The sequence below is a fragment of the Petaurus breviceps genome, unplaced genomic scaffold (genome assembly GCF_028583685.1).
Source record: "Petaurus breviceps papuanus isolate PSGF00001 unplaced genomic scaffold, PetGlider_PUasm1.0 90865, whole genome shotgun sequence".
Taxonomy (NCBI): domain Eukaryota; kingdom Metazoa; phylum Chordata; class Mammalia; order Diprotodontia; family Petauridae; genus Petaurus; species Petaurus breviceps.
Window position 1 is genome coordinate 11,915,696 of NW_027187367.1, and position 62,539 is coordinate 11,978,234.

The following is a 62,539-nucleotide window of genomic DNA, read 5'->3' on the forward strand; positions in this document are numbered from 1 at the left end:
AAGTCACTTAACCCCAACTGCCCTGCCTTCTCCACTCCAAAAAAAAAAAAGCAAAAAAATAAAAATGCTTTTATTACTTTCTCCCAATTTCTTCCAGACACTCAGGTTCATAACCTCAGAGTCATCCTCAACTCTTCCCTCTCCCTCACCCCCACATTCCATCAGCTGCCAAGTCTTGTCAAATCTACCTACACAAAATTTCTCACATCTATTTCCCTCTATCCACTCACCCAGCTACCACCCTAGTCCAAGCTCCCACCACCTCTTACCTGGACTATTGCCCTAGCTGGTCTCCTGGCTTCAGATTAGTCCTTTGTTCCCACAGATCTCAAAGCACAATTTCTGAAACATAGGTCTGGCAATGGTGTCACCCTCTCACCTCTAGGTAAAATACAAACTCTTCTATTTGGCATCTAAAGCTTTGCATAGTCTTAGACCTGCCTTATTACACATTCATTACTCCTACACATCCTTTATGTTCTAAACAAACTGCCTACGTGTGCAACATTCATTTCCCATCTCCTTACCTTTGCACCAGGCAGAGCCTCCCTCACCTCCACCTCTTAGAATTCCCCAGCTTCATTCAGGATTCAGCTCAAGCGCTACCTTTTGCACAAGGCCCTTCCTGATCTTCCACTTGTTAGAGTTTCCTTCCATTGCTTTGTGCATGTTTTACATATATTTATCTGTGGGCTATATTCCCATAGAATGTACCCCCTGGAGGGCAAGTACATTTACATTAAAAAAAAAATCTTTGTCTCTGTGTTCCCAGAACCTAGCACAGACCTTGGAACACAGCAGACACCTAATAAATGCTGGTTGGTCAATTGGCTAAAGAAGATTACAACGAGAACAGAAATCAGGAAATAAATCCTGGCAGAAATACCAGAAATATCTGCTCACAAAGACCCTTCCTCCTGGCTCTGATGATATAGAGAATAGAGAATGCCTCTTCCCAGCAATAACAATGAGTCACACTCATTGTTAACAAAGTTACACTTTACAAAGCAGTTTCTTCACACTGGCCCTGTGAATTAGGTTGTCAGTGTTGTTCCCATTTTACAAATGAGAAAACTGAGGCCCAGGGAAATTAAGGGATTTACTCTTGACCACACAGACAGTATGTGATAGAGCAAGGATCCAAACCCAGATCCCAAGGTTGGTGCTCTTTCTGCTATATCCTACATCACCAAGATAAAGCAAGCTCATCTACATCCCATTCCAGATAATGATTTTTTTACTGAGAGGATTAAAGTTCTGAGAATTTGCAAGCCCAGGCAGCCACTGTACAACTTGGGAGCAAATAGACTTTGTATTTAGGGAGGTCCACCCAGAAAGATCTAAGCCTCAGGTGCCCAACAACTTCCAGAGCCTGTCTGGTTTCTACCCCACCTCCATACTGTACCACACCCCTAGTATGTTCCTGTACCTAAGGAGAAAGAATTTCAAATTGCTCCAATTTGTAGAAATTGCAAGAAAACACATTTTGGTTGAGTGATAGATATAAGTTCTAGGTGGGAATTTATCTCTTATTCAAATTTCATACCTCCTCCAGCACCTAGTACATAATATATTTAAATATTTATAAATTTTTCTTGCATCTTCCATCTCCAATCCATCTTTTACATGGCTACCAAAATAGTCTTCCTAAAACATATGTTGGACTTTGTTACTCCTCTGCTTAAAAACTTCAATGGCTCCCATAGCATCTAGGCTAAATGCAAACCACTCTGCTCAGCATTTAAAGTCCTTCACAGTTGAAGTTTGGACTTCTTTTCTAGGCTTACTACACCTTCCCCTTCACCAGCCCAACTAGCCTATTCCACATTGCCAGGACTTGGCACCCCATCTCCTGCCTTCAGAGCCTTGCATAAGCTGTTCCACCATTTCTGCCTCACTTTCACTTCTTGAAATCCCTAGCTTCCTTCAAAGTTCAGTTCAGTTAACAACTCCAGCAGGGAACCTTTACACTGTACCCCCTCAGTGCTTGCTCACTCTCCATGTTCAAAACAATAACCTTTACATGCTGTATTCAATCAGTAGAGTGCAGTGGCTGTGAGAATAAGTACCTAGGACAGCGTCTCACACAACCTTAGTCACTTGTTAGTTGGACAGTACAGGAAATGTTTGTTGAATGAATGAGTGAAAGGAAAATATTCTTTTAGGGTCGTTGACCATCCACCCATAAGAGGGTGACAAGATTGGGGAAGGGTCTGGAGACTGTCATATGTAGAGCAGTTAAAGAAACCTAGGGGTTTCAGTTGGGAGAAGAAAAGACTTAGATTTGGGGAAGAGAATGGGGAAGGGAGGGTAGAGACATTATACCAATCTTTGAAAACAAAGAATTATCATGTGGATGAGCTTGGCCTCAGAAGACCAAACTAGGCCAGATGGGTGGATGGTAGGGGTCGACAGTTTTCAGGTCAATAGAAGGAGATTTCTAATAACTAAAGATGTCCAACAACAACTAGCATTTATATAACATCTACTGTCTACCATGGTAGCTAGTGGCACACTAGAGAGAGCGTTGGCTCTGGAGTCAGGAAGACCTGAATTCAAATCTGGACCCAAGTTGAGTGACCCTGGACAAGTAATTTAACCCTGTTTGCCTCAGTTTCCTCATCTGTAAAATGAAATGGAGAAGAAAATGGCAAACTACTTCAGAATCTTTGTCAAGAAAACCCAAAATAGGGTCACAAAGAGCTGGCCATGACTGAAAGGATTCAACAACAACAACATGTACCAGACACTGCTAAGACTCAACAAATGTCATCTCATTTCCCTCACAACAATCTTGAAATGTAGGTGCTATTATTATCCCCATTTTACAGATGAGGAAACTGAGGCAGACAGCAATTAAGTGACTTGTCCAGTATCTCACACAACTCCAAGGCTAGCACTCTATCTGCTATACTACTTAGTTATCTGCCTTGTAAGATAGTGAGTTCTCTGTCACTTGAAGTGTTCTAGTAGAGGCTGGATGGCTACCTTTGGTGGACACTACAGAGACAATTCTGGCGCAGAGTAGAAAGTCAGACTAGTAGTTAATGGACCTTTCAGTGCTAAGTTTCTATGATTCTAGGCACAGCAGGCAGATGCACAGCATAAACTGACTCCATATTTGGGATTTTGTTGGAGTCATGGCAGCACAGAGGATAGAGTGTGAGGCCTGGAGTCAGAAAGACTCATCTTCCTGAGCTCAAATCTGGCCTCAGACACTGTGTGACCCTGGTCAAGTCACTTCACCCTGATTGCCTCAGTTTCCTCATCTATAAAATAAGCTGGAGAAGGAAATACAAAACCACTCCAGTATCTTTGCCAAGAAAACCCCAAAAGGGGTCACAAAGAGTCAGACATGACTGAAAAGACTGAACAACAACATTGGAGCCATGCTCCATCACTGCTAGATATCTGTGGACCAAGTTTTGTGACCAGAGTTCTGAATCTCCCCTATGACATCCCATCCTTTGTAAAACACAGATCTTACCAGTGACCTGAAAGGGTTAATGAGAATGCTCAGATCTTTACTAGTTCTCCCATCACTCCAAAGATAACCCAGCCTTCTTTGGTTGGGGTTGGCAATTAATGACTTGTACACCCAGAACAGCATACTGCCTGTCAGATCCCACTCCTGGCCAGGGAGATTGCAGCTAGCTCTCCTCCCACCCTCCCCAGAGCTCCCTTGGTAACACTGCCCTCCTCCCCGGTGCTTTGCCCCCAAAGGGTTAACCTTGCTTCCAACCCCTCCCCCCAATCCATTTTCCCCAGCTCTCCCCACACACCAAAACAATAAGAATTGGAACCATGTAATGCCCGGTTGAAAAGGTGGCCAACCACTGCCCTAGGGGATGGGAGCAGCTAGGGAGTTCTTCCCACACCAGGTTTCTGTTTGGATATTTTCCTCTCCTTTGCCTCAGAGTTTTTTGGGCTGTTCACCCTCCCGCTTGGGGTTGCTCATCTCAAAGATGCATGCTTGGGCAAACAGCTCAAGACTGTCTGTGAAGGCAGGAAAAAGAGGCCAACTAGCCTACATGAATGGGGAGGAGGCAAGCTGTCTCCGTGGTGTAATCCTAAGGGCCAGCCTGCCTGAAAATCTCTTCCCTGAGCCCTGGCACTAGAAATTACAACTATTTATAACAATGGCTCACCTTACTGGAGCTTTTCAGCTGACAATTAACTCTCCACACAATGACCAGAAGTGCAACTATTAACCCCATTTTACAGATAGGAAACTGAGGCTAGAAGAGGCATGGATTGCACAAAGTCACACAGCTAGTGTCAGGGTCAGGTCTTCTAAACGCATTTTAGGAAAGACATTGGGCAACTTGGACGCGACCAAAGCAGAGTGATTGTGATGAGGAGGGAGCTAGAAACCATGCCCTAAGACAGAGGTTCTAAGACTTTTTGGTCTTGAGATTCCTTTGCACTCTTAAAAATTATTGAAGACCCTTTTGTTTATACAGATTTTATCTATCAATATTTACCATATTTAAACTGATCAATTTATAAAATATGTATTCATTTGCTTAAAAATAATAAACCTACAGGGTGGCTAGGTGGCACAATGAATAAAGCACCAGCACTGGAGTCAGGAGAACCTGAGTTCAAATCCAGCCTCAGACACTTAACACTTACTAGTCAAGAGACCTTGGGCAAGTCACTTAACCCCAATTGCCCTGCCTTCCCCCCTCAAAAAAAACAAGCAAAAAATAATAATAATAATAATAATAATAAACCTATTGCATAGTTACATTGAGTAGTTATGAAAAATAACTATTTTCCAAAATAAAAAAGATTTAGTGAGAAGTGGCACTGTTTTACATCTTTTTACAAATCTCTTTAATGTCTGACTTATTAGAAGACAGATGAATTCTCCTGTTTCTGTATTCAATCTGTTCTGATATGTTGTTTTGGTTGAAGTATATTAAGAAAATCTGGTCTCAGAGACATGGTTGGAAAGGTGAGGATTATTTTAATAGGCAAATAATATCTTAGCATTATTATGAAAATAGTTTTGATCTCCTGGACCCCCTGAAAGGATCTTAGGGTTTCCCAGTAATCCTTGGATCACACTTTAAGAACTGTTTCTCTAAAGAATCACCTAAAGCAAGAAAAACATCATGGGACAACAGGGCACCGAAACTCAACTGAGGAACTATCTGGGTTCTGGTCTTACTGCTGTTAATTTTTAAAATTGTTTTGATTAATAAAAACTATGTTTTTATGATTGTGTATTTAATGAATGCTCATCTTAAAAAAAAATAAATCAAACTCATGGGTACAAGCCTTGATGAGAGGCACATCTATGCCTGACACCTGCTGAAGACCCTGAGTAAGTCACTCTGCAGTCCAAGTCTTGGTTTCTTTGTAAAGTGGGAATATTATCAATATACCTTCCTCCCCAGGCTGTTTATAAGGATCATAAGAGCCAATGTATGTAAAGCACTTCCTAATCCTTAAAGTTCTTTCTATGTGTGTCACTTATTACTATATTAAGCCTGAAGTTAGAAAAGACTAGAGGAGGTGGGAGACAGAGATAGGATAACTGCCTTCAAATTTACAAAGGGCTAACAAGTGAAGGAGAGCAGTTAGGTAGCACAGTGGATAGAACACTGGGCTTGGAATCAGGAAGTCTCATCTTCCTGAGTTCAAATTTAGCCTCAGACACTTCCTAGCTGCATGACCCTGGGCAATTCACTTCACCCTGTTTGCCTCCATTTCCCCATCTGTCAAATGAGCTGGAGAAGGAAATGGCAAACCACTCCAGTATCTTTCCCAAGAACACCCCAACTGGGGTGACAGTGAGTCTAACATGACTAAAATCACTGAACAAGAAATCAAGGGAAGGAGGGATAAGATTTGTTTTGCTTAGTCCTACAGAGCAGAGCTAGGAATTAATAGGTGGAAATTCCATAGAGGCAAACTTAGGCTAGAAGTAATGGGAGACAAAAAAATTTTTTTCAGCAATTAGGGATGCATAAAAGGGGGGAGGGAGAGGAGGGAACAAGCATTTATTTTTTTTTGGAGGGCAATTGGGTTACGTGACTTGCCCAAGGTCACACGGCTAGCAAGTGTTAAGTGTCTGAGGCCAGAGGAACAAGCATTTATTAAGCACCTACTGAGTTCCATGCACTGTGCTAAGTAAGTACTTTACAAATAATAACAGACATGGAATAGGCCATCTCCAGAAATAGTAAATTCCCCATCCCTAGAGGTCTAAAAGTAGAGGCTGAACATGACCATTTGATAGGGATATTGTGGATGGGGTTCCTGTTAGAGGACAGCTTGGGCTAAATGGCCTCTGTTGTCATGTCTGACTCTTTATGACTCCATTTGGGGTTTTCTAGCAAAGAAGCTAGAGTGGTTTGCCATTTCCTTCTCCAGCTCATTTGACAGATGAGGAAACTGAGGCATATAGGGTGTAGTGACTTACCCAGGGTCACACAGCTAGTACATGTCTGAGGCTGGATTTGAACTCAGGAAGATGAGTCTTTCTGATCCCAGGCTCAATCCACTGCACTATCTGGCTGCCCAAATGACATCCATAGTCCCTTCCAAATCTTAGATTCTCTGAAGATAATTCCAATGCTCTTTCTTCTCCACAGCTCTGCCTCTCATCAAGACAATTCACATTTCTATAGGGCTCTAAGGTTGACCCATCACAAGCCTGTGAGCTAGGTAGGGCAGACATTATCAGCCCTGAGATTTAGGGTAAGTGACCTCACTATGGCCACACTGAGATTTAGCTTTGGGCCCCTGTATTGCACGTACAACCCTCTTTCCTCAAGACTCTGCCATATTGCTTCATATACTATGGTTACTTTGGTTTGTGTCTTATTCTCCTACCCATCCATAGGTTCTAGGAAAGAAGGGACTTGTATCTTTCCCAGAGCCTAGAAGGATCCCATCCACATTTGTTCAGTGGTGTCCAATTTTTTGTGACCCTGTGGGCCATACTGTCCATGGGGTTCTCTTTAGAGTGGTTTGCTATTTCCTTCTCCAGTGGATTAAGGCAAACAGAGGTTAAATGACTTGCCCAGGGTCACACAGCTAGTAAGTGTATGAGGCTCATCCTTCCTCCCCCTTCCCCCCCAGAAAAGAGAGACTTTTCATTTCAGAGGTGGAGCACTACAGGTATAGAATGTAGCATATACTATCAGATAATCAGTGGGTTGGTTAGTTGTACTAAGCTGCCTTTTCTTGTTTAATCTCTGTTAAAAAGGGTTGCCTCACTAGGTAGGGGAGGGAGAGGGATATATCTGGAAATGAAGGTGATGTAAAAAAATTTTTAAGTTCTCAATAATAAAAGTTTTAAAAACAAACAAAGGTAGCAAGCAACCTGATATGCCTTTTGGTGGTGAATGGTTACGACTATAAGAAAGCAGATTCAGGCAGAGCCTGTGAAATATGGTAAGGAATGCTGCAGTGGAGGGGAAGGGGTTCAGGATTCAGGGTCAGAGGACCTGGATTCAAATCCTGACTCTGCTCCTCTTGCCAGTTGTTACCTAAGGCAAGTGACATTACTCTCTGGGCCTCAGAGTAAAATGAAGGTAAAATGAAGACTCAGTAACCTCTAAAGTCCCTTCCAGCCATCAATCTATGATTCCAAGAGCCTGTGAAATGGAGTTAGCTATTGAACAAGAAATCATGGGTCAGTAGAAGGAGCAAGGAATCTACAGTCAGAGGACCAGAGTTCAAATTCTGGCTCTGATACTGACTTTGAACAAGTCATTTCTCTTCCCTAGTCATTAGTTTCTTCATCTCTTAGATTGGACTGGATGGTCTCAAAGATCCCTTCCAGATCTAAATCTTATGCCTAGGTTATCTATGACTACAACTATCTTCTTCTATGACCAGCTTTCCACTCTAGAAAAGTCCTCCCTACCTCTACTCCCTACCTCCAACCTCTATCCTTCCTATCTCCTCTTCTCTCCTCACCTCACCCCACCAAGACCATTACCTTTCCCCCCATTCCCAACCCATCAGTCTGGTGTCACAGATGACACTCTAGAGAAGAAAATACACCCACCTCTCTCCCCCCTCTCTCTCCCTCTCTCTCTCCCTCTCCCCCCCCCTCCCCCCCCCTCCCCTCTCTCTCCGTCTCTCCCCTCCCTCTCCCTCTCTCCCCTCTTTCTCCCTCTCCCCCCGCTCTCTCCCTCTCCTTCTCCTCCTCCCCTCCCCCTCCCTCTCTCTGTCTTTCTCTCCCCCAACACACATTGCTTTCTGCTCTACCCATACCACAGCAGCACTGCTCCTCCAGTAGTACCATTCACTGGCATGTGGGCCAAACTGAAGAGAGATGCTTTTGGGTACTGCCCAGCAGTTCCCACCCCACTCCCCATTTCTAATTCCAAGCCCAACCTGGCATGATACTACTCTCTTCTCTCTTCTACTCTCCTATCCTCACCCCCAAACACCTTCCCCAACCTATGACCTGATTTCTTAAAAGCAGAAATAAGAAGGTCCCATCTTCCCCTTTGTCTCTCTTTTGTCCTTTTATTAGTCGTTTTTCAGTCAGTCATATTTGACCCTTGTGACCTCATTTGGGGTTTTCTTGGCAAAGATACTGGAGTGGTTTGCCATTTCCTTCTCTGGATCATTTTACAGATGAGGAAACTGAGGCAAACAGGGTGAAGTGACTTGCCCAGGGTCACACAGCTAGTAAATGTCTGAGACCAGATTTGAAATCCGGAAAATAATTCCAAAACCCATGCTCCATCTACTGCATCACTTAGCTGCTCCTTTATTAGGAGCATGCTCCTCTGACCATGTCCCTAGGGACCTTGGCACCTGGGAAAAAGTTCTCTCCCTAAGGCATGTCTAGTTCAAAAAGACTAACCACAGGATCACAGATTTAAATCTGGAAGGGACCTTAGGGATCACCTAGTCCAATGCCCTGCCCCCATTTTACAGATTAGAAAACCAAGCTTCAGGGTAGTTAAGTGATTTGCACAAGGCCACTCAAGTATTAAGGAAAGGAAGCAGAATTTTAATCCAAGTCCTCTAACTCAAGAATAAGTGGTCTTTCCACTGCTTCTCAGACATCCCTTGGAGTTCCTAGGGTAAAGGCATTTCTGGAGACAGGGTAGAAGCTGTATTGTTTAATGGAAAGAGTACTGGATAAGACATGATTTTGAATCATGCTTCTGCTATGCACTGCCTGTATAATCTTGAGCAAAACATCATACCTCCCTGGGCTGAAGATTCTTCATTAGTAAAATGGCGGCAGCAGGACTGGGAGAAGGTTGGAGGAAGAGGGGGAGTTAGAGTGTTTGAATGGATTACTTAAAATCCTATGACCCAATTTCTACTGACAACAAATAGCTTGAATTGAGTGAGTTCCTAGGAGTGAATAAGTATAATGAGGAGGGGGCCCCTGCCCTCAAGAGACCCATAATCTATTTGGAGGAAATTAAACGTATGCAGAAAGAATATCTGAAAGGAATTAAAAGAATATCAGAAGGAAATTAACAAGAAACATTCATCATCAAGTGCATAAAGTATTTTTTTGTTCAGTCATTTTAGTCATTCAACTCTTGGTGACCCCATTTGGGGTTTTCTTGACAAAAAAATACTAGAGTAGTTTGTCAATTATTTTACAGATGAGGAAACTGAGGCAAACAGGGTGCCCAGGGTCACATAGCTAGTAAATGTCTGAGATCAGATTTGAACTCAGGTCCTCCTGGACTCCGGGTCTAGTTCTCTATCTTCTGCACTACCTAGTTTCCCAAAGCATACTCTCCTACAAACCGTCTAGCTATAAGTAAGCCACTTGTCATCCCTACATCTCAGTTTCTTCTGTAAAATGATGGGGATTGGGTTAAATCAGAGGTTCTTAACCTGGGATTTGTGAAAATTTTAAAATATATTTTGATAACCGTATTTCAAAATAATTTGTTTTCTGGGTAATCTCATGTGTTTTATGCCTTTAAAAACATCATTCTTTTCATCAGGCTTTTCTAACTGACCAAAGTGTCTCATGATCCAAAAAATGTTAAGAATTCTGGGCTCTATGATTTCTAGAGTCCCTCCTATCTCTCTAGCTCTAGCCATCTAGAATTCCAAGATTCTAAGGGCTATGGAGGTACAGAAAAAAGACTGGGTCAAAATTGGGTGCTATTTTGGAAGGCTTCGTAGAAGGAACTATTGGGCTTGGTTTGTTTTTCTTTTTTAAGAAAGGGAGGAGGCAAGAATGAGCAGAGAGGAATTAGGAGTACATTTTAGGGAGAGGGTATAAAGATGGCACATATTCTACGAAGACATGGAGGCAGGTATTATCACATCCATTTTCATAGAATAGGCACTCAAATTCATAGTGAGTGAATGAATGATTGAAGGTACAATGATAAAGAAGAATAATGAAATATGGAGATTTTGAGAAGGGCCTTGAATCTAGCTGAGCAGGTGAGATTTCACATAATTAGCAATAGAGAATCATGGAGCAGGGTAATGACATGAAGCAAATTGGACCATTCTAGCAGCAGTGTGTAGGATGGATTAGAAGGGGAAAAGAGTATATGAAGGCTGTTTTAAAAGGATCCAGGAGGTGATGAAGGCCTAGATGAGGTTGATGGCACCCACAAACCTCATTCCAGACTGACTTCACACTAACCCTTCCCATTCTCCCTTCCTAGGCTACAAGGACTCCATAGGCATGGAATAAGCCCTTATTTTTTACAAGATCCCCCATTCACAGGGTTAGCCTCTCTCTTTGAACAACATTCTTCTTACTACTGACATAATATCTATACTTCTGGAAGGTAGAAAGGAGGAAGGGACATAAAGATGACTGGGAGAGGGTTCTGAGGGCATTCTGGTGTGTTAGATTAGAATATGACTGCTAGGAAGTGGAGACCAAAGCTATTGGGATAACTCTACTGGATATATGGCAGAATGCAGGAAACACACACACACACACACACACACACACACACACACACACACACACACCAGGACCCCTACAATTCCCACCATATGCTAGTAGAGTAGCTGAGTTGGAAGCCATTCTTCTACCAGTCAGTTTTCTTCATTGTAAGCTGTTCTAAGGTGAGACTCCTTCTCTGATAGGTTCAAGAACCTTATAGGCACAAGAACAAGGCTGGCCTTGATCTTAAGTGATGCTTCCATAATGTCATGGTGTGATTTAGGAAAACAAACAAAAAAAAAATTCTCTTATCCTCTGGCTTCTACCAGAAATTCCATCCCTCTAGCTAAAGGCTGTGATCCAGTTAGTGGTCAATCTTCCTTAATGCTGTTATCAACCATTTGCACCTCAGTGGGAAGGAATTTATCAGCCTTCTTTTTCAGAGAACAACTGTTGATGTAGCAAGGGATGCTGGGACCAGAAATAAATACAAATGAGACATGGGAGACTGGAGATTCACTAAGGGGTATAGAATGGAGAAGCTTAGAATGCTAGGAAGAAACCACCAACTTTACATTAGGGTGGGGGAGCAGGTTGTTCAAAGACAAACCTGGACTAGACCTGAGACTTATGAAGAGAAGACCAAACTGGGCATGAAGAGTTTCATCTCCCCAGGCTTCACTGTACATTTCCCTTCCTCAGGTGCTTGCTCTCCCTCCTCCCAATTTTTTTTTCTAGCTTCCTATACAGACATAACACAGAGCACAAACTTTCCTGATCTGATCAGGGCTACCCTCACTCTTAAGGCATTATTTTGTACCTGGGTTCCCCTCACCCCACAACACATCCCACCTAGCAGGTCTCACAACTAAGGGCTGGGAAGGAGACACAGAAAAACTGGGTGGGGGTGGGATTAGAACTGAGCAAAGCAAAGGTTTAGCACATCCAAAAGGAGAAACATATGAGTTCCTGGGGGACTCAGCTTGTGGTAGTAGGTGTGGCGGGGATATTCACTCAGCCGTGAAGGGACAGAGGGAAAGGTCCTGACTAGGACTGAGGGATAGAACCCAAAGGAGCTGAAGAAGTCTGTCAGTCCCCTGGCGAAGCCCCGTTATTAGTCATTTGGGGGAGCCCTGGCCACTCACCTGCAGGACACGGTGATCTCCACCTTGGTGGCTGGTATGCTGCCTGCCAGGGAGTCGAACTCACTCACTGACGCCATATCCTCCGGCTGCTCCATTGCCGGGCTAAGCCCCCAGCACTATTGCCCACCCACCCACTCCACAGTCCCCTTCCTCCGGGGGGTGGGCAAAATGAAGCTTTTGGGGGCTTCTCCTGGGGATCCCAGCAGGGCGGAACCAGCACGCGAGGGGTAGCTGAGTTCACCCCCAACTCAGGGACGATGGGCAGAAGAGAGAAGAGAAGAGGGAGAGAAGGGGCGTGGGAAGAGTGAGAGAAAGCGGGGAAGTGGGGAAATGAAGAGAAGGGAGAAGAACAGAGGATATGGAGAGGGAAAGGAGGAGTAAGCAGCACCAGCAGGGAGAGGAAAAAAAAAGAGATGTGGGGAAATGGGTGGGGAGAAGGAGATGGGGAGAGGGAGGCAGAGATGGGGAGAAGGAGGTGGGGATAGGGAGTGGAAAGAGAGAGATGGGGAGTAGGAGACAGAAAGAGATGAGATAGTATAAGATGCGCAAGGGGATCAGAGGGGGAAGAAGCAAGAAGGAGAGACAGAAGAGGTGAAAGGGAGACGGAAAGAGGGGCGCAACGGAGATGAGGAAAGGGCTGCTGGAGAGAGAGATGGGAAGAAGGGTGTTGGAGGAGATGGGAAGAGGGGTGTTGGAGAGGGAGACAGGAAATGGGGGGTTAAAAGAGAGAATAGGAGAACAGAGAGGGCGGGACGGAGGAGGAAGAAAGGGGGAACCGAGCTGGATAAGTGGGGGACGCAGGGATCTAGGTGGCTGCGTGGTCGGGCTCCAAGACTCGCCTCCCTCTAGTCTCCAAGCGGGCGAGCAGGGCTGGGAAACTGGCTGAGAGCGCCGCCTCCTCTGCTCCAAGGCAGCCGGGCTGCGGGAAAATCAAATTTCCCCAGCTCCAGCCACCTTCCCTTCCCAGACCGAACCAGCGGGGTGTACGCGGATGGACTGGGGGACTCGGGAGAGGAGGGGCGGAGACGGTTCCTAGAAGTGGCAGGATAAGGGCGGGGTCCTGGCGGGGCGGGGGATAACTGTGGGGCTCGCGTTGGGGGTGGGTCCCAGCCTGTGCTTCGGGATAGGGCGGGAGGGGGGGGGGGGAAGGGGGTTTGGGAGGGGAGGCAAGTGGGAGTGGAGGAGTAGGTTTGTTTATACTGGGAGGAGGAAGGCAAAGGTTTCGGCTTCTGGGGTATCAAGAGGCCGGAAAGGGGTTTGGTAAGGCCGAGGTTTGGGGGGAGAATAGATGAAAAGCAGGACTAAGGTGAAAAGGGACAGATGAGCACGGGAGGTGGACTGAGGCTAGGAAGGAGGCGTGGGAAAAAGGGATAGAGAGAGGTATGAGGTGGTGGGAGGAGGCTGAGGTCTGGGGAAGTGTTTGTCACTAGGGGGAGAGAGGGGGAATCCGAGGTCTCCGTGTGTTTTAAACAAGGATCGAGGTTTGTATGTGAAGGGAGTGGGGAGTAAAGGGGAGGACTCGGGTGTGTGCTATAGAGGTATTCCTTAGGCTTGCAGCAAGGGGCATCGCAAGCCGAATGGAGACAGTGGCCAATTTGTGTATGTGTGTGTGTGTGTGTGTGTTGTGTGTGTGTGTGTGTGCGTGCGTGCGTGCGTGTGTGTATGATGGGTGAATTGGTCAGGTAGAACGGGGATTCCCAATGACGGAAGGATCGACTGGAGGGTTTACAAATATCTACGAAGGGAGGAGGGGTCTAAGGTAAAGGTGGGGTGTGTGGGCGTGCGTGTGCGTGTGCGAGTGTGTGTTTCTGTATGTTGGGAGGTGGGGAGGGCAGGGTATTCCAACATCCTAGAGGCAGCCAGCATCAGTCTTAGGTTGATATATTAGAAAGACATCGATCTGGGGTCAGAGGACCTGGCTTAGAGTCATAGAATATCAGAGCTGCAAGGTGGTCCAGAAATCACACATCAAACTCAGGTGAGCAAGAATCCTCATGCCGGCCATTTACAAGGTGGGCAATACAAAGACTATTGCTATGGTCTCCTAATTAATTGTTCTCCCTATTACCCTTCCTTCCCTTTTCCAGCCCATCCTCTCTACACAGCTGCCACAGTAATTTTTCTTAAGCACAGATAGGACCATGTCACTCTTCACTTCAATAAATTCCTGAAGCCTCCTTTTGTCCTAAAATAATAGTAGCTAGGATAGATAGATACATAGATAGATATCAATATTTATATTTATTGCAGTTAGGTGGCACAGTGAATAGAACACTGCGTCTGACGTCAGGTCGATTCATCTTCCTGATTTCAAATCTAGCCTCAGATATTAGCTGTGTGACCCTGAGCAAGACACTTTACCCTGTTTGCCTCAGTTTCCTCATCTGCAAAATGGAGATAATAATAACACCTACCTCCCAGAGTTATCTTGAGATGATCAAATGAGATAATAATTGTAAAGTATTCATTACAGGCTGGCACATAGTAGGAACTATGTAAACGGCAACTATTATTATTATTATTAGTTATTATATAGCACTTTAAGGTTTTCAAAATACTTTACAAATATCTGATTTTATCCTCACAACAACCCTGGGAGGTAGGGACTATTATAATCCCTATTTTACAGATAAAGAAACTGAGGTAATAGAGGTTAGGTGACTTGTCCAGGGTCACACAGTTAGTGTCTGGTATGATATTTTAACTTGGATCTTCCTGACCATTTCTATCTACTACCGTATGCCATCGAGCACAGGCAGGGGAATCATGGAACAGCTAGTTGGCATCTAGGTGGCCCAGCGGAAAGAGCACTGGTCCTAGAGTAGAAGACCTGAGTTTAAATCGGACCTCAGATACTTATTTAGTTGTGTAACTCTGGGCAAGTCACTTAACCCAGTTTGCCTGAGTTTCCTCATCTATAAAACCATCTGAAGAAGGAAATGGCAAACCATTCTAGTATTTTTGCCAAGAAAACACCAAAAAGGGTCGCAAAGAGTTGGAAATACTGAAAATAACTAAACAAAAATTTTTCTAGCCTCATTATACATTACTCCCCTTCTTCACTCTATGGTTCAACCAACCTGGCCTCTCTCTGTTCCTCCCACAGAGCATTCCTATTTCCTACTGTCCCCATGTCTCCCAGTGCAGTTCTTCAGCATCATGGCCTCATTTAATCCTTCTCTTCCTTTAAAAACTGCTCAAACACCATCTTCTGCCAGAAGAGATTTTCCTGATCCTTTCCCCATACCCCACTTACACCTTGCTGGTGCCCTCCCTCCATAACTATCTTGTTTTAACTACCTTGTATCCATTTTGCAATTATTCTATATGTCCTTAGATGTATACAAGTTGTTTCACCCATTAGAATGTAAATTCCTTGAGAGCAGGGATTATTTCATTCTTTGTTTTGCATGCCTAGGACCCAGTGCCTGGAACATGTTGGTCAGTCACATCTGACTTTGTGATTCCATGGACTATATGACCATCTGGAGTCGTCCTGATCTATATGGTCACTGGACCCAGATGGTTCTGGAGGACAAAGTGAGGCTGGTGACTTTGCACAGGCCCCCCTCACTTAAATCCAATTCACTTGCATGTTATGGCATCATCTTCCTGATGTCATGGTCCTCCTTGAGAACAAGGATGGCACAGCAGGCCCTGGTCCGTGGGGTTTTCTTGGCAAAGATACTGGAGTGGTTTGCCATTTCCTTCTCTAGTGGATCACCTTTTGTCAGAACTCTCCACTATGACCTGTCTTGCCCAGAGAAACTATGCACAGCACTGAACTACATAAGCCCCTCCACCACAACAAGGCAGCACATAGGAGGGACTTAATAAAAGCTTGATGATTGATTGATTGAATGAATCTGACATGTCATTTAGGCTCCTTGAGAAGCAACATGGTCTAGAGCTAGGGTTCCCAACCTTGTGCCCCTTGGTTTGCCATAAAGCTTCCCCCTACCCATGAAATAGAAAAAGAATCAATTCTAGAGTTTACCACACATAATGGCACATCAGAAATAAAATTAGGAGATCAGTTTTTCACAAGGAAAACTTTATTTGGTACATACATTGTTTCCACTAATAGGACTACTGCTTTTGTGATATTTAAATAAGATCATTTAGTCACTCACAAAATATTCCCCTTGACAAGTACCCCTGAGGTTCTCTTGTTTCAAGTTGAAGACTCCTGTCGTAGAAGACAGAGAGTTCCCTTGGCATCAGGAAGGCCAGTATTCAAGTCCTTTACCCGAAACACTTCTCAATCACAGGAAACTCACTTAGCCTCTCAGTGATCTAAGTATCTTTCTAAGCCAATAAATTACAAGTGAGTTGCTAAGCAATAGTCATAACCTCTGGGCAAACAGACTCCCACCCTACCCTCCTTTCCCAGCTCTAGCCCCATCTACCCCACCTTTTCCACCTGTCTCTCATCTATAAGGATGGTCTGAGGATCTGGGATCACCAGTCACACCTCTAGACAAATGAACTACCTCCCCCAGTAGCCTCCTTTCCCTGTTCTAGCCCTCTCTATTCCACCTTCCTTCTCTACCTCCATCCCCCTCATCTAGGGGAAGGGAATAAACCTTTATATAGAGTCTACTATGTGCCAGGCACTGTGATGAGTGATTTACAAATATGATATCATTTGAACCTTGGGAGGTAGGTGCTGTTATGATTATCCCCATTTTACAGACAAGGAAACTGAGATAATCAAATGTTTAAGTGACTTGCCTAGGGTTACACAGCTAATAAGTTTCTGAAGCTGGATTTGAACTCAGGTTTTCCTGACTTCACTGTGTTACCTAGTTCAGCAGATACAGCCATCAAATAGATGCCACTAGGTAGCACAGGAAATAGAGTGCCAGGCCTCATGAGTTCAAATCTGTCCTCGGACACTTAACTAGCTGTGTGACCCTGGGCAAGTCATTTCACTTTATTTGCCTCAGTTTTCTCATCTGCCAAATGAGCTGGAGAAGGAATGGCAAACCATTCTAGTATCTTTGCCAAGAAAACCCCAAATGGGCAGCTAGGTGGCGCAGTGAATAGAGCACCAGCCCTGGAGTCAGAAGGACCTGAGTTCAAATACGGCCTCAGACACTTAACACACATACAAAAAAACTAGCCATGTGACCTTGGGCAACTCACTTAACCCCAATTGCCCTACCTTACCCACTCAAAAAAAAAAAAGCACAAGAAAACCCCAAATGGGCCCACAAAGAGGTGGACGTGACTGAAAATGACTGAACAGCAGCAACAAAGACAGCTAGGTGACAGGGGATAGAAGCACCCATCTTATGCTTCCATTGTAGTAGGGGCTAAGGCATATTTAAGAAATCCAAGAGAGCTAGAAGCTAGGCCACAAAGATCCCCTCCCCTACCTCCCCCAAGCACATGACACTTGTCTTTTCCTCTGCCTAAAATACTGCCCTAGTCACTTCCACCAGTTCCCCTTCCAGCCCTGATGCCCTTTCAGGAAGCCCCTTCAAGAATCTTGGCCTAGGGGCAGCTAGGTAGTGCAGTGAATAGAACACCAACCCTGGAGTCAGGAGGACCTGAGTTCAAATCCAGCCTCAGACACTTAACACTTACTAGCCATGTGACCTTAGGCAAGTCACTTAACCCCAACTGCCCTGCCTTCCCCTGTAAGAAAAAAAAAAAGAATCTTGGCCTATCTCTAAAAAAATCTTGCTTCCCTTTCAATTGACTTGAAAGCTCCTACCCCAACTAATTATTTGCTTTGGTGATATGTGATCTCTCTATTTACTCTTACTGTGTGAGGCAACCTGCAGCTCTTTGCAAACCCTCTATCCTGGCCCACATCCCCCTCCTTGTACCATTCTTTAAAAGGAGCCCATCCTTTCCCAGAAGGCTTATGGAAAGGAGTCAGGCAGGGGCAGTCAACCTGGGGCCAGAAGAGAAGGCCAAATGGTTTGGCCTGAGTCTGACTGACTCTTCTGTTGGAGCTTCAGAGCTCATCTCCATCATTCCATCCGAATTCCCAGAACATCCTCAGACAGATATTCCCGTAGCAAGGGGTAAATACAAGAGTTTATTTCAAAGCCAAATAGAAATATTTTTTCACCATTTGAGATTATCCATGACTGCTTCTCTCCATTAGTGCAGAAAATTGAGAGTTGACATGCAACAGTTTGAATTTATCTCTATAACAATTCCATGTAATTTAACAAACCTTTACAGCATGACAAGATACAGGGAACTGGGGAGAGCAGGGAGTATTCAAAGATGGGTAAGATTGCAGTCCATTGCAGTTGAAGAGCTTGCTATGGTGCTAAAGGTTTGCAAAGCACTTTAAAAATTTATTTCATTTGATCCACACAACAACCCTGGGAGGTAGGCGCTATTATTTTACAGATGAGGAAACTGAAGCAAACATAGGTTAAGTGATTTGGCCAGGGTCACACAGTCAATAAGTGTCTGAAGCTGAATTTGAACTCAGGTCTTGATTCCAAGTCTATCACTCTATCTACTTGCAACACCTAGCTACTTCTGCAGAAATGATCATTTTGTTGTTCAGTCCTTTCAGCTGAGTCTGACTCTGTGACCCCCTTTGGGGTGTGCTTAGCAAAGATACTAAAGTGATTTGCCATTGCCTTCTAAAGCTCATTTGACAGAAGAGGAAACTGAGGCAAACAGGGTGAAGTGACTTACCCAGGGTCACACAGCTAATAAGTTTCTGAAACCGGATTTCAATTCAGGGAGATGAGTCTCAAAACTTTCTCCATTGGGCTACCTAAGCTGCCCCAGAAATGATAATAATACATATGGAAATTGGGGTGGCTAGGTGGCGAAGTGAATAGAGCACTGGCCCTGGATTCAAGAGGACCTGAGTTCAAATCCGGCCTCAGACACTTAACACACACAGAAAAAATTACATATAGAAATAACCAAAATACAAATAGAAGAAACACGAATAAACAACAGGGTGAGCTGAAGAGGTAAAGATCACAGCGAGCTTTATGGAGAAGGTAACACTGGCCTTGGACATTGCAGGATAACCAGGATTTTACCAATCAGAGACTGGGTGGATGGGTGGCTGTGGAGGTATTCTAAGAATATGGAACAGCATGAGCAAATCCACAGAGGTGGGCAAGGGGAGGTTGTCAGGGGAACCAAAAGTAGTCTGGCTTGAAAGGTTCACAGAGTATATGAGGGGAGAGTCGTGTGAAGAAACCCTGGAAAAATAAGCTGGAACCTGAAGTCAGAAGGTCTTCAATGCCAGACTAAAGAGTCTGTCCATTATTTGGGAGACCATAGGGAACCATTGAAAGGTGTTGAGCAGGGGAATGACACAGAACAACTGTTTGGTTATTTCATGTCCCTCTAATTAGCCTAAATACTCCTATGGGATGGGGGACCTTTGGTAAAGCATTAGACCAGATCTCTAAAGCCACCTTTAGCTATTTCATATGTTAGGTCAAATTGCATTACACATATTTAGCTGTGCAATTGGAGTCCTTAGAATGCATCTAGTTTTGTGATTCTATGACTCTCCTCTACCAGAAGGACAAGACTCTGTCCAGGAACATGAACATACATTCATCCAAAAGTGTTAACAGAATCTAAATGATTCTGGATCATAAGATTACATATTTAAAGCTTTGAGGCAATCTAGTCTGACATCTTCATTTTACAGGTGAGGAAACTGAGACCCAGAGAGGTGACTTGCCCAACAATCATGCAGGTAGCAAGCGGAAGAGCCGGGATTGGAATCCAAGTACCAGGGCTACTTTTCACTATTCCATATTCTCCATGTGCCTAACATTGTGCTAGGCAAGATGTGGTAATTATACAAACAGCATATGACTTAATGCCTATCTTCAAAGAAGAGTCTAATAGTCTAATTGGAAAACCAGGATCTATACATGGAACAATTAGAAAATGGGGCAGGGAATAGATGTTATACACTCTCATACTGACTTTTCGGGAAGCCTGGTATCATTTCACGGTCAAGGGAATTGTCCACAGAAAATTATTTGGGGAGAGTCTAACCTCCATTTGGAAAAAAACGTCACCAGCCTTGTGCCCCATCAAGCTAGGCTGACAACATTCCATTGATATGACATTTCTAACCTTATCTTGTTGCTTTGTGTATGTTATCTGTGAAAAGAAAGAGCAAGCTTCTCAGCCAAAGGTGGGATACAGACCATGCCTGGGTTTAGGAAGAAAATGAGCACTGGAGCTTGGTTATTTTCATCCTGATCTTAATGCCACGTTCCTACTGCAAGCACGTCAGCGATTTCATGAAGTGCCATTATGTTTTTTTTTTCCACCAAAAGGTTGTTTCTTCATAGGGGATAGCATAGTGGTCCCCAAAATAGCCAGGGTTATCAGCGACTTTCAGGGGTGAGCCACTGAAGCTGGACAGCCGGTCCAGTGCTTGCCAGGCCAGCTATCTATTGCATTAGCTCTCCCTCTCTCTGATGGTGACAGTCAGACCCCACTGAAGTGCGGTTCTGGCCAGGCCCCAGCTAGCAGTCAGTGCGCGTGCATCCTTCTGATTACAAGCCATGAGCATGCAATCATTGTTGCACAAAAAGATCTTAAATAATTGGCATCGGCACTTCTCTTGAGTTATCAAAGACTTCAAGCATGCTCTGGCCTGACCTCATCCACAGTACTAATGATTGAATCACAATTTTAGAAGACAACCTCCAGCCCTGCTGACAAGACAAGAATAAAGAATAACGGGCCCCAGAATGCAGCCTCCTTGGGTGTCGTGGGTCACGGTGAAGACAAGTCTGATATCCCTCCTCTGGGGACATTTGTTAAATGTCCATGATAAGCACCCAATTAAGACTGGACTAGGTGAAGCCAGGGATGGAAGGTGGGGCAGGAGATTGTGCATTTGGAGATTCTAGGGGCAGAGGAGGAGCCCCACAGCTGGCTCAGCATATAATGGTATGAATTCAACGGATGTCAATCAGTTAACTTATTAAGCACTTACTATGCATGGCTCAGTTGAGAGTCAGTGTAGAATAATAGATGAATAGCTTGGTCTGGAAGTTAGAAAGACCTGGGCTCAAGTGTGGCCTCTGTCATACACTGACTGTGGAACTCTGAGTAAGGTATTTCATCTCTCAGAAACATAGGCAATTTTCTAAGACTGAAGAATGGAGAAAGTGCCAACCTGAATAAGCAAAGGGGGTTTCCTCGTTGGGGATTTCCATATACCAGTGAAATCACCAATCTATCAAAAGGTCTGAGGCACTGGCTTGAGAAGTGGAGAAGAGGAGACAGACTAATAAATACATGAATCAGCTCTCGTTCTCAAGGAGCTCATGTTGTAATAAACAGTAAGCTCTATGTCCCACATCCGTATGCTAGTGGTTAGTGGGAGGGGTCTAGTCCTTCTCTTTTCTACCACTCAATTAATTAACATTTAATAAGCACCCACTTTGTGCCAGACACTGTGTTAAGTGCTTGGGGATGAAAAGCAGGAGTTGACCCAAAGGGACAGTAAGCAGGGAAAAACTGAGCACTAATTTACTCAATGGAAAAAGACAGATGTGCCTGCTAGATCCTGGTAAGACCTAGTTGGTGTGGCTAGAGAGAACCATTGAGGCATAGAATATATGGGGTATTAGGGTTACAATGATGGAAGATGTCCAAAGAAAGTATGTAATTCATCCCCCTTATTTTGTTGATGGGGAAACTAAGGCCCAGAGGAAGAAAAGTGACTTGCCTAAGGTCATCCAACTTGTTAAAGACTTGTAAAAGAGTAAGGACTAGGTTCTAGTCTTGAGAGAAGCATTGTGGTACACTGGATAGAGAGCTGCCCTTGGAGTCAGGAAGACCTGGGTTCAAATTTAGCCTCTGATTCTTCTTAGCTCTGTGACTGAGCAAGAAACTTCACCTTTACTGAGTCTTCGTTTTCTTATCCGTAAAATGGGAGAGTTAGACCTTTCAGCTCCGAATCTATGACCCCAATATCTTGACTCCACTCCCAGTGCTGTATCTAGATAAGCTGTGTGTCCCCTCGGCCAGCACCAGCAGGAGGGCCGATGGCAGTGGCCTAAACTGTCAGGTCCTGTCCCTTCTATCTACAACACCTCTTGTATTGCACCCCTCCCCCTCCTCTCTACTGACACTGCCATCACCCTAGGTCAGGGTGTATAAGGTGCTCAGAGAGGACCTGCACCCCTGGCGTGAGGGCTGCTCATCCACCTCTGGTGTCTGCCTCTCACTCGGCTCTCACCTGTGGCTCTGAGAAGTTGCAGCATGCTCAGCAGCCCCACCATGGTAAAACAGTCTGGCAGACAGGCTAACCCAGGCAACCAAATAATTGATGGGCCTCAAACCTGTCAGGGTTTGGTACCTCAAAGAGGTGTCTACCCCAATCATGTGAAGACTCCCCGAAGTGGAATGATCACATGAGAACAATTTCTTCCAGTGGCCATGAAGGCTGATGGAACAGGTGCTGCAGAGAACTTAGAGCTTGGTAAGACACCGAAGATGCCAAGATCATCCACTGCATCCCGGGCCATCACTAGTTATCTTGACTTTTGTCCTGTCCCTGGATTTCAAAGACTCTAGAAGAGAGAAATTGATGACTTCATGCAACTATGCCTCACTTAAATTCAATTCATGTGCAAGTTAAGATATCATCCATCACATCGTGATGTCATGGGTGCTCTTTGAAAATGAAGGATGGGGGCAGCTAGGTGGCGCAGTGAATAGAGCACCAACCCTGGAGTCAGGAGGACCTGAGTTCAAATTCAGCCTCAGATACTTAACACAAAAAAACTAGCGTGTAACCTTGGGCAAGTCACTTAACCCCAATTGCCCTACCTTCCCCCTCCAAAAAAAAAAAAAGAAAGAAAGAAAGTGAAGGACAACCAGTCAGACTGGCTAAGATGACAAAACAGGAAAATAACAAATGCTGGAGAGGATGTGGACAAATTGGAACACTAATGCATTGCTGGTGGAGGTGTGAACTGATCCAGCCATTCTGGAAAGCAATCTGGAATTATGCCCAAAGGGCTATAAATAATTTCATACCCTTTGACCCAGCAATACCATTTCTAGGGTTGTATCCCAAAGAGATAATAGAAGTGGGAAAAAGACCCATATGTACAAAAATATTTATAGCAGCTCTTTTTGTGGTAGCAAAGAATTGGAAATTAAGGGCCCATCAATTGGGGAATGGCTGAACAAGTTGTGGTATATGCATGTTATGGAATACTATTGTGCAATAAGAAACGAGGAGTAAATGGACTTCATATTTACCTGGAGAGGCTTATACGAACTGATGCTGAGTGAGAAGAGTAGAGCCAGGAGGAATTTGTACACAATTACAGACACAACATATGGGTGATGACTAACTTTGATTAACTGGACTCTTCTCAGCAATCCAGAGTCATAAGTCAAACCCAAAAGACTGATGATGGAGAGAGATGTTTACATCCAGAGAAAGAACTGAGATTGAACCCAGATTGAAGCAAACTACCTGCCCTTTTTCGTTTTCTTGTTTGGTTTTGTTTCCTCTTTCCCATTCTTCATTCCATCTGTTACAATCCTTCTTTATAACCTGACTAATGCCTAAAGTGAAAGTATTTGCAGATACTATACTTAATTGTATGCTGCCATGGGTGAGGGGGGGAGAGGAGAGGGAGAGAAAATTTGAAACTCAAGGAATTTTGGTAATGAATCTTGTCAACTAAAAGTAAACAAATTAATGAAGACAAAAAAAAAAGAAAATGAAGAACAAACAGCAACAGTTCAGGCCTCCATTACCTATCTTACTGTAATGACTTTCGACCTAGTCAGCCCATCTCCAGTATCTCAAATCCATCCTACATCTGATGCCATTGGTTGTGATCATGTCACTCTTCTGCCCCTAAAACCTTCAGAAGCTACCCTTTGCTTACTGAATAGAATACAAACCCTTCAGCTGGATATTTGAGGTCTTCCAAAATCTAACCCCGACTTTCTTTTCCAGTTTTATTTCATTCTCCTCCACTTCATCCTAAGTCTATGTTTCAGGCAGAATGGAACCATAACCATTTCCCAGAATCTGTAATAGGCTATTTGGTTGTTGCTGTTGCTTTTATGGCATTGGCACTTTTCTTCTCTTTACTCGTTTTTTATTTTGGCTGATTTTAATTTTCTCATGTACATTATTTCTTTCTTTAGTGTTTCTGTTTGGTTTTTGGAAACTGACTTTGTTTAGATGTGTTACTCTGTCATGTGGAGAGGAAGACTGTCACCGCACCTGCTTACCCTCTCTCTCCCCTATGCATTGTACCTGTTGTGTCTCCCATGCCTAGAATGGACTCCTCTTTTCTGATTGCTGAAATCATTCCCTTCCTTCATGGACCAGCTTAGCAGCCACCTCTAATGGGGTACTCTGGAAAGTATGCTGGATTTTTAAGTCTAGAGAACCTGGACTCTTTTATTTATTCCCTGTGTGCCTTTAGGCAGGTGATTTACCTTCCATATCCTCCTCTATAAAATAAAGAAGTAGGACTAGGTGGTCTCTCAGATCTCCTCTCAGTCTTTATAGATCCATGTTCCTAAGATTCTCCTCCATTAAGCCTTCCCTGATTCCTCCAGCTAAAAGTAATTCCTTCTTCCTTGAATCTCTCATCCCTCTGACCTCTTCCGTGCCATGGAAATGGAACCAAAAGTGGTGACCTCTTCTGCTAATGTCTTCTGGCTCTGATTATATTCACTGACGTTCTGGCTGTTCCACAAACAAGACACATCTCTCTGATGTGGGCATTTTCTCTGGCTGTCTCCCATGCCTGGAATGTTCTCCCACCTCTTGTCCAACATGACTGAAACAACTGAACAAGAAGAGCACATAGTAGGTGCTTAATAAATGTCTATTGATTGATTGATTAATGTGTATTCTACTTATCTGTGTTACCTTTCATTATCCCACTCCCAGTCCATTGCAAGGTTTCTGAGGCCAAGGACTGTGTCATCTTTTCCCATTTGTATCCCCAGTTTCCAGCATTGTGCCCTATATATATATATATATATATATATATATATATATATATATATATATATATTGCATTCCTACATAAATATAAACACGCTCTATAATTTCACCAGTGTAGGGAGCTCCAGTGAAGAATTCCCTCCATCTTAGCAGAGCAACGCCTATTCTGTTACATATATAGTCTTAGAGAGGTGCCTGAGAGGTTAAGTGACTTGTCTAGGATCACATAGCCAGTACATGTCAGGGCCTAGACTTAAACTCAGGTCTTCCTGACTGGGAGGTCAGCTCCCTATCCATGGTGATTTGCAAACAGTAGCTGGGTAACAAGTGTCTGATGAGTTTAGTTTATTCTATAAATCCATGAAACTTGCACTCTCCTGATCCCATTCCTGCCCACCCTCTATAGGGTCCCTGAACACAATAGCCATGCAGCATCACCTAGAAGAGCCCATCTCAGAGCCGCAGAACTCTGGATGTGGGAGGAAGTATTCAGCTCTAGGCAGGTCAGGCGCCTGCCCTCTGCCACTCAAGACAGATGGTTGTCCATCTATTTTCAAAGATCCTCAGGGATGCAAATTATAGTCTGTACCACACAATTTAGCACTTAATTATATCCTGTCTTGTATTGTCTGCTGTTGTTTTCACTTGTGTTAGTCTTGTCTCCCCAACGAGATTAGAATCACAGAGCACCAGAGCTGCAGGGAAAGGGGGAGAGAGATCATTTAGTCCAACATTCATGGTTGGCAAATGAGGAAACATGTCCAGAGACTTGCTTAAAGGCCCAAGGTCTTACTAGTTGGTGGGAGAGCCAGGACTAAAATCCAGATCTCTTGGCTGCTGGTACAATGCTTCTTTTGCTATACCAAACTGCCTTGCAAATGAACTTCTTGAGGGCCAGGGACCTTTTCATTTCTCCCCACAGTGCTGAGCACTTCCATGGATGTGGATAGTCCCTTCGCTGATGCAGATCACCTACCTACACAGGTCCTCATCACACTGAGAAGTCTTGTGGCATGACCAGTAGGGTTGTGAAATTGGAGTCAGGAAGACCTGGCTTGGAAATTTTCATCTGCAATTACTAGTCACGTGATCCTGGGCAAATCACTTAATCTCTCTGGGCCTCAGTTTTTTCATGTATAAAATGGAAATTAAGGGGTGGCTAAGTGGCACAGTGAATAGAGCAACCACCCTGGAGTCAGGAGGACCTGAGTTCAAATCCGACCTCAGATACTTAACACTTACTAGCCATGTGACCTTGGGCAAGTCACTTAACCCCTATTGCCCTGCCTTCCCCCTCCAAAAAGCAATAAAATAAAATGGAAATTAAAAACAGCCCCTACCTCAATGGGTTGTTGAGAAGATAAAATGAGATAATATGTCAAGCATTTTTCAAACCTTAAAGTAATAATATGATCATAACAATAGTTAGCATTTACATAGCATCTACTATGTGCTAAGCACTTTAGATATGTTATCTCATTTGCTTATCACAATCAGATAAGGAAATAGGTGCTATTATTATCCCCATTTTATAGTTGAAGAAACTGAGGCAAACAGGTTAAATGACTTTCCCAAGGTCACACAGCTAGTATGTATTTGAGGTCACATTTAAACTCAGGTCTTCCTAACTGAACCCAGTGCTCTCTCTACCCTTTGCATGTCCATAAAGTATTATAATAAATGATCGTTATTATTAGTATTTTATCCTGTGTGACTCTTGTCCAGGTCCTCTCATGGATTTTTCTTTGGAGGCCCATCCAATGTTCTTGGCTCCCCTCTGACATGAAGGAAATGTAAGATTCAACCTCTTTTTGTTAGTAGTTCTTGTTTTCAGTTGCTTTGGATGAGGAAATTTGCCCTCAGTCATGAGGGAGCCCTCTATTTCAACTTAAGTCCATTCTTTCTTGTTTTGGCTGCTGGTACAATGGTAAAAGTTCTGGATTTGGAGTCAGAGGAACTTGGTTCAAAAATCTAGCTCTGTCACTTAATGCTCTGTGGGACCTTGGACAAGTCACTGCCTTCTATGGTTTAGATCAGGGGTGGGGAACCAGGCCCTCTAGGTCCTCAAGTGCAGCTCTTTGATCAAATCTGAGGGCCACATGTAGCCTCGAGGGCACAGGTTCCCCACCCCTGCTTCAGATGATCTCTGAGATCCCTTCCACCCTTATGGTCCCATCCTACAAAAGCAACTCTTTTGAAGGCAGAGCATTTACGGCTCCAGACTCATCCTTTTTTCAACCATATGATATTGCCAATGTCATCCCCCTAACATTCCAGCACACACACACACACATACACACACAGTACCAGACAGTTTTATATTTACCACTTCATAGTATATCTTGAAATTTGATGGGTAAATCATAGAATCAGAGCTAGAATAAGCCTCAGAGGTCACCTTCTCCAGCCTCCTCGCTAAATTTATAGATGAGGAAACTGAGATTCATAAAAGGAAAGAATGTGTCCAAGGTGGGAATCTTATCCCAGGTCCTCCGACTCCATGATTCCCATGGGTCTGTAGGCGATCTCAGTCCCTCCATCATCCCCTCCTCCCCCTGCCCCCCAACAAACTCTCAGCTTGGCCTTAAGTCCCACAAGCTTTGATGCCATTGGTGCCACCAGGCTTGGCAGACAAGAAGGTGGTTGGCAGGTGAGGAGCCTGGGGAATGGGCAAGAGGGATAGTCTTTCCTCGGTGAGGCAATTTCACTGTCTAATTCCTTCCCTTCCACCTCTCATCTGCTGTTTCCTTCCTTGGATGGACTACCCAGTACCTAGATCTCTCTTTTTCTTCCTTACCCCACTTCTTCCCTCAGTCAGTGGCTTGTGCTCCCTTAGAGGCTTATGGATCTTTCTCAACTGTCTTGTCACTCCCTCTTACACCCACCCCACGGCAGCCCCCAGATTCTCTTGTCATTCCTGCTACTCAACATCTCCCATTCCCTGCATTCAACGTTGTGGGAGGTCTGCAACTCCACCAAGGATGAAGTACAGATGATTATTTTTTAAATTCATTTTCATGCCAAGCTGCATTTGCCAACTCCCATCTGCCCCCCCAATCCTCCCCTTCCCAAACCTCACCCCCATTCCAACCCTGCAACTCAAATATGAGTGAAATGCCACCAGACTCAGTCCCTAAATGAAAACTGAACTCCCCAGCTATTGCCTTTGGTGGTATTTATTCCTTACATCTATATTTCTCCCTGCTGCCATGATTACCTGGGGTTTTCATTAACTCTAGGACTGTTATGCAGTGAACAGCTCATTAGAAACACTTCCCATGCTGTCTTCTACACTCTGGCTTGGGAAAGTTGGTCATGGCTTAACAGGACACATTTATTCCCTGGTAATCTGCTAATTCTTTCCATTGAGGGATGTTCTCTGGGCTGTTTGTGGGGGAGGGGAACAGGTTTGGAGTTGAGGAAAGAAGAGAGAGGCAGGCAGGGCCTCTTGGAGCAGTAACCAACAAATCTCCCTGCTGCCCAGGGCTTGGGAGGCAGGAGTCAGAACTGTTTCAGTTCATCTCCAGCTCTGAATCATAGGATATCAGAGGTGGGAAGGAAGGGGCCTTAGAGATGGTCTCTGAGAAAAAGCAGCAACATGCAGTGGAAAGTGTCAGGTGGCCTGGTTCAAATCCTGACACTCTCACTTACTACCTGTGTGACCCAGGGAAATGTATTTAATGTCTCTGGGCCTCAGTTTCCCCATTTATAAAATGAGGAGGTTGAATTGGATGTCCTGGAATGTACCTTTCCAATTTGGAACTATGATCCTCTAGCCCCCTCACTTTACAGATGGAGAAACTGATAACTAAAGAAAATTATTTGCCCAGAGTCACACAATTAATAAGTGGTAAAGTTTGGGCTCAAACCCAGGCTAAAACCCTGAATTTCAGATTTAGGGCTCTTTCTACTGTGATACTCTGGGAGGGGAGGGGAGGGGAAGAGAGGAGAGGAGAGGAGAGGAAAGATGGAAAGGAAAGGGAAGGAGGGAAGAAGGAAGGGAGGAAAAGAAGGAGGAAAGGAAAAAATAAGAAAGGAAGAAAAGAAGGAAGGAAGGAAGGAAGGAAGGAAGGAAGGAAGGAAGGAAGGAAGGAAGGAAGGAAGGAAGGAAGGAAGGAAGGAAGGAAGGAAGGAAGGAAGGAAAGCAGCAATTTAGTCAAATCCTTCCTGAGTCAGTTTTGAATTCAGAGTATTTTTATTTCATTTTCTTTTAAACAGCAGCACAAATTTTTCCAAAGGTGAAATCCAAAAGGCAGGCTTTTCTTTTATAAACATTGGCAAAGAATCAAATGTAAAACCCTGTGTTTTCTCTCCTTTGGGAGCTTTCCAGATCTGGTGAACACAGAATGGTCATCCTCCTCTTTTCTTTCCTCCCCCCCTTCTCCTCAGTTTAATAATAAGGAAGCAGAATTATTCCTTCTCCCTTCTCCCCCACAGATTTTTCCTAGGGGAACATTTTCATAGGTATGTCAAACAGCAGCTTCTAATGGAGCCCTGGCAAGATCTTCCTAGAAAAGCAAGCTCTTGTCTCAGAAATCTACTGAGTGGTGAAGTGAAAACATCTCTGACCCAATAAACATACTGATGAGACTCACTTGAACTCTCTCCCTCCCTTCTACCAGGGAAGGACTCAGCAAGTCTGAGAGGGACAGAGAACCAGCAGGATGAGCTGCCTTAGTCCTCTTGGGCTATGCATGGTTCTGAGTTGGAAAGTTGAGCTCGAGGGAGGGCGCTGAGCAAAGGCTACCTTTCTCTCTTCCTCCTTACCTTCAGCTTCAATCAGTGAGTCAAGAAGCATTCATTCATTCATTGAGTACTTACCACATTGCTAAGTGGCCCAGCTGATAGAGCACCAGGTCTGGAGTCAGGAAAACCTGAGTTCAAATCTGGCCAGGGACTTTCCTTGTTTGCTTCAGTTTCCTCATCTGTAAAATGAGCTGGAGAAGGAAATGGCAAACCACTCCCATATCTCTGCCAAGAAAACCCCAGATGGGTTATGAAGAGTAAAATAGAACTGAAATGAATGAACAGCAACAACAAACCAATCCTGTCATTTTGTAGGTGAGGAAACCAAGGCCCAGGGAGCTTGTGATTTGATGAAGGTCATATAGGTAGTAAGGGACTCACAGGATCAAAGAGCTAGAATTGGAATGAAACCTAAAGCCCAGCCCCCTCAAGTTACAGTTTTATAGTTGGGGAAACTGAGTCCGAAAGAGTGCCTTGTCGAAGGTCATGAAACTAGTCAGTATCAGAACCAGGATTCAAACACTAAATTCAGAATTCTTCCCATTGTCTCCCAAACCCTCATGCTCTGATCCTAAATCCCAGTCTTCTAATCCAATGCTTCCCCTTTTTTGTTGTTGTCGTTCAGTCGTTTTTAAGTCACAATCCACCTCTTTGTGACCCCATTTGGGGTTTTCTCAGCAGAGATACAGGAGTGATTTGCGATTTCCTTCTTGAACTCATTTGACATATGAGAAAACTGAGGCAAACAGGGTAAAGTGACTTACTCAGGGTCACACAGTAAGTGTCTGAGGCCAGATTTGAATTCAAGTCTTCCGGACTCCATGCCTGGCACTCACTCCAGTGCACCACAAAGTTGCCAAATCCCCCTGCCTCTGCCTATTTTTTTATTATTACAGAGAAGGAAACTAAAGGCCAGAAAGGAAAAGTGACTTATCTACACAAGTGTAGTCAGTAAAAAGGCACTACTCAAACCCAGGTCTCAAATGTAAATTCAGTACCAGGATGCCTCTCAATGCTAGGTAGGAATGATCAGTCCAACTATCAAGAGACCCTGGGTACTCTGATATTTTGATAACTGTGAGCTCCTACACAACTCAGAGATAACATTGGTGGAGAATCCAGATCGGAGAAGCAAGAGCTTTCCAGGGTAGAGGAAAAGAAGCAGCTTCCTTGGTTGTGCTATTTCTGGGGTGTTTGGCTCCCCTTAGCCAAAGTACAGGACACCTCAAGTGGGGAATCTGCAGCCTCAAGGCCACATGTGACCCTCTAGGTCCTTGGGTGTGGCCTTTAGACTGAGTCAGAATAAATCCTTTAATTAAGAGGATTTGTTCTGTGAAGTTTGAATTCAGTTAAAGGGCAATTCTTGAGGCCCTAGAGGGCCACATGTGAGCCTGAGCCCCACCTCTGGCTTAAAATATCCCTTACTTTGCAACCTGTTTCCTTTCTTAAGAGAAAATGTCCTCTTAACATGGTTTCATAAGCATCGAGGGAATATAGATAAAGAACTGGAGCATAAGTTAGATGGTAAGCACCTACAATGGATAGTAAGCTCCTTGAGGACAGGAACTGTCTTTTGCCTTTTTGTATCCCGAGCACTTAGCATAGTGCCTATAAGAGCTTAATAAATGTTTATCAATTGACTGATTTTATAACAAAAGGTATGTTGTGGTCCTAACCCTGACACAGATTGTTTGACTTTGAATAAATAAATCCCTCTACTTTTCCAGGCCTCAGTTTCCCCAGTCTATAAAATTATGACAAAGGTCCAGCTCTGACACTGCATGGTCTTATAATTTCTAGATGGTTATTGTACAGTCACTAAGCTTTGAGTTAATGCTATGCACTGAATAGTGGCTCAGTGGATGTAGTGCCAGGCCTGGAGTCAGGAGGACCTAAGCTTAAATCAAATCTCAGAAATTTACTAGCTATGTGACCCTGGGCAAGTCACTTAACCCTGTTTGCCTCAGTTTCCTCATATGTAAAATGAACTGGAGAAAGAAATTCGAACCACTCCAATATCTTTGCCAAGAAAATACCAAATGTGGTCATGAAGCATCAGATATGACTGAAAAATGGCTGAAAGTGCTGTGCACCAATAGGTATTGAATATTAATTAAATGAGTTCATCCTACTAGATTGTAAATTCTTATATCAAATGAGGTAATATTTGTTTAAAAAAAAGTAAAAGAAAGAAAAGCACTTCACACAGTGCCTGAAAAACAGTAGGTGCTATGTAAATGCTTATTCTCCTATAAGAAGAAACATACCCATCACTAGGAAAATTGTCCCCTGGGGCAAAAAACAGTTGGATGGGTAAGCCAGCAGCAGGTGGGGCCTCAAAGAACATCAAAACAATGGGTGTGAGTCATCCTAGGAGAGGCAGCCATCTGACCCCTGCTCTCTCAGGGATGGGGTAGGGGGCTGCAAGGCAGATTTTATAGAGGAGCAGCCAGGCGGCCATTGAGGAAATGGAGGTGCTATACCCCCTATATATCTATTGGATCAATTTGAGCCCTCCAGAAATGGAGTGGGCAGCTTTACAAGGAAGAAAGATTCCCCGTCTCTCAAGTCCCTTGAGAAGAGGTTTTAAGCTTTCTTGGGGGTGTCGTAGGAAGCCTATGCCCCATGGAGGTATAGGCCAGCAAAGGCCCATGATGTGAAGAACAGGGCTGCAGATGATCCAGACTGAGTGTGCACTTTTCCCATGCAGACCCCTGGGGTGAAGCTCCATTCATCCTGGCCTACTTAGTTATAGCTCTGAGCGAGGGATCCAGGCCTAGCACACTGCTTTGCAGAGTATAAAGACGTTAAAAATGTTTGTTGACTGTGTGAAATAAATTCTAAACCACATCATGTGCAGAGCTCATTTCCAGATAGAGCTATACCATTATTTTCTTATGAGGGAGGGAGTGTAAAAATCATTATCCCCATTTGAAAGATGAGGAAACTGAAAAAGAGACAAACTGACATATTCAGTCACATTTGAGAGTAAGTCACAGACCAGGATTTGAACCAACCCAGAATTCCTGAATCCAAATTCTGACTTTTTTCTATCACCCCACAATGTGGAGCCTCTCAGCCCTGTGGGTTTGGGTCTTTATACTAATGTACAAAATGTAAACAAGGGTCTTGCCCTCTGAGACCAGACAAACTCAGGGCTTCAGAATGATGAAGACTCAATGCAAAGTCAAAAAGAATGTTTTCTACATTTGAGGTTTTCTTGGCAAAGATACTGGAGTGGTTTGCCATTTCCTTCTCCTGCTCATTTTACAGGTGAGGAAACCGAAGCAAACAGGGTGAAGTGACTTGCCTAGAATCACATCATACAGCTAGCAAGTGCCAGATTTGAGCTCAGATCTTCCTGACTTCAGGCCTAGTCCTCTATTGACTACACCACCTATCTACCCACTAAGCTGGATTTCTGGTTCCTAGTCAGTCACTGACCAGCTGTTGTCTTTCTACATCCATAAGGGCTGGTAGGCACCATTTAGTAAAATCCTGTTGGACAGTGGAAGACTTCTAGAGCTCAGGGCACAACTCTTTCTGAAGAACAGTTCAGGTGTGTCCTTGTAGTGGCCCCTAGTGGGAAGATTCCACATAGCACCCCAACTGGAGATGAACCAGAAAATAAAGAAACCTTCTCTGAAATTGCCCAGATTCATAGAAGCATAACACTGAAAGGGACCTTAGAGATCATTTGCTCCAATTCATACCCAAGCAGGACTTTATGCTTCCTACAACACTTCCAAGAAAGTTTAAAACCTCTACTCAAAGGGCTTGAGAGATGGGGAATCTCTCTTCCTTGTAAGGCTGCCCACTTCATTTCTGGAGAACTCGAATCGATCTACCAATCAGTTAACAGACATTTACTAAGTGCCGGCTATGGGCCAGGCGCTGTGCTAAACCCCAGGGACACAAAAAGAGGCAAAAGACAGTCCTTGCCCTTGGGGAGACAACTAGGTTAAGACCAGATGTGTACAAGTTGTAGATAATCAGTAGAGGGAAGGTTCTAGCATATAGGGGAATCAGGAAAAGCATCCTGTAGAAGGTGGGATTTTAGCTGTCATTTAGCAGGGAAGTCAAGGATGTGGAGATGAGGAACAACAGAGTTCTAAGCGTGCTGGACAAATCAAAACATGGAGTCTTGGGCTAGGAACAGTAAGGAGTGCAGCAAGGTCAGGACCGTGCTGGAACCAGCTCCAATTTTCAGTAAACATTTGCACCCCAAATATCAGCGATTGCTACAAATCAGGGCTAGTTTTTTTGTTTGTTTTATTGTCTAGACTTAAGAAAGTCTAACGTAGATTAAACTTAAAGGTGTGTGCAGACATTTCCTTCCCCTCATCCCTCCCAGTCCCATTGTTAAACATACACCAGCACACCTCTATAAACATATTGCTCTATAAACACTTGTTCTTGCTGTTTGTCCTTTGTTTTCGAAGAGGACTGTGACACCAGGAAGGTGATGCTATGACTTGCATGTGAATTGGATTTAAGTGAGGTAGGGTTGTGCAAAGTCACCAGCCTCACTTCCTCCCCAGGAGCCATCTGGGTTCAATGACCAGATATCAGTCAGGACGACTGGAGATCACCCCCTCTATAAACACTGCTTAAGATCAGTGGTAGTGCAATAGAAGGCACAGGAAATGAAATGGAAGTTATCGCGAGACTGAACACCTGGTGACTGACTGTAGGCTAATACTACTACTAAGAATAATAAGAATAACTGGTATTTATATAGCACTTTAAGGTCTGCAAAGTATTTTACATCCATTTTCTTATTTTAGCCTCACAGTGCCCCTGAGTAAGGTGTAAGAAGACTGGAAGGGATGGCTAGGTGGCACAGTGAATAGAGCACCGGCCCTGGAGTCAGGAGGACCTGAGTTCAAATTCGGCCTCAGACACTTAACACTTAGTAGCTATGAGACCTTGGGCAAGTCACTTAACCCCAAATGCCCTACCTTTCTCCCTCCAAAAGGCCAAAAAAAAAAAAGACGACTGGAAAGGTGTGTGTAGAGGAGGAGGTTATGAAGGTTTTTGAATGGGGTGCAAGAGTGTTCAGGGAGTATAAAAACTTCTGGTGTGAGGGCTTGCTGAGCCCTTTTCAGGGCTGCTCGTCCACCTTCGGTGTGTCTGCCTGGCTGTACCATGTGCAGTGGCAGCAGCCACACCCCAGCTAAACCAGCTTGAGGGTAACTGATGGTCCTCAAACCCATCAGTGAATTGGGGGTTGGGGGAGAGGGATGGAGTCTACCCCAAGCATGTGAAGACTTCCCCCAGAGGAAGGGGGAGATGAGACCAATTTGTTCCACCTGAAGCAGGCGCTATGGAGTGTTTAGAGCTTGGTCAGACATCAAAAGCATCAAGGTCATCCACTGCATCTCAGGCCATCACTAGTCGTCCTGACTTTTGTCTTGCCACTGGACTTTTGATGACTTCAAAAGAGAGTGAGACAAATGACTTTGTGCAACTCTGCCTCACTTAAGTCTAATTCACACACAAGTCTACATATCACCCATGATGTTACTGGTCCTCTTCAAAAATGAAGGACAAACCAAAACAGCAACAGCGCCAAGTGTGGTCAGTATCCAAGTCACAGTAGTCTCTACGCCCTCTAAGAAGGTGGAACAAAGTTGTTCTTTATCTCATCCACTGCCCAGGCACTTAATAAGTGCTTGTTAAAAGAATGAATACTGGACTGAATGTTTGGATCTAGATTTCTCTCTGTCCCCCACACTCATCCCTACCAAAATCCAGTTGTATAAAACCCAAAGGCAGTGTATTATTTTTATGTGAATACCTTTTTATTCTCTTTCTTAGGAGGGAAGTCTATATTTGGACCAATTAAGTATCTACAAAGGTTAATTCTTAATTTTGCTTGGTTCCCCAGGCAACCCCTTCCCTTTCAATCCAATCCCCATTCCAAGAGGAACCTAACACCAATTCCAACACCCCAAGGAAAATCACAGCTGACGCAATTGGACCCAAAGGGCCCTGACACTAGTATTCACTTCTACCTCCCAGATGTGGGTACTAGCTTAGCCCCAAGACACCCATCAGTCTGCTCTCATCTACCTCAGCATTCTGTATTTGACCTGTCCTCTTCAAGAGAAGAGAAAAGGATCCTTTGGGAGGCAATGAGTCATGGAAATAAATCCTTCTGTGTGCTCTGTTTGGGGGAAAGTGTCTGAGTCCATCTCGTACACTTCTTACACAATCCTATACTCCCCTCACACTGGACACAACAATATATTGGCCCAATAAACTAATGGAGAAAATTAAATTTGGAGCCCTGTACAAGGAGGCAGATCTTCATTAAAGTTGTCCCCTCTCCTCCAGGACCAAACATCACATATGAGCTATGTGACATTAGGAAGTAAGGAGACAAGCATTTATTAAATGCCCTACCATGCGCCAGGATCTTTGCAAATATTATCTCATTTGATCTTCACAACCACCTCTGGGAGGTAAGAGCTACTACTATCCCCATTTTATAGTTGAGGAAACTGAGGCAGATAGCAGTTAAGTGACTTGTCCAGGGTTATACTGCTAGTAAGCAATTGAAGGTGAATTTAAAATCACATCTTCCTGACTTCAGGCCCAGGGCTTCATCTACTGTGCCTTAGGAAAGTAACTTCTCTGAACCTTAGCTGCTGCTCTGCAAAAGATTTTTTTTAAAGCATATCTTGGTAATGCTAGTATTTTCCCAATAATCCATTACGATTTCAGAAGAATCACTTGGTGACCTCAAAGTCTTACTGTGAGGATAGGTAGGCTGCAGTGTACAGTATTACCTATTACACAATATCATAATTGTAATATACAGTGTTAAACAGTGTACAGAATCAAAAATGCTTTAAAATACACCATCAAGGCCGAAAATGAACAGAGAAGGTGGGTGACTTATCATGTGTTATACTGGTGTCCTAAGAACATTAAGAGAATCAGAAGGCAGTATAGAGTTTTGTTTTGTTTTGAGGAGGGAAGGCAAGGCAAACGGGGTTTAGAGTTTTGAATGACTCCACCATAGAGAATTTATGGAAAGATACGGATACCAAATGCTGATGTTGAGGAATGCACCTCAGCCAGTGGATGGAGTCTCCATATGAGAGGAAATCATGGACCTACTTAAGTTATCCTAGAGGGACCACGGGCTAAACCAGGTCATATGAAGGTCAGTCCCTCCTAGCTTTTAAGATTCTCACAAGGAAATTGGTACAGCTTGAGAAGCTCAGTCACACAGATGCTATCTCCACTTAGATGGCAGTCAAAACCCAAATACCAACCCAAGTGGTAAAGCCTAGCACTCTGGGATGGGGGTGGGGAAGAAGAGGAGATACCACTTAGGCTCTGGGGAAATGAAGCTAGAAAAATCAAGTCTCACCCTCCTTAAAAACCAGTAAGAACAGGAGATCCCTTTATTCCAGGGAAACAGAGAAGTAGACCCAGTTCTCAGGTCTAGATGTTCTCACCAGGGTTGAACTCATCATCTGGTTTCTGTGCTAGAGAATCAAAGCCCTAAAGGCATTCCCTACAAAAAGGACATCCATGGGCGGCTAGGTGGCGCAGTGAGTAGAGTGTTGGCCCCAGAGTCAGGAGGACCAGAGTTCGGTTCCGGCCTCAGACACTTAACACCCACACAAAAAAAACTAGCTGTGTAATATTGGGCAAGTTACTTAACCCCAATTGCCCTTCCCCCCCCAAAAAAAGACATTCACACAGGCGTGGGAAGCATGAGACACAGCACTGAGAGAAGGGGGTGCCTCCCTCACCTGCTGCTTGGGTTTCTAATTCCAGAAGTTTCCCAACCCCGCCTGGGCCCCAGTTCCACCACATCTGAGCTACCAAAGCTTTCACAAGATCAGGTTCAAGCGCTTGTTGAAGTCTTAAGGGGGTCATTAAAAAAATGATAATTGACTCATAGCATTTCTTTAAAAATTTTATTGACATCTTTTGTCTATATTGCCTAAATTTCCCCCTGTATCTCTTCCATTCCCCCTTCCCAGAAACCAGTCTTTTATAGCAAGAGTTCTTAACTTTGATTTCAGGAGGATCCAAAAACTTGTGTGTGGGGTGGGGGGAATTACATGTTTATTTTTACTAACCTCTAACTGAAACTTAGCATTTACTTCAATTATTAATTTTTAAAAAAATTATTCTTAAGACTCTATAGGTTTAATCAAATGACCAAAGTGCTCCATGACACAAAAAGAAGGTTAAGAATCCCTGCCTAGGGGTGGCCAGGTGGCTCAGTGAGTAAGAGCACCGGCCCCAGCATCAGGAGACCTGGGATCAGTTCTGGCCTCAGATACTTGGCACCCACACAAAATAACTGGCCATGTAACCTTGAGCCAGTTACTTAACCCCAACTGCTTAAAAAAAAAATCCCTACCTTATATAGCAAATTTAAAGAAAAAGGAAAATAAATTCTGCAAAATGGATCAATAAACTGAAAAGATCATAAATTACATGCAATGTTCCATACCTGGGGACCCTCCATCTCTATGAAGGAGTGGGGGGAGGGGAAGGAGATCTCTTTTCTTTGAGGTCAAGCTTGTTCTTTGTTATTTTGCAACATTAATTTTCAACTGTTTCATGGTGGTGGGTTTTCCACTTACATTGTTGCAGTCATTGTGTACCTGATTTTCTTAGCTCTACTTACTTCCACTTTACATCTGTTCATGCAAGTCTTCCCATGCTTCTCTGTATTCATTTCTTATAGTAGTTTTATTATATGTATGTATTCTACTATATAAATGTAATATTCGTTTAGCCATTCCCCAACATGACCCATAGCACTTTGATGCATACCATACGAAGCTCTCAAAACCTTTACAAAATACGGACTCTAAGTATTTGCCTCCTCTTAAAGAAATTGAGGCACAGGAAAGTCACTCATAGTAACATAGTAGGTCACAATGAAAATCTGACCATCGTGAAGGATGTCCCACATTCTGGAATCAAGATGCTACACTATCTGGCTGTTTTTGCCCAATCTCATGGGGCTGGCCAAAACATGACTAGGCAGAAAAGAGGAAGGGGGGAATAAATAAATTGTAAATAAACAAATATTTATTTACATAGCACCTTCTATTGCTGGCACTGCATTAAGCAATTTACAAATAACTCATTTCATTCTCACAACCTTTCAAGGGAGGTGCTGCAAGAAAAAAATTATATATATACATATATACTACATATACACACATATACATATATAATCCCCATTTTACAGTTGAGGAGACTGAGATAGATAGTGGTTAAGTAATTTATACTGGGTCAGGCAGCTAGTAAGTGTCTGAGGATCTGAACTCAGGTCTTCCTGAGTTCTAGGCCTTCCTTCAGTCCCAGAGTTCTATCCACTGCACCACCTAACAATCAAATCAGACTCAGAGGACCTGAGTTCTAGACACCTCTCCTCCACTCTGTGTGACTTTTCTAAGTGTCACTTCCCTCTCTGGATCTGTTTTCTCACCTGTAAAATGGGACGTTTGGACCAGATGATCTCTGAGGTACTTTCCAGCTCTAGAATGATCTGAGTCCTATGAACCCATGCTCCTTGCAGCAAACACAACCTCACCCACAGCTACAAATCTGTGAAATCTTATATATGCATCAGTGCTGAGCCATGTACTCAGGCAGGAGAGGGCACAGTCAAATTTGGGGCTTAGAGGCTAATTCAGACTCTTGCCTAAACAATGAATTATTTTCCTTTTTCGCACTTCTTTCTTGCATAAAAATGAAGGTCATTCTAGCTCTAAATCTCTAGCAATGATTTGCTGTAGGGATTGGGAGAGGACAGGAACATTTGGCACTAAACCCAAAAAGTCCACTAAACTGTGATGGCATTACTAGCACATATTCCTAAACAGACCAAAGAAAGAGGGAAGGGACCCATATAAACAAAAATATTTGCAGCATCCCTCTTTGTTGTAGCAAACCACCAGAGAAAGAATGGATGACCATCAACTGGAAAATGGCTGAACAAATTATGGTATGTGAATGTAGATAGGTTAGGGCCTGGACCTGTTATTTCATTTCTCCAGGGATAAAATTCCCTCTACCAATGCATCTTTTCTGCAATTTGGAATCTCAGAGCTCCCTGGAGATTGAGGGGATTGTTCTGGGTCACAGAGCCAGTGTCACAAGTGGGATTTGAACCCAGGTCTGATTGACTTGGAGGTGGGATCTCCATTACCACCCTGCCTCTGGCTATCTGGATATAAAGGAATATTACTGTGCTCTGTACAGATTCATAGGAACCTGGGGAGCCTCATATAAACTCATACAGAAGGAATTTGAGTAGAACTAAGAAAACAATTTATAAAATAACTACAAAAATGTAAAGAAAAACAATTTTGAAAGACTCAATAACTCTACTTAGTACAATACCCAATCATGACTGCCAACAGAAGACTGACTGATGAAGCATGCCTTCCAGCACTTGGCAGAGAAGGGATGTAGCAGAGGTGCAGAATGAATATTTTCAGAAACAGCTAATCTGTTCATTTGTTTTGCTTGATGCTATTTATTTGTTACAAGGGAGGATTTCTATTTTAGATTAGAAGAGCTGGGGGTGGAAGGTGATAAGGAATTGCAGTAATAGGAATGCCAAGAAAAAAATGGAGAGTCAAACCGAACTTAAAGAAAAAATACAGAGGGGAGAACAGAAGGAAATTCAGAAAGAGACAGACAACAAGAAGGGCAGGTTGGGTACTATCACATCAGATTTAATATGTACTTTTAAAAAACTGTACATAATAGTTCACAGTTTCATATACCATCTTTTTCTAGTCTTTACATATTGAAGTGTTTGTTGCTTGTGATAGTCATAATAAAAATAAACAGAAATTGACGAACCTATCATCTTAGATTTGTTTTTAAAGAAAAAATATACCCCAACTGGAGGGTGCTCTGTATTTACAAATGCTTTGGAAGCTGTGGATGTTGCCTTTTCATTTCTTTCCTTTCTCCAGATGCCAGTGAAAGTGAGACCAAGGGGGCAGTGAATAGAGCACTGGCCCTGGAGTCAGGGGGACCTGGGTTTGGACCTGGCCTCAGACACTTAACACAAAAAATAGTCGTGTGACCTTGGGCAAGTCACTTAACCCCAACTGCCCTCCAAAAAGCAAAACAAAAAAAACGAAAGTGAGACCAAGGCCATGTTGGGGAGGGAAGTTAGACCACCTGTGGTGCATGAATTGCTGCATCCTAAATAATGATAAATAAGAATACAGAAGTGTAGAGAGACATAAAGTGATGAAAAAGTGAAGCAATCCTAAGGAAACAATATACATAACAACAATGAAATGGGAAAGAACAACAAAAACAATAACAAAATGCCCAAACTGAACACTGCTGAATAGAGTTCTGTGCCTGGAGTCAGGAAGACCTGAGTCCAAAGCCAGCCCTCACACTTAAAGAGTTGTGTGACCTGGGAAAAGTTATTTAATCTCTCTGCACCTATCTCCAAGGGTTCTTGTGAGCATCAGATGAGATAATAATCACAAAGTTTCTTAGCACAGTGCCTGCCACATGTTAAATGCTACATAAATGTTAGGTATTATTATTAATAGTTATACTATTTAACATGAATTATAATAATCAAGATTTTTCCTAAAGAAATGATAGAATATTGCTCCCTCCCTTCTTTGTAGAGGTGAAGGACTATGGATAGAGAACAAGGTTTTTGTTTTGTTTTTTGGAGGGCAATTGGGGTTTATAGGCGATGGTGCCCTGGGCACGGGAGAGGAGAGAGTTAGTTATGGGTGGAAATAAAAGTAATGTTAAAACAAGATATAAATGAGTTTGTTTTTTTTAAAGTAAAGCTAAGAGAATGACCATCTTGGTGGCTTGGATGGGCTCAAAAGTTTGGATGAAATGATCATTTTACTTGTGAAAACATATTTGGGCAGAGTTTTCAGGTTTGCAAAGCATATTTTGCTCACAAACCTGGGAGGGCAGTAGTATGCTTAAGTCCCCTTACAGACAAGGAAACAGACTCAGGAAAGGGAAGAGACTTGACCAGTCATACAGCTTTGATCAGGGCTGGGATGAGAACTATTTAAGTCCAGGCAACCTGGGTTCTAGTTACAGTTCTGCTCCTAACTCCGTTTGCCCATGAGTAAGGCAATTCTCTGGAGGCCTCAATTTCCTCAACTGCAAAATGAGGAGGCCGAACTAGATAACCTTTAAATTCACTTCTTATGCTAAAAAGTCTATTGATGTCATACATAACATAAAAATAAAATATGCTAAGCCCTTCAGAGTTTAGATGACCAAGGCCTGTTTGCTAATCTAAACCCAAGACTGGAGCTTAGGGCCCAACTGTGCCTAAAAATGGTTTGACAGGTAACAGGGATCCTCAGTCTTTTATAGAAGAGGAATCTTTTAATTTCTGCATAGTTTTATGATCTTCACTTGGGGGTTAGCTGTGAGAAGCACAGAGTTCAGTGGAAAAGTCCTGCTTTTGACTTGAAGCAAGAAAACTTGGCTTCATAGCATTAAAAATGTGAAAGGGACCTCAGAGGCCAACTAGTCCAAGTTCTCTCATTTCATGGATGAGGAAAACTGAGGCCCAAGAAAGTTGTGATTTGCCCAAGGCTTCACAGGTTCCAAGACACTTACTAGCTAGCCATGGGATCAAGTCACTTCTTCTCTCCGGGCCTCAATACTTATTGTTAAAATGAAGAGGTAAAACTTGGCAATTTCTAAAGTCAATTCCAGCTTTGATATTCTAGGATTCTAAGCTGCTATAGAAGAAAGGGATATGAGTAGAGGAACAGAATACAGTTTGGGGATGTGAAGCCCTCCCCTCACCCCTCAGAACCATGAGAAAGAGAGCATCACATGGCAACGATTGGCTCAACCCCAAAAGGCTGAGATCCACTGGTAGATCATAATCCACTGTTTGTGGGACCCCTGTAGGAGTGTGAGAGCAGAGCAAAATTGTAATGAGGAAGTGCAAGTGAGTTCTGAACCTTGCTTGCCTATATGCCATAACTGATGACAGCTTCCATGATCTTTTCTGGAAGGTAATTAGGGTTAAGTGACTTGCCCAAGGTCACACAGTATCTGAGGCTGAATTTGAACTCAGGTCCTCCTGACTCCAGGGCAGGTGCTCTATCCACTGCACCACCTAGCTGCCCCCTCCCATGATTTTTCTACAATTCCTACTGATCCATCACACCCCAATCTATCTAGTGTGGGCCCTGTATACCCAACAACACAACACAAATCTAAGAACCTAGCTGGGAGAAGCCATCATCACAGTAACAAAGGGGTACTTTAAGAATTACAGAGGTTACCCCTCAGCCTGAAATTCTAACCCTGTAGCCCAGACACCTTGAATTCCCGTGTCTCATTTAATGAGATGGCAGAAAGAAGAGTAGACTAGGAGTCAGGAGACCTGAGGTTTAGCCCTGGCTCTACCACAGACTTTCTTAAGAAAGTCAATTCCATTCTCTAGGTCTATTTTATCATCCGTAAAAGAAGAAAGAGGGGTAGATAAGAGGGAGAAGGAAAAGGGTATGACTGTATCTCTAAGATCACTTTTTTAAAAATGTACTGATGTATCCTGCTTTTCTTATCAGTCATTTCTGGATCTATGCTTCCCCACCCCCACCCCCACCCCCCAGCTTGTAACAAAGAAAAGCAGTTTAAGTGCAAAACAACCATGGAATGACTGAATCTGATGGTGTGGGCTCCCAACTCTCAGCAAAGAGTGGGGAGGGCTTCATTATGCTGTTATCTATTCTCCACAATGATTAATTTTGGTTTGGCTTTTTTTTTAATTACTCAGAATTTGGCTTCCTTTTTTTAGCTCTTAACGCTCTTGGGAGGAAAGGAGCACGGAATAGTGGGGAGGGCTCGGGAACGGGGGAGGACCCAGTTGTGTCAGTTCCAGCTACCAATGCTACCTGTATGACCATGATCAAATAACATCTCTCTTAGCCTGTCTCCTCATCTGCAAAATGGGAAGAGGAACACAGCACCTCTCTCCAAAGGCTCTTTGGGGGGTTGGGGGAGGGGGTGGCAAAGTGCTCTCTAAATCTTAAAGTGCTACAGAAATTCGAGTTCAGCCTGATCCTTACTCATCTCCAACACACCTACTCAAAGCTCTCCATTGCATCTTGCTCCCACATTTAAGCCTCTAATTTAGCCCATTCACAGTTCAGCACTTCAAGGATCTTTTTTTTAATGTTATTTGGAAAGCAAAGCATCTACAGGGAGTAACAAAAGAAGATGAAAAGATGCAGTCTCCGCCTTTGACGAGCTTAAGAGGGGGGAGGGGAAAACTTTACAAGCACACCACCCTTCTCATCAACTCCAAGGTGAGAATGTGCAGCAGCAGACTGCCAGTGAGCTAAATGAATAGCTCAGGTCCCTCAGCTGAGTCTATCTCACCCAATCTAAATTTAATTCCCCCTCACAAACAAATACCAGCAGATACCAGGTCTGCCTCCTGTTCCACATAGGAGCCACTCTTGAAGCGAACAGCTCTGGAATACTTTTATTGTTATTGTGATTAAGGAAGCTCTGTATTTCCACTATTGCTCACTAGAGATTCATAAACCTAAAAACAATGCAAAATCTCCAAGATAGGAACTTTTTTTTTAAAGCAATTGGGGTTAAGTAACTTGCTCAAGGTTACACGGCCAGTTATTTCTGGGTGTGGTGCTGAGTGTCGGAGCCTGGATTCGATTCCCAGGTCATCCTGACACTGGTCAAGGAAGCCGGTGCTTACTCGCTGAGCCACCTGGCCGCCCCCAAGATAGGAACTTTTACAGTGATTTGAGAAGCTTACTGATGATGACTGCATTAGGATATTACAAACAGGAATGCACAGAGCAACCACTTCTATTTTTTGTGGTGTTTTCCATGTAATATTATAATATTAACTCCACCTCCCACACCCTACCCCAAAAAACAAAAAGTACACTCTCAAAGCTAAGCATACAAAGATTCTGGTTTAAAGTGGTCAAGGTGAAGATGCCTTTCACCTCTATACAACTGCTTTTAGAAGAGAATGTATAATTCAGAGAAATGTGGGAAGACTTATTTGAATTGTGAAGTCAGAAGAACCAGGAAAACAACATATGCAATGATTATAATGATGTAAATGGGAAGAATACAGGTCAACTGAGTGCTGTATAATTATCATAACCATAATCTGGCCTCAAAGAGATGAGAAGTGCAGCTCTCTTCCCTTCAAAGAGATGGAGGCACTCAATAGTGTGAAACACCAAATGTCTTCTCAGATGATTGACGGATTGGTTAGTTTTGATAAACTGTTTCTTTTCTTATTGCTTTCATTTCCTTACTGGAAAATGGGAATTTAAAACAAATTTTTTTCCTTGAATGAAATTCATTTAAAAATTAATCACAGGTAAACCTTTCCAACCTAAGAGTATCTTAGAAATGACTGTTTTCTCTATTAGAAGCATTATGCATTTGGCAAAAATTCAGTATGATTTCATTTGGAGTATCTGAATATTAGAAACAATATTGTTTTTATGCCCTGGATTTCAAAAAAAATATATGTGTACATAGAAAGGGTTTGAACACAAATACACATATATGTTGATAGATACATATAAACATAAGATATTCACACATGCACACACACACACACACAGACAGAAATAAGATTACAAATTCTGTTGCCATTAGTCACCAAAGTCAAGGAGTAGAACTCCTTGGGAAAAGATTAGGTTTAGAATGAGTAAGTCTGTATGTACCAACATCTCCTGATGCTATTTAATTTTTTTCCCAGATGGATCAAAAGAAAAAAATATAGGAGAGAACAGTTTTAGTCAATTGCAATAACAAGTATATGTACAATACTTTGACATTTATTTCCTAGAAGGAAAGAAGTATCTTGTTAATTAAAATGCACCTTCATCTCTAGTCCATCTGAGACATGGCTTATTCAGCAGGACAAAACAAACTACACCAGCGATGATTCAAGAGCAAACAGATGAGATATAGAGGCCATTTTGTTCTGATATCCACAATCTACCTAAGGACTGGCCGGCTGAGAAAGGTCCAGTGAAACTCGCTGGGACTAGCCATGGCTGTATCTGCTTAGATGTATCTGCTTTTATCCAGAGGGGTAAGCCTTGATAATCTTCACATCATCAACAGGACGGTCCTGGGCATTTGTCTCTACCATACCCACTCGATTCACCATTCCTATGCCCTGACACACACGACCAAAAATGGTATGCTTCCCATCAAGCCACTGGGTAGGGGCCAAGGTGACAAAGAACTGGCTGCCATTGGTATCTGGTCCTGCATTGGCCATTGCAAGAATTCCAGCCCCTAAAAGAGAGAAAAAAGAAAAGGAAAAGCAGCAATGAACCTCAGAGCTTCACAATGGAACTATTAAAGATTCCAGAAGTCCTAGCTTTAATTCTGGTCTTCATTACAGCTGGCTTAGACTCTCTTCAACCTTGTTCTCCCTGCAAAATCCCCAGTTTTATGGAACTGTCTTAAGACTACCTCCCCTCTTTCTCTTCTAAGTCCCCAACCCATTCCCATTCTTAGATGAGTAAATACTTCTCCAGCAAATACATTCAAATTTGCTTTCATCAAACCTTCTGCCTTCTCTCGAATGACTGACATATTACCTAGTCTCCCCTTCCTACCACCCGACTTCAGCAAATCCTCTCTTTGTGCAGCTTCTAAATTCCTACCAATACCAATTCAACAAGTAGTTAGAAACCAAAACACCTCAGACCAGCTCTTCAGAACTACTCAGCAGGCCATGAGGAAATGCCTTTTCTCAAGTCTGACATTTTCCTTTTGTGGCACCAGGGCTGGGCAGCTGCCAGGAACCATGGTAATCTCAGTCACCTAGAGTGACAGCCAAAGGAAAAGCTTTTTTAAATTTTGAAATCCACTTCCCTGCCCATGCTCTCTGGTCAGATTATACACACCTGTGAATTTCAACTCGGGGTGAAGTTCATCTTCAAACTGTTTGCCATAGATAGACGCACCACCTCTGCCTGTCCAGGAAGAGAATAAGTGAATTAACTGCACAACTTCACAACAGGAAAGGGACAATCCAAGGCTGAAGGACCTTCATTTGAAAGGAAAGCAAAAGCTAATGAGCAATCCAATGAGCAGCAGAGAAAAGAACCAAATATCATCATAACACATACAAATCAGAGCAGCCACAACAGTGGATTCACTGAGTATCATTTCTTATTATTGAATACCATCATTAATGGCCTAGACGGTGGAATAAAAGGGAACCTCATCAAAGAGGATTCAAGCAAAATGAGGAACAGGCACGGAAGTAAGTTGCAACACAGAGGAAAAGAATTAGTGCGATCCTTGAAATGGTAAAATCAAACAAAATGAGGTTCAGAAGGCAGTACATTTTGGGAAAGAAACAGGTTAACACAAAACAGCTAACATGACCAGTGAAAAACCTCTGCCAAATGGTTGCCTGAATATCACTGTACAAAGCAATATACAGATTTACATGGTCCTTAACCCTCCCAGAGCTTATAGTAATTTATATAAACTTCAATAGATATGAAATAAAAAGGCATCTCAAGGTCCCAGAAGACCATGAGTTATACAAGTGCACACAGCTGGCAGCTTTTCATCGGAATGATGCCGCAGGCATGAAGAAGTGTATGACATGTAGGAGCCACAAGAATGTTGTCTGTACCAACTGATACATACTTGGTGAGGTTTGACTCTTACTGTGTACAGCTCTGACCTTTAGAGCCACCATTCTATTCCATTCCAATATAAAAGCTATTTCTTTTTAAAACAAACAGGATTGACAACAGCAAAGACAACTTTGAAAGACTTTCTGAACAATAAGAGGACCAACAAGGATTCCAGAAGACTTGTGATGAAACATGTCCCAACACAGAGAATGGATCTGGGGTAACGAATAAGCCATTTCAAATTACTTTAATTTTTAAAAAGAAAGCACAAAACATTATAACAAGCAGGATTTGCAGCAGAACATCAGAAAGACAGATGATCCCAACAATATCCCTACTGCTCCCATTTAGGGGTAAGGATAATCAAATATAGGGGGCAAGGTTGAAAAGCAAGGAAATTAAATTCTGAAAGTTCACTGAAACAAGTCAATTAATAATAAAGCCAACGGTAAGATTTAGCCTTTTATAACTCTAGCTTAACATGGCGAAAATAGAAATAAATACCTTAACAAGTCAATCAACCAAAAACATTTGTTATGTGCTTACTGTGTTACAGAGCCCCACTGCTCATATCTGACTCTTTATGACTCTGGGGTTTTCTTTCTTCTCCAGCTCACTTTACAGATGAAGAAACTGAGGCAACAGGGTTAAGTGACTTGCTCAGGGTTACACAGTATCTGAGGCCAGATCTGAATTCATGAAGAGAGTCTTCCTGACTCCAGGACTGGCACTCAATCCATCGTACCCACCTAGCAGCCCATACAGCCTCATACAAGGTCCTTTAGGAGACACAATCTATTGGTACTATGCTTTCCCTAAAAAAGTTTATGAAAGGCGGAAGTGGAGAGGGAAAGGACCTTCTTGTTCCCTGGCCTCAGACCACCCACAACTCATTAAGGCTTCAGAGAACCTTCTGGAGAAACAATCGTCTTGGAGTGCTCTTCTCTCTTAACCCTCCTGTCAATGCCCCTTCCACTCTTCTGGCAGGTAACTGACTGACCCTCTCCCCAACCCCACCTTGGTGGGAGGGAACCCGGAATCCCCTCTTCTCCTCTTCTCAAGGACAGCCCATCCTCCCTCTACTACAGTCACCATACCCTGAGCCCTTTCTTTGTGCTCATTTCTCTTTCCTTTCCTCCCTTTCCCCATATACTCAAGACCACAACAGCCTATTTCTAGGGTTTGTTTATAGAGGAAAACAACTACATATACAGGGGGTGGCTAATCTGGCCTCAGACTCTTAGCACAAAAACTAGCCGTGTGACCTTGGGCAAGTCACTTAACCCCAACTGCCCTCCAAAAAGCAAAAAAAAAAAAGTACATATGCAAATTCAGAAATACTGCACCAAGTTAAAATTTTTACATAAAATTCACTCCACCCAGGTCCAGACTAGGTGTCTCTAACCAAAGTTCTCCTAGCATGGCCCTAATGATTTCCCTCTGAACTAGGAATGGTATCACTGCACTGATTCCCCTCCTGTTCCCAGATAAAAACATGGCATCTTCTTTCCTAGTCCTAATGTGCCTAAGCTCAGTCCACAGAGCCTAGCATTTTGGGTTTTCTAATCCATTCTTCTAGGGCCATCAGGAAGCCTCCTAATGGGCTTAGATAGCAAGCTTTGGACACTCCATCCATAGTACTATGATACCAATTTAGATGACCGACTATCCTTGACCAAGGGGCAAAGAAATGCAAACAGGTATTCCAGATAGGTCACCGTCAGAGTTCAAAACAGTCACCCCTATTCTTTACACAGCTCATTCACTACCAAAGTTTCAACTACTATCTTCAGGCTAGTCTGAAGGTGTCAGCTTCCCATAGCACAGTTCCCCTTAAATGCTAAGTTGGGGGGAATAGCTGCACATACTAAAATTACCCTCACTATCTTTCTTTCCAAACCAGCTCCACAACCCCACCTCCCTATTTTCCTATATCATTCTAGCATTTTCTCAATCCCTCAGGTTCAAATTTCATTTAGCTTTGAAGTTTTTTTCTCTCCTATACTCCCCATACACAACTCCCCAATCACTAGCCCTTTCTATTCTTTTTTCACAAGCAACTGGTCTCTTCACTTCCATTCTCACTGCTACCACTCTAGATCACTTAAAGATTCCTGAAAAGTTCTCCACACACACGCACACACACACATGCACCTGATTTTAATGTTCTCCATGTATACCATGGTCCCTTCTGCCTCTGGGTCTTTGCTTCTGCCCTTACCTGGCCTCCTGTTAATCCACATTTTATCATTTCTTCAGTTTACAACTCATCTACTCCATGAAGCCTTCACAAGCTAAACCCCTACCACAACCTTTCCCTTACCATAAACTCCTGCTCTCCTCTAAACAGAGTCTATGCCATAATATCAGACATTTCTCCCAACTCCTCAGTCAGATCTTAAACTCCTTAAAGGCAGGAACCATGGCATCTATTTCTTTGGAATACTGAGTTTGTTGTAATATTTTTAAGTCTTTAGAGGACATACTACTACTTTTAATCATAGTTGGTGATTCTTCTTTCTTTTTCCCATTTGTTCTGAGGACTATACTAAAAAAGCGTATACACTTCTCAAGTCAGATGAGTTAGCTCTGGTTCTAGAGTACTTCTAAGGTACATATAGTAGGAGATCAGCCCAGAAACAACAAAACCTCTAAGAAGCTGGAATAACAAACTACTGCCTCCATGTAACACGATGAGTTTTAACCATACCTGTTCCTGTAGGATCACCACCTTGGACCATGAAGTCTTTGATGATCCTATGAAACTTGGTGCCATTGTAGTAACCACGTCGAGCCAACTCTGCAAAGTTCTTACAGGTCTTGGGGGCATGTTTCCAATACAGCTCCAGCACAACGGTCCCCATGCTACAAGGTGGAAGGATAGCAAGAGTCAAGGCTATACGACCAACAATTCTGAGCAGCTCAGATTCATATCTAGCACACTGACAAAGCATGAGGACAAAATTACTACTGGATCTCATGCTTGGCAAAAGATCAATCCCCACTAACACAAAAAAAGAATACCTCACTTTGGTAAAGCAAACAGGTGACAAGGTTTCCTTTCCAAAGATTCAGAAGCTTGTATACGCATGCTTACTTTTGTGCATGCATATACACACACATATTTATGTGCACATAACTATATATGCACAACTATAATCCAAGTAGTTAAGCTACTCAATTAGCCACATTTATTCCTATACTCAAATCCTAAGAGTGACCAGTAAAGGCTTCACAGAGGGAGCTGGATTTGTACTGGATTTTGAAAAGTGAGCAGGAGTCAGTTAAGAGGGTGGCTCAGAAGAGAGGGTTATGAATTCTTAAATGCCACACCAGGAGAGTCCAAGTTCCAGTAGGTTCAACCAAACCAAAGATTTTTCAAGTATGGTTCCAGAGCAGACTGAAGACCCAACTCCATTACGCAGAGGGCATCACAGGTAGGTTGGCCATGAGATGATGAATTCTTTGGTCATGGCAGCCCATTAAAAAGAGAAGAATACTGAACTGCCTTTAGTCCTTTACTGCCTATACTGCTTCTAAAGGGAGGAGAGCAGAGTGGGAGAAAAGGGGTCAAACTTACTAAGAATCATAGTTTCTAGACCGTCTATAAACATTAATTTAACTGCTGACACTAAATGTAAAATGCTTGTCCAGTAATCACATGTACATATTACTGTAGCAACTGAACAACACAAATATCAAAGCTTGTGCTAGATATGAAAGCAGAAGAAGGAAAATGCAGACAAATGAAAGGATAGTTTAAGGCTCCTTAAGAGAGGCAAAACAAAAGGACAGAACTGGTGCCATCATCCTTCCAAAGGCAACAAGTAACTTCACTTCACCTTGCAGTGCTTATGATGAACACGTGCAACAAAAAAAAAAAGGAAAGAGAGAGACTACCATGAAGGTGACTGAAACTTATGCAATGACATCTGCTGCACAGGATGAAGAGACAGAGAAAGCCAAACAAGAGCTTCCAACACAAGGCAACATATATTTTAATACTCGGTGACTGGAATGTAAAGATAGCCATAGGGATGACAGCTAAAAATATGTTGGAAAACAAAGATTCGTGATTAAGAAATTAGAGAAGTCAAAAGCTTACAGACTACTCAAATGTCTCAAAGCCTATGTGACATGAATGCTTTCGTCAAGAAAAGCAAACTGGAATCCCTAATCTTGTACCCACCTCACCACCATTACCACCACCACCACCAAAAATTGGTAATATCTTAATAAGAAATTATTATGGCAAAAGTCAAAATCAATATTGAATTATAAGAAATTTCCAAAATAAGACACTGTGTGCAATCCTGGAAACTGACTGATTCAGACAAGGTACTGATAACAAAGAAATGGAAGTGGCTATTTCATCGGATTATAGATTTAGAGCTAGAAGGGACTTCCTGAGGTCATTTTCTTCAATTGGACTAGAGCCCAGAGAGGAAAAGAAATTAACTGCTCTATTAATATTTCCTACAAAGTTTAAATGATGTATAGTAATCAGCACAGTGATGAGGAAAAAAGAGCTCAGAAACCATCTCAATCAGCAAGTACTTGGTCTTCTTGCCAAGGGAAGAGATAACAATAACCAAAGGCAAAACCAAGTAGGACTCTAAATTCATTTGCAAAATTTGACAGAGGGGTACAATGGTAAATTACAAGCGGTATTACCTCACAAAAAGTGAAAAGTGGTAGAAGGGAAAATAAATCTACAGAAAATTTGATGTGAGACCCAACTAGGTTATTTTACCCCAAACATATTTCAAGATGAAAGTGGAGACAACAGACAAAAATGTTTCTATGACAAATTAGTTAAATGATCATTAATGATAGAATCATCACATTTGGACTCTTGTAACTTCAGTTCCAAATGTGCTATATCCTTAAGGAAGTAGACATTCACACCAATGCTTCTCTCCATTGTCAGAAGTCCCTAGAAGGTAGAGGCCCCAAACAATATTTATGGTAGCAAAATTTCACTTCCAGATCCCCTAATTCTAGTGCTTGAGTCACCATCTCCTGAAGCAAAAATCTCTCCTTTTCTTGATATCTCTCCCCATCCACACATCCCCATCCCTTCAATGTCTTCTGGATCTCACAACCATTGCTTGATTTTTAACAAACTCCACTTCCTTGTGCTTACAGAATCAACCCTCTCCAGAAGATACTGAATACCTGGCCAAACTCTCCAGTGATGGTTGCTCAGAGTTGGCATACTCTTTGCTCCCCAATGTCACTTCCAGACTAACATCATTATGCAAGATTTTTTCATCCTTTCAGATTCATTCCAATCATCTTTATTATCTAGTCTAAATCATCACTGTTGTGATCTACTGACCTTCAGTTCATTCTCCCTTCTTTCTAAATGAGTTCAGTATCTAGCTCAGCTCACCCCTACCTCCTACCCCTCCCTCTCAAGCCCCCAATGCCTTTGCCAATCCTCATGTATTTGCCTCCTATTTTATAGACAAAAAATAAGCCATCCACAGTGAGATTCCTCTTCTCCCTTACTCCATACCTCAAAATCCCTCTATATATTTACCCATATTTTCCCTCCTTTAGACATATTTCTGAGGAAGATGTGGCCCTTTCCCCTACCAATACCAACTGTTCTACCTATGTCATCATGCCCAGGGGACCCAAAAGACAAATCAATACTTCTACTGAGGTCTATATTTGATTTACATATAAAGACTCTCTCTTTCACTGCCCAACTCTTAAAAAAAAACTACACTTGATGCCCCCCTCTCCCCACTTCCTCCTCTCTCAACAATTTCTCAATTGTTTCTCAATTTGCAATCTGGCTTTTGACTCTATAACAGAAATGGTTCTCCACAAAGTTACCAATAGTCTCTTTACTACTAAAGCCAATAGCATTTTCAAAGTCCTCATGGTCTTTGACTTCTCTGATCATCCCTTGGCTCTTGAACATTTCTGTATCCCTTGAATTTCATAATACCGTTCTCTTCTGGTTCTTCTCCATTCCTGTAAGAACTGTTGTTGTTTGTCCATTGTTCTTGAAGAGGACCATGGCATCAGGGCGATGGTGCCATGACAAGGGAGTGAGTTGGATTTAGGTGAGGAGGGGCTGTGCAAAGTCAGGAGACTCACTTTCTCCTCCGGAGTCATCTGGGCTCAGTAGCCATATATCAATCAGAACAAGTGGAAATAGCCCAGGAAGCAGTGAAGGATCCTGGCCTTTTCAAGCTAAGGTCTTTAACAGGTCTCAGTTTGACTGAGGCAGTGCCCATTCAGTGATTAAGCCAATAAAAACTGAGGCAGAAAATGGCCTCTTTACCTAGCCAAAAATCTAATTAATTAATTAATTAATAAGTAAGGTAAATGAATGAATGAAAAATTTTTAAGTCATTCTGGGAAGGGAAGATCCTCAGGGTTTCTAACCAAAACAGAAACAACTGCTATTTACATTAATTCTGAGTCAATCAGAACCCAAAGAGTGACCAAGTGGATTTTTGCCAGAGATTTACTGTTGGACAGTTAATGATAGCCAGCGTGATTTGGAGTTAAGGCTGGTCTTAAAAAATATTTCAGAGATTAAAATTTACATTCTGTATGTGCAGAGCACTCACAGGTAGGGGTGTGACACCCAATGTGGACAGAGGGAAAGGAAAATAAGAGGAGAGGAGGAGGGGGGGAGAAGAAAAGGAAGAAGAGAAAAGGAGGGGTGGGGAAAGGAGGAAGGAGAGGAAGGGACGGAAGGAAGGGAGGGAGGGAGGGAGGGAGGGAGGGAGGGAAGGAGGGAGGAAGGAAGGTCATTTGCCCAACTGGTCAGTTCCAGTTTGGTCCCCAATGGGTAGCACCTTTTCTACTCACAAAGGTTGTTGTTTGTCCTTTGTTCTTGAAGAGAACTAAGACATCGGGGAGATGATGCTTTCACCTGTAAGACTACTCTTTCTCAGTCTCCTTCATTAATAATCACCATTCATGTGCAATACCAATCAAACTACCAAAAATTATTTTATAGAGCTAGAAAAAATAATAACAAAATTCATCTGGAAGAACAAAAGGTCCAGAATACCAAGGGAATTAATGAAAAGAAATGCAAGGGAAGGTGGCCTAGTTGTATCAGATCTAAAACTGTATTATAAAGCAGCAATCATTAAAACTGCTTGGTCCTGGCTAAGAAATAGAACAGTGGATCAATGGAATAGGTTAGGTACACAAGACACGGTAGTCAATGACTATATTAATCTACTGTTTGATAACCCAAAGACTCCAGCTTCTGGGATCAAAGTACACTATGTGACAAAAACTACTGGGAAAACTGGAACGTAGTATCGCAAAAACTAGGCATAGACCAACATCTTACACCACATATGTCAAAATGGGTGTATGATTTAGACATAAAGGACGATACTACAAGCAAATTAGGAGAGCAAGGAATAGCTTACCTGTCAGAATAGTTTACCATGCTATGAAGAATGGAAGAATTATGTCCAAAAAAAGAGATAAGAACATTATGAAATGAAAAATGAATAATTTTGATATTAAATTACAAAGTTTTTGCCTAAACACAGCCAATCCAATTAGAAGGGAAACAGAAAGCTGGGAAACAATTTTTACAACCAGTGTCTCTGATTAAGGCCTTATTTCTAAAATATACAGAGAACTCAGCCAAATTTATAAGAATACAAGTCACTCCCCAACAGATAAATGGTCAAAGGATATGAACAGGCAGTTTTCAGATGAAGAAATTAAAGCTATTTATACTCATATGAAAAAATGCTCTGAATCACTATTGATTAGAGAAATGCAAATTGGAACTCTGAGGCACCACATCACACCTATCAGATTGGCTAACATGAACAAAACTGGAAAATGATAAAATATTAGAGAAGATATGGGAAAACCGGAACACTAATGCATTGTTGGTGGAGTTGTGAACTAGTCCAACCATCATGGAGAACAATTTGGAACTATGCCCAAAGGCCTATGCATACCCTTTGGTCGAGCAATACTACTTCTAGGATTGTATCACAGAGATCATAAAAATGGGCAAAGGAACCACATATACAAAGATATTTATAGTAGTTCTTTTTGTAGTAGCAAAGAATTGGAAATTGAGGGGATGCCCATCAACTGGTGAATGGCTAAACAAATTGCAGTATATGAATGTGATGGAATACTACTGTTCCAGAAGAAATGATGAGTAGAAAGATTTCAGAAAAACCTAGAAAGACTTACATGAATGGCGGCTGAGTGAAGTGAGCAGAACCAGAACATTGTACACAGTGATAGCAATATTGTAAAAGGACTAACTTTAATAGTTCTTCTCAGCAATGCAGGGATCTCAGATACCTCCAAAAGACTCATGATGGAAAATGCTATCCACATCCAGAAAAAGAACTATGGAGTCTGAATGCAAATCAAAGCATACTAATTTGCTCTCTTTTTCTTTTTTAGTTTCTTGTGGTTTCTCCCATGGTTCTCATTCTTCTTTACAACATGACTAATGTGGGAAAATATGTTTAATATGAAAAAAAAAAGAAATGATAAGCATGTAGATTTCAAAAAAACTTGAACTTACATGAACTGATGCTGAGTGAAGTGAGCAGAAGCAGAATAACATTGCACACAGTAACAGCAACACTGTGAGATGACCGACTTTGGTGAACTTAGCAATTCTCAGCAATGCAATGATCTAAGACAATTCCAAAAGACTAAAGATGGAAAATGCTATCCCCATTCAGAAAAAAAGAACTATGGAGTCTGAATGCAGAGCAAAGCAAATTTTTTCTCTCTTTTTGTTTTTTTTCCTTTCTTGTGGTTTTTTCCTTTGGTTCTGATTCTTCTTTACAACATGACTAATGAATAATATGTTTAAAAAATGATAATCACCATTCATTTCCTGGGCTTTTAGTGTAGGTATCCAGCAGGTTCAGTTTTGGGTCTTCTGATCTCAACACACAGTCATAAACTATCTGTTTCCAGGAAGTCAATTATCATCTCTGTACCGATAATGCCTAAATCTACACATCAGTCTCTAATCTCATTCACTTTGAACCAGTTACTAGAAGTCTCTATTAGGATGTCCAGTTGTTATTGTTATTTAGTCATATTTCAGTGGTGTCTAACTTTTTGTCCAACCTCCATTTGGGGCTTTCTTGGCAGAAATACTGGAGTGGTTTGCCATTTCCTTCTCCAGCTCATTTTACAGATGAGGGCACTGAGACAAACAGGGTTAAATGACTTGCCCAAGGTCACATAGCTGGTAAATATCTGAGAATGGACTTAAACTCAGGAAGATGAGTCTTCCTGACTTCAGGCCCAGTGCTCTATCTATTCACCTAGCTGCCCAGGACGTCCAGCAGGCATCTAAAACTCAACATAATCGAAATGAAACTCATCATTTCCTCATCAAAACCTGCTCCTCTAGGGACGGTTAGGTGGCACAGTGAATAGAGCACTGGCCCTGGAGTCAGGAGGACCTGAGTTCAAATCCGGTCTCAGACATTCCACTTACTAGCCATGTAACCTTGGGCAAGTCACTTAACCCCAAGTGCCTGCCTTCCCCCCTCCAAAAAAGGTTAAAAAAAAAAACCAAAACCAAAAAATGTAAACTCTTTCACTTGGTAATGTCCTTCATACCATGGTTTCCAACCTACTTTAATGTCCTTCATACCATGGTTTCCAACCTACTTTCCTGAACTTATTTCAAATTACTCCCTCTCACACATTCTAAGTGCCAACAAAACCGGCTGTCTCCCAAACTTAATACTGTATCTCCCATTCCCATATAAACCATCCCCTATACCTGGAACATGTTCCCTATTCATTGTCACCTCTCAACATCCTTGTCTCTCCATTCAGGACTTAGCGCCAGTGCCAAATCCTACATAAAATATTCCCTTATCTTCCTGGCAGCAGTGCTTCCCCTTCCTCAATTTTCCTTGTACTTTTTTGTGTATATGTTCTATCTCCCAGCAGAATGCTCCTTGAAGGCTGGAACCTCACAGTGTCTTCTGCAAATAAGACATGATAAATGTGTATAGTACACTGAATTAGACATTTCACTAAAGAGGAAGACAAGGATGAGCAACTGGACTAGACTAAGTATACATAAAGGAATCTGGGCCAGAAACAATACAATTTTGAAAGCACTGAAGGAGAAATTTAAGATACTTAGATATCTGAAATTAGATATCCAGGTATTTTTAAAAAGAGGAAATACACTGATGGAAATTAGAAAAAAAAAAGACATTGGAAAGGGTATCAGCAACGATAAACCTAAATGCCTACTTCCTCATCTCTCCAAATGACATACACAAGGCTAAGAAAGTATTCTTGATTAAAATATGAGCTGGAAACCACCAGACTTCAACAAACTATTTTCTTTTCTTTTACAGACATTGGTTCTACCGAATTCAACCAGGTTGGTAGTGTAGGAGCAACTAATGGGCAACTAATGGTCTCACTCTGTTCAGTATGAGAATTCTGATCTGCTCCAGTTCCAATCTGGGTTAGATTTATCCCATCTTGGGTAATCTGATTCACAGAAGCTCCCTATATTAATGCTGAACTTAGTCTGGACACCCAATTGGCTTAGTCCACTGCAGCTCATAACTACTAAACTCAAGTGATCTACCAGTCTTAGACTTCTCAATAACAGGAATTACAGCAGACCATACCTTCAGAGCTATACAAGTAATAGAAAGGTAGAGCTAAGACATGTGTCCACAGTATTTAACTGTTGATTATTTTTTTTTTACAACTTTGATACAGTAAAGCAAAATGCTGCTTTTAAGACTGTCCTCCAACAAGAGGTTTCTTATACATTAACTGAGATGATGAAGAGGTGGTGTACAATGGAAAAAGTGGTGAATTTGGAGACAGAGAACCTGAGTATGAATCACAGCCCTGCCATGCTCTACCTGTGTTACCTTGGGCAACTCACTTAACTGTGGGAATCTCACCTATAAAATAAGAGTTAACTAGATGATTTCTAACATTTTTTCCAACTCCAAATTTCTATGATCATAAGATAGAATTCCTATAGATATAACCACTGACCAACAATCCTGACTTTGAGGGATGTCCTAAGCAATCCAAATGAAAGAAATTCCTTATAGATGGCAAGGTCTTCCAGAAGCTCCAGTTTAAGAGTGACATTGCATTCATAGTTCCATACTAGAAAGATTCCTCAAACAGAACATTTCAAAGCAATCTGCCCAACAATCCACAAAAGAAAAAATAAATGAAGACTGCCTATTACCTAAACCAGAGTTGTCAAACTCCTAATGTTAATTTTTGGTTTTCTAAGTCAATATGCAGCCAGAACTCAATTTGCATTTGGCAACCTCAGTCTAAACTGTGTCATAAAATGGAATATACAGTCTATAGATTTAGTACACCATCAGTATATTTATCTCAGACAGGCATTGCAAATGGACATTAAGAATCAAACAGATCCAGAATCAAACAGGAAGAAGAAAATGTGCTAGATTGCATTGAGGGGAATTGTGCAATGTTTCCAAGGATAGCATCTGTTCCCTGAGGCAAAAACCCATCTGTTTAATAGTAATATTCTTCTGGTGATGCAATATAGCTGCTGATCATAGAACACCACAATCTTCAAAGAATCAAAACTGCAGGGGACCTAAAGGATATTGTAAAGACATGTGACAAACAGAAACAGGCTGTAGCATATTACCAATAAAGAAGAGATATAAAAGACATCAAGCAGGAACCCTATAACTGGTAACAGAGCTGGGCAAGTAACATGGGGAAAGCAGGGTAACAGATGGACAGTCCATGTGCTCCTAGTACCACAAAATGTCAAAAGACCTACAGGGAAGTCCTCACTATGCAAGAAATAATAATCTTCCTAAGATTTAAAGGACACAAACAAGAATCACACAGGATGACGTGTGGACTGCAGATGGATGGCAATTCCAGTCCCCCTCCCCAGGAAGTACCCACAAAGATGACAGTAGATGCATTTATTGAATATGTGGCTTCCACCCTCAGATCATCATAAACTAGCACAGTCAGTGAGGACATTAGAGACGAACTGGTTCAATCCTCTCATTTTACAAAGAAATCTACCCTTTTGTAATCAAAAAGTTACAGGCCCAATCCATCTAGTGCAATTCAGCTAGTGGCAAAGCACGAAGTTAGAAGTCTAGTCCCTCGAGCTTGTCTTGATTTTTCCACATTTACTAAGAGCCTTCTATATGCAGGATGTTATGATTTCCTTTGAATGACTGTCGTTATCCTGAAGCTGAAAAATGCTACGTATTCCGACAAGCCCCTCACCTCGTGAGCTGACAACAAACGCAGGGCGGTCGCTCCTTCTACTGCCTCCTTTAAGATGGGGTCTGACTATGCAGGGCCTGGAATGCCACCTCTGGAGATTGTATTTTTAATTTGGGGGCAGTGGAGAGTCACTGAAGGTTTGTAAGCAAGGGAATGACGTGATTTTTACGGCCTTCAGTGCCCCTGGCGCGGCCTCGGACGCGGGTGGAGGCTACCGGGTGAGCAGAACCCAGAGTGCCGGGGAGAGGCTGGTCCGACCTCCCTCGGCCTCGTCCTGCTCTCGGTGGCCCACTCCGCCGGTCCATCCATCACTTACCTGATAGCCGAAACCAGACACACGCACGCACGCACACAGACACGCGCGCGCACACACACACACAGCCTCACCTGGTCTCCAAAAAGACGTTGGGGGGCTGCCAGGAATCTGGCGGCACTGCAGCCATGGTAAAGCCCGATTATCTTCAACTTCCGGCACAGGGTCTATGGGGGACTCGCCGCCAAAGAGCACACTTCCGGTTTCCTCCTCTAGCGCACCGAATACAGGAGAGGAAGAGGCGGAGTCCTGTGTAAATTACGCTTGTTACCAAGGTCCCGGAAAGCTACCCAATTCTTTTAGTGCTCTGATTGGTTCAAGTGGGCGTGGGAGGTGGAACCTTGCAGGAAATATGTGCGTCTATTAGTTACTTTCCCTCATCAGTCAGTCGTTCTGTCCAATGACTCAACAGCTCTCCTTTCTCCTCTCCCCCACAACTTCTCCTCCCTTATCCCCCCTCCCTCCCCACAACCAAGGGGAGGCAGGCAGACAAAAGAAATGCTCGGGGGTCTGTATCTGCCATTTTCATTCCCTGCTTTCTATTCTTCTTTTCTTTTCAATCTGTGAGCGTCTCCAACGCAGCTCTCGTGCTGTTTTTAATCTTCCTATCCCCAGCACCTAGCATAGTAAATGCTCGATAAATGTTTGTTTAGCTGAACTGAATAAAAGCCAGAGAAAAGAAAAAGAGAAAGGGAAGGAGAAAAGGAGGAGGAAGAAGGGAAAGGACCGGGGGAATCAAAGGGGAGAGAGAAGAGAAGAAAGATGACGGGAGGGAAAGAAACAAGGATGAGCACAGGGAAGAGGAGAAGTGGAAAAAGCAAAAGAGACGGGAAGAGATAAGGAAGTGAGGACAGGGAAAAGGAAAGATGGGGAGGGGAAAGCAGAGAAGAAGGTAAGGAGAGAAGAGGAAGAGTGTTGAGAGGATTGGAGTGAAAAGGAAGAGAGACAAGAAAAAGGGCAGAAAGAGAAGACTGGAGACATAAAGGTAAAAGATGAGAAAGAGGAGCCACAAGGGGGTGAGATGTCAGTCAAGATGGGGATAAGGTGTTATTTTAGGCAAATAGAAAGACGTTGGTTATGGCAAGAGTGGAAGACGGACAAGGGCTAACCCATCTTTATCTGCAAGCCAGTTAAAGGCAGGGATCTTGGGAAGATAGATTTTATTCACCATATTCCTGGACCACGCAGTTATTTGCAAAGATGACAGAGTGCCCAATTCATTCCTGCCCCATCCAGATGCTTTGTACAGCAGAGCAAATAAGACATAAGCCTCCATTTTCACATATAACACGTAGAATAAAGACAACTTAAAAAGGGAAATAAAACTGTGGAAATAGAACCTGCTCTGGATGGGGAAGGGTGGGGATAATTGCAGAAAATAGAAGAGTAGCCTTTCTAGGTCAGATCTTCAGATCATCCAGACTAGTGCTGTTTGTTGGACACTAAGGCAATGACAGGAAAGCAATAATTCTCCTCAGTCTCAAAAGTCAGACACAGGTAGGTGGTGCAGTGGATAGAAGACTGGCCCTGAAATCAAGAGGGTTCAAATCCAGCTTCAGACACTAGCTGTGTGACCCTAGGCAAGTTAACCCCATTGCCTAAAAAGAAAGCCAGCAAGCATTTCTAAGTGGCTGCAATGTGCAGGTACTGTGCTAATAATGCCTGGGGAGTTGAAAGGCAAAAAAAAAAAAAGTCCCTGTTCTCAAGGAGCTCATATTCTGATGGTTGGAAATAACTAGATATATGCATGATATTTCAGTATATAAATCAAGGGACATATGTCAAAATCTTAGTTTTCTTTTTGTAGCAAGTATTCTCTAGCCTCCCTCTCCCAGTGATACCCTGATGGGGTGGGGTATCTTTTCTTTAATGTCATTAGCTGAAGACCTCATTTGGTGTATGTTCCTTTCTGTTAGCTACCAGTGACAAGCATCCAAATTCCATTTAACCAATTAACATCCATTGGTTTTTACAAAAGAATATTTACTTCAAAGACTTACACAGAAATAAAACATTTACCCCTAGCACTCTCACATGTGTTACCTCTGTCTCTGGGGAAAGGGAGTTCAAACTTAGCAGTTTCTACATAGCATTGATCCCACCAATTTTACATCCAAATTCTGCATTGGTATCATATGAGTTCTAGTCTTAGCTTCCACTAGGCTGGGTCTCAAAGGTTAATTTTTGCTCCTTGAAACAACAATGCTAGCTAGCAGCAAAACCAGCCTGAACTAGACTCCTAGATTCCTAGACTCACTGAGTTCAGATGACTCATCCTCATCCCATATAACAAATAAATTGTTTTTAAAGGGAAAAAAAAGCAAAGAGAAAATAGGAGAAAAAAATCAGCAAAACTAATCAGTACAGTGACATGTTCCCCCTACTCCATTTTCAGAGTCTATGGATGTGTGGACCATTTTCAGATTTCTTCTGATATTTTCAGAAGCAGGAGAGGTACCGTGTTTCCCCGATAATAAGACCTCTCCCAAAAATAAGCCCTCCCCTTACTGTGTAACATTCCTCTAAAATAAGCCC

The 62,539-nt window shown here is 42.7% G+C and overlaps 2 protein-coding genes across 4 annotated transcripts in view; both read right to left on the reverse strand.

Moving 5' to 3' along the window:
• CPNE5 (copine 5) overlaps window positions 1-13,040 on the reverse strand; it is a 220,112-nt gene extending 207,072 nt beyond the window's left edge. For all 3 annotated transcript variants that reach the window (XM_069073578.1, XM_069073577.1, XM_069073579.1), the window contains exon 1: window positions 12,010-13,040. In XM_069073578.1, the coding sequence (XP_068929679.1) occupies window positions 12,010-12,104 (95 nt within the window). In that variant the 5' untranslated portion in view covers window positions 12,105-13,040. The remainder of the gene's footprint in view (window positions 1-12,009) is intronic.
• Window positions 13,041-44,568: 31,528 nt separating this feature from the next.
• On the reverse strand, window positions 44,569-60,237 carry PPIL1 (peptidylprolyl isomerase like 1). Its single transcript, XM_069073580.1, has 4 exons — window positions 60,079-60,237; window positions 50,123-50,277; window positions 46,666-46,734; window positions 44,569-46,048 (listed from the first exon to the last, which is right to left on the reverse strand). The coding sequence occupies exons 1-4, from the start codon at window positions 60,132-60,134 to the stop codon at window positions 45,828-45,830; spliced, it is 501 nt and encodes a 166-aa protein (XP_068929681.1). The 5' UTR covers window positions 60,135-60,237; the 3' UTR covers window positions 44,569-45,827.
• Between the last annotated feature and the right edge of the window lie 2,302 nt (window positions 60,238-62,539).

Coding starts and splice junctions, on each gene's coding strand:
- PPIL1 (XM_069073580.1), bottom strand. CDS start 60,134: ATGGCTGCAGTGCCGCCAGATTCCTGGCAGCCCCCCAACGTCTTTTTG. Junction 46,735..50,122: donor TGGTGATCCTACAGGAACAG/GTATGGTTAAAA, acceptor CTTCCTGGACAG/GCAGAGGTGGTGCGTCTATC. Junction 46,049..46,665: donor CCCCGAGTTGAAATTCACAG/GTGTGTATAATC, acceptor TCTCTCTTTTAG/GGGCTGGAATTCTTGCAATG.